This window comes from Cupressus sempervirens, chromosome 5 (genome assembly GCF_028749045.1).
Source record: "Cupressus sempervirens isolate cs-2001-9-10 chromosome 5, ASM2874904v1, whole genome shotgun sequence".
In the NCBI taxonomy this organism is placed as follows: domain Eukaryota; kingdom Viridiplantae; phylum Streptophyta; class Pinopsida; order Cupressales; family Cupressaceae; genus Cupressus; species Cupressus sempervirens.
Genome location: NC_143122.1, coordinates 64,569,431 through 64,641,519, shown reverse-complemented (window position 1 = coordinate 64,641,519; position 72,089 = coordinate 64,569,431). Strand labels below are relative to the sequence as shown.

Here is a 72,089-nt window from a genome sequence, read left to right as displayed (position 1 = left end):
GGTTGTAATCACTGGATTTTAATAATATTGTACTTGTTGTTTCGTGGACATAACCCAGGGTTTGGGTGAACCACATTAATTCTTGGTGTATTGTGTTCTTTTTTGTTTGATCTATTATTTTTCTGATATTGTTTATATTTGCATGTAATTGTTATTTCTTTCTAAGGTTTAATCCTAATAGAGTTGTAAACATGAAAACCTAACCTGTCAAAATCATGTGTAAACAAGAAAACATCAATTGTACATGTATATCAAATATCTAAGTAAATTGAAATACAACTCATTCTACTTGAGTTTTAAAACTTAATGCAACTGAAAAGAAAGATTCCTCATGCAACCTTGGATCAACTCAACAAGGGTACCCACAAGAGGCCTTGTCGGTGTGCTCAATCATGAGGGATGTGGATGTGTTCTCCTCAAACACAACTATTGAATCCCAAGATGATGAATGATATGCAATGATGAGTATGAAACTATGCTAAATGATCAAGAATATTTGAAGAGATGGATATGCAAAATGATCATTCTTGAGGGTATTCAAGGATGATGAGATGGATGTAAGAAATAAATCTAAGAGTGAAATTCTACCATGAATATGAAAAACAATGCAAGAAGTAAACAAACTACCAAAGGGGTTAGTACTAAAATCTCTAAAATCACTAGAAAGCTCTAAACATAAACTAACATGATCATAATGCATATGGAGGAGATGAAAAATTCTTGAGACAAGGGCTCTATTTATAGGCTCGAGAGAGACCTTAAGGAGGTGGCATCTATGTGGCATCCATATAGGTGCCACAAGGGAGACACATGCGCTAAAGGGACAAGTCATGCAAAGGTCAACATAAGCCTTTTATGATTAAGATGGCTCAAGGTGTGCTCACACATGTGTGGGAAACCTTGGAGAAAGAAAAAGGGGACAAGTGTGTAAGAGTGTAAGAGGCTTTTGGAGGAATTAATGAAAGGGGGGCTTCTTGGGCTTTGAGTTGCTCACACATGTGTGAGCAAACACTTAGGGGCTAAAAGGTGTTTAGGAGAGTATTTAGGATAATAAAGTAGGATTAATTAGTGGGTAGGCTTAGAAGACTGAGAGTGATGAGTGGTAGACTAGGTTTTAGGTGGGATTAGGATTAAATTAAATAGGATTTAATTTAATCATAGGATTATAGAATTTAATAAAGTTGAGGGAATTAAATAAATTGGAATTTATTTAAAAGGGGATTTATGGATCACTATGCATTAAATAAATTTAACATATTAGAGGGAAGTATTCAAATTAAATTTAAATACATTAGGGAATTTATTGTAGTTTCACAACGCACACCCCATTTCAAGACCCCTAGTCTAGGGTCTAAGTCTTTTTTTAGAACTCTACATGGAGTCTAGGTCAAGCCCTAGTCCTATCTGAAAAAACCCAAATCTCAAAAACTAAGAGTTTTGGAGGAAAAGTGATTTTTCTATGCTAAGGTGCGCACTAGCGCACCTAGTGCACATGCACACCATCCAAGGAGCACAAATGCACTAAATGTGCTAATGTGCTCCTATCTCCCTTTGGAGATGTGCACATGTATAGGCGCACACCTCCAAAGGGTGTGCATTATCCTACGCCTATATAAGCCTAGGACCAACCTCCCCTCTTCTCATTATCTTTCTCCAAGCTTCCATGAGCACACCTCCACACCTTCAGAGGTGCACCAAACTCCTCCAACCTACACACCCAAAACAAACAAGTTTAAAAACATGAAGGTGTGCACATGCACACTTGTCCAAGGTGTGGATGTGTTCACCATTACCTTACATTTGAAACCTTCAAAGTATAAGAAAAACTCACCTAAGTGAAAGGTGCGCATAAGTAAAAAATTGTAGAATTTTTAATTTTGAAGTTATTTTTTCAATTATAAACGGTAAGAGGCCCTCCTAGTGCCACTTCTACTGAGCTATCATTTTTCACAATGCTTAATGGTATTAATCCTTTCGAACTCCTCTCTTGAAAAGTTGATTTGGGATCAACTCCAAAGTTCTAGGAAATCTTGTGACCTACTGGAATCTGCTCAATTGAAGTTAAATGTATTTGTTCATAGGGAGGCCTTTTCTGGTTCGAACCAATTTCAAATAAGATTTTCAAACTACTTGTTATTTTGAAATTAACCACCAAAGAGATATACTTTTGATATTTTCTATTTTTTCAATGAATGCAATCTAACAATGCAACTATATGAATTCCTAATTTAACCAAGGGTTAGCAAAGAAAATAACGAAGATAAGGTAACAAGAGATGAAAGAAAATAACATGAAAGGGAAATTCCTAATAGACATAAACCATAGTAACAACACGTCTGTGAGTTGAATCATCAAAAAGATCGAGTAGGAAACCAATGAAAATAGAAGCAATGCTTCTTGATATCCACTGATGCAATTGTCAATGGAAACTTAGTAAAAATGAAAGATGTTTCACTTATCATCAAATCATAAGGGCATGGAAAGTGCACTCATACAAGACAAGAAGCCATGTAAGAACAATAGGGTGATCTCCTCTTCAACTCAGAACATCAGCAAAATTTGTTAATAAATGCAAACATCAGAACTAAAATATTGCATAATCAAATCAACACAAAAAAACTATTGACTCCATTATTACCATGAACAAGAATCCACAAAAATAACATACTCCAGTAAGAATAACTAAAATTAGAATGAGAGCATCAATAAAATATATTATTGCATCAAAATAATGACTCAAAATACATGTTACATTCCTGAATTTATAAGAAATCATCTCCTGAATTTATGTTGAGAGTGAGAGATCTCTAATGCAAACATATGCTTCTAAACTAATAAAAAAAATATAATTATGTACAAACTGACTCTCTAAATGGTGCTAAGTAGGACTCTACCCTTGTTTTTATCAATTAATGGGTGCATGAGCCTTTACACATCTTCAAACAAAGAAAGAAGCAGTAGATAAGAAGAAGTAGCGCTAGAAGGAGGGCCTCTTACCATTTAGAATAGAAAAAATAACTTGAAAATTCAAAATTTTGCATTTTTTACAAGTTCAAAAAAAATTGCGTTCATCACTATCCAAAGGTGTGCAAGGTGCACAAGGTACGCCATATTTTTAACAAAGTATACTTTTGCAAAGTTGCACTTTTTCTAGAATTGATACAAATTGGAAGATCCCAATCCAACATCCCTGTTTTAGCAAGCTTTAAGATCTTCAGATAGTGAACTAGAGTTCTTAAACGCGGTCATTTTTGTCAGCCTCACAGTGACAAAGGATTTCCCATAATTCTCTCACTTACATTCAACATTTTGTTGTCTTCCTTAGTTCTACCTCCAAACCAACCACCCATCATTCCACCAAATCCTCCATCAATAACATTTTTTGAAAATTTTGTAGACTCACCAATCAACTTGATAGGAGTACTCAATGACCTTCCTAAGAATCCTAAGAAATATTTCCCAAGGTTTATCTATGGAGAGATACGAACAACTAAAGATCACATCAAGGTATTCAAAGAAATTTGCAATCGAAAGCAAATTGCTAATGAGAATGTGGATCTTCACTTATTCCCATACTCACTAGGAGAAGTTGTCTTTAACTGGTATGTCAATTTACCACCAAGATGTGTCAGAGATTGGGATACTTTCAAAAAATTGTTCTCAGTCCAATTCAAAACTTTTATCAACCTAGAGGTGATACATCATCAATTCATATCAGTCAAAAATGAAATAGTTGAAAGTCACACTTCAATCATCACTTTCATATGGCATATCACAAGCTGGAAACACCATACACTAAAATGGTTGAAGCTGTGATTTAGATTTACCTGAATCCTATGGACCATCTCACAACTATTTTCTTAAGAAGACTTCTTGCTACAAATATCGACACATTGGAAAAAGTCTTCTTGGAAGCAATTACCTTCATGAAACAAGCCAATCTTAATGGAGGAGGATTGATGCCCCAAGATCAAGCTATTAACACAATACCAATGTATCCTATTGGAGCACTACTGATACCTAGCCAATTCATACCAATGAATCTGATTCCACTATAGTAGGCACCCACTCCACAAGTTCCAACTTTAACATACCCATGATATGAACCTCCAAAAGCTACTTTCTTTGAGCAAAAGGCAACAACATCCATTGAAACAAAGAATAGCATTGCATCTAAGCTTGGTCCAATGATAAAGACCATGTATCAAATTACCAATGAGCTGACCCATTTGAGGTTGTCACAAGGACAAAATAACAACTTTCGAAGAACAAATCCTGGTCCCTACAACAATAATTACGATCAGAGCTACAATAATAATTTTAGTAGAAATAATAATGTAGGAAATAACAATGTGGGAAACAAAAATGGAGGAAATAATTCCAATCCTCTTGATCGCAACAACAGTTTCCAAAGATAGAATTGACAATAGAAGCATTCTTGTAGATAATAACAAAAACAATGCCCAATATGTGGACACCAATCAGTATGATAGTAATCAAAATATACTTAATGGTGATGGCTCATATTACAATGGAAATAAACAAGTGAATCAAAATTCAATGGGCAATAGTAATGAATCCCCTATGCAATTCAATGCCATGATGCTAGAATCCTGTGATTCTTCACTGAACACGAGAATAAAACAACTAGCCAACAAAGAATTTTCTTTTCCATTTAGTTAGGAACTAGATACTCAACCTGAAGAAATGCTTATCTTCTAGAATGATAATCAAAATACCTACAATTTGCAAAGTTAGAAAGAACCCATGACCAATGGTATTCCTCCTACACTACAACCAACTCCAGATCTGAGAGAAAGTAACAATCCAGTAACTATCAAACCCCCATATAAAGGAAAACAAAATTAGAATCAAGGAAATGTTCCTACAATCTTGAAAAATCTTGCATGGTCTACCGAAAATTATAGTGCAGTGGAAGATTTGAAATGAACAAAGGCCAACATGTCCATGTTTGATATGCTACGAAATTCTCCTAATTAGCAGAAAGCACTGATGAAAACTCTTGATCATACGAAGGCACTCCATAATGTGAATATTGTTCCTCAAAAGACAATATCGCAACATGTCAATGCTTTGGAGGCCATGCCAATAATGTTTAAAGACAAGGTTGACGTGCCTCCCTTTTTGCTTAGCATCAAAAATATGGAAAGAATCTTCACAATTACCTAATTGATTCAAGAGCTTCTTGTAATGTTATACCACTTTTGATAGCACAAAGATTGGGAGTCACTCCTCAGCCATCTAATCAAATAGTGATACAACTCGATGAAATGGAAGTAAAGGTTATCATTGTGTTGAAATATGTTTGGAAACAATTGACAATTGACCCCCAAATTCAAGACATCGTAGATATACATGTGATTGAAATTCCTAAAACATATGGATTAATACTAAGTAGCAAGTGGAAAAAAAGCTCAAGAGGATGGTTTTCAATGGATTTTACTCAATTGTGGTTATCTTGGAAAGGGATGAATAATCATATCAAGATTGATGTAGAGCCAAAATTGAAAATGATGATTACAAAATATAATGCACCAAACAAGGTGGTATTTTTACAATCTGATTTAGGCTCTTACAAAGTGATGGATTTTGATACAACTTCAACTAAAACATTAGATGATCAAAATGGAAGATTCATGATTCTGATCCCAAAAGAAGAGATCATAATCCAGTTCATAGATAGCATGGTGGCCAACTTACAATGTTTAGGTGAAGAAGCAGACCCAAGTGTGTTGCTCCTTCCCAGATTTTGCAAACTTCATAAAGTTAGTCATTTAGAGTTTGAATGTTCACATTGCCAAGAAGTGGTTGCATGGTTATTCACTTAGATAATGGAAATAAAGAGTGGTCACATTCCAAAAGAAGTACCTAAGGAAAATCCAAATTCCACATACATATTTGAAGTTGTGGGGAAGGATGGAGAAGAGGTAGAAGATCTCAATGCATCATACAGTGATACCTCTTTCGATGGTGGAATTTTATCTTCTCCTCCACCAGGAATGATTAAGATCCAAAGAAGGAGACATTTCATAAGAGGCCAAGGCTGGACTTTGTTAGTCATTCATTCTAAGCCTAAAGTTGACAAAATTATAGAATTGATTGGGGAAATTCAAGATCAGAAAGATAAACATACATTCCCCATATCAAAGATAACAAATGAAAAATCATCAAGCCCACCATAGGAGAGATTATAATGGATCCCAAAGAAAAAATCCTTTAAAGTTCAAGTAAAAGAAAAGCTACAAATGAACAAGCATAAGTAAAGGAAGCCTAAAGAAGAACCAATCTAGACACTTTGATTCAATGATTCTAAATGTAAATTAGGAGCCGATGTAGGTATTGAATTAATCAACCCAAAAGGTAGGTCCTTTTATGCAGCATATCAATTATAATTTAGACGTACTAATAATGTTGTAGAGTACGAAGCCTTGATTCATGGACTTTTCTTTGCATTAGAGAAGGGAGTCAAAGCTCCATAATTCAAGGAGACTCCCAATTGGTGACTAGACAAGTGAAATCAATTTGTTCTTGCAATGATAGGAGATTACTCCTTACCAAAAGAGAGTATAGGATCTAATGGATGACTTTGAAGTTTTAAACATAAGGTCCATCCCTAGAAGGAGAAACATGGTAGCAGATGCCCTCACAATTTCAACTAGTGCATTACAACCCATCAAGAGAACAAAATTGAAAAGATTTTTAGTAGAATGGTTTCTACCTCGTCTATCCTAGACAAGATTACAAACTTCCAAGTTTTCTAGGATGACCAACACATACTTGATTTTATCATGTACAATGGCCATTTTAAGGGACAAGAGATTGACAACACCCTGGATGAAAAATCTAAGAAGAACTTGAAGATGAAGATGGGATTCTCAATTTGAAAACCAACACTATCTCTAAGGGTATGGCCGAATTGGAGAAATTTTTTTATCATGATGAATCAACACTTAGCAAGAGAATGATCAAAGAAAAAGGGATTGAGGAATGTGATTCATATAATTTGGGTACAAACCAAGATCCTAGAAAGGTAAAAGGTGTACAACACTCAAGAAAGGGAAGATATGCTTCAATTACTTAGGGAGTATAAAGATGTGATTGCTTGGAGTCATGAAGAACTCAAAACATATGATCCTAATATCACACATGATATTCTATTGAAACTAGATGCCAAACCTTTCTAACAAAGGTAAAGACCTATTAATCTCATTATTGAACCATATATAATGAAGAAAGTCAAGAAATTGCTTGATGCTAAGATTATATTCCCCATTCACCATTAAATGGGTGGCTAACTTGATCCCAGTGAGGAAAAAGACTAGAGATATCCACCTTTGTGTGGATTTTCACAATTTGAACCTATCATCTCAAAAGGATAACTACCCTTTGCCTTCACTTGATGAAGCATTACAAATTGTCAATGGATCAAAAATGATGTCTTTCTTTAATGGATATTTTGGATACAACCAAGTGATGGTTGATGAAGAAGATAGGTTGAAAATTGCTTTCACAACAAAATAGGGGACTTTCGCTTACAAAAGAATGCCCTTTGGGTTGATCAACGTAGGGGCTACATTCCAATGAGCCATTGACAAAGCTTTCAATGGGATAATAAACAAATGTATAGTCATCTACATCGATGACTTAACTATCTTTTCAAAAGATTGAAGCACTCACATTACTGATTTAAGGTAGGTATTCAATAGATGTCAAAAATATGGCATATCACTTAATCCCAAGAACCATTTTTTTGGGGTCACTAAAGGAAAGCTCCTAGGTTACATTATTTTCAAAGCTAGAAACTCCATCGATCTTGGGAGAATTGAATCCTTTCTAAAGTTGTCAACTCTACACAATCGTAAAGAACTCAAATCTTTCTTTGGGAAGATAAATTTTGTGTCAAAGTTTATAAGTGGATTTGCTAAGATAGTGTGTCCCCTCAATGATTTTCTCAAGAAAGGAGCGAAAGTAGAATGGGTTCCAAAAATTAAGAACTCATTTGAGGACATCAAAGTGTCTATTTCTATAGCTCCAGTACTTATCAATCTAGATTATGAGCTGCCATCTAAAATATACTCTTTTGCTTCAAAACATTCATGTGTTGGAATTCTTATGCAGAAGAAAGATAAACAAGATGAAAGACCCATTTCTTTCATGAGTCTTCCTCTAAATAATGTTGAGTTGAACTATTATAATCTCAATAAATAGTCTTTTGCTTTGATAAAGGTAGTCAAGGAATTCTACCATTATATACTAAGGAGTAAGGTGTATGTAATTGTGCTTGATCTTGTGGTTAAGACATTACTAATGCAGAATGAATTGGGTAAAAGACAAGGAAAATGGATGGTGATACTACAAGAGTTTGAGTTAAAGATTCAACCAATAAAGTTGGTGAGAGGACAGGGATCAACAAAGATGATAGCTAATAATGAGATCAGAAATGAGAATAAATTTAGGTTTGATGATGAAATCAGCACAAAAGATCAATAAAATAAGATTATAGTATCTCAAGTTGATATTGATCAAGTATAATAACAAATGTTTGGTATTAGGATATTGTTTACTATCTTTCATAAAATCAATACCCCAATTGGATGAATAGTTCTGAGCACTGAGGTCTCAAGATGAAGTGTGAATCTTATATGCTGCAAAATAGGAAATTGTATAAAAGGAACTACAAATGAATCTACCTAAAGTGTTTGGGACAAGAAGAAGTAAAAGAGGTTTTGGAGAAATTTTATGATAAGTATGGCACAAGACATGGTTCAGTAGAAGTTATGACCCATATGATTTTAAGATCGGGCTATTTTTGGCCTATAATATTCAAGGATACTTTTGAACATGTACATACTTGCCACATTTGTCAAACTAGTGCTAATAGAGAGAGAGATCTAATAATGCCATTACAACCAATTTTTGAGGAATGCCCTTTTACAAAGTGGAGGCTAGACTCTATTGATCTAGTAAACCCACTGTCATCAATAGGACATATGTTCATTCTAATAGCTACAGATTATTGCACACACTAGATAGAAGTTGAGACTTTCAGAAATTGCATGACAAAGGTGGTCACAGATTTCTTGGAAGAACACATCCTTACTAGATTTGGGATGCCTTTCTTCCTAGTTTGCAATAATGGATCATCTTTTGCATCAATATTCCTTACCTAGTGGGCATTGCATAATTAGGTTATAATCAAGCTCTCTTCAAATTATAATCTGCAAAGAAATGGGGTGGTTGAATCTACAAATAAGAACTTGATCATGGTAATAAGACATTTGTTGAAGGAAAATCCTAAAGACTAGTATACTCAACTCAAATATGCATTATGGATGGACTGAGTAAGGGTCAAGAATGCTTTGGGAATATCCCCATATTTGGTCATCTATGGACAAGAGCAAGTGTTCCCACTTAACCTTAGGATTCCTATTTTGAAATTTATGAGTGGGTATGCTGAAGATGTTGACAAGGTTCAAATAAAACTAATGAATCTCTAAGAGATGAATGAGAAATGGACAATTGCTTTAGAGCATATGGAAAAACATTAGGTTGTCATTAAAAGGTGGTTCAACAAGTGGGCCACAATAAAATCTTTCAGAATATCTAATCTTGTTCTTCTGTTGGACAAGGCAAAAGAAAGGGTGGGCAGCCACACTAAGTTTCAATTCTTATGGATTGGCCTTTATCAAATTGTAGAAATTTTGGGAGAAAATAATTTTAGGTTGAGTTCCTTACAAGAGGAATTGGTTCCATTTCTAGTCAATGGGTAGTTCTTGAAACATTACTTTGAGCCCTAAAAGCAACAAAAAAAAAATATTAATGCAAAGTGTATTTACTTTCTACAAGTGTGTTTGCTTTTAGTTGTGTTTTTAATTTTAGTTGCATGTTTTCTTTCAAAGTTATGTCAGTCTGGGGGTTAGGTGCAATCAAGATTTTATCTTAACACATTTCATAAACTAATTTTCTTGGTTTTGACTTTTGGAAAGAGGTATTTCTTTGTCTAAGCATTTAGATGAATTTGTTTCTTGTACCAACTAAAGAAAAAATGTTACTCACAGTAATAGAAGACTGTCAGTCTTCAAATTAGAATTGCAAATCAATAGTTCTCAACACTTTGCAGATTTAAAAGATTGACTATCTTGGTGTTTTCAAATCAAAGTTAGTGGAAGCAAGGGACAATCTTAAGCATACTAGTCCAAATAGAAGGTATTTTCAAGGAATTTCTAAGGTCACTATTTGGCATGAGAGTTTCCATAAAGTTCTTAAAAGAGGAACACATAGGTTATCAACTAAAGAAAGAACCTAAGAAGTGACACAAATACCTTGATCGTACAGTCTAAGCGAGGTTAGGGTATAGAGAAAAAAGAAAAAGAAAAGGTGGTGTTAAACATGAAAGGTTCCAAATGGTTTGAGAAAGGTAATCTAACATTAGGGATATGTACTCCAAAATGGTTATCTAGTATCTATACAAATTGTTTCATCAAAGAATAAAATGGAAACATGTGAGCTACATGAATCAAAATTCAAAAGATTACCCATGACCTCAAATGTAAAAGTAATAACTCATAAAGAGCCCTGAGAATGGATTCTCCCATCTAGTCATATAAGTGATTGATAAACATATTTTACGAGAAAACCTAATGAATGGACCATTGGGATAAAAGATTTTCTCCGAGTTGCTAGAAGGTCATGATCGACTACATCTAAGATATTAAAGGAAATGAATAAACTCCACACAAATTGAGCTTGAAGATTCAAGATTTTGAAGTTTTGATTATGAAGCAATTCAAAATATGCTTGAAGTGTTAGGGATTCAGTTGGTATTCAATACATGTTTGAAGAATGCTTGTTGATGAAGCAATGTCTTTGTCATTTCTTCTCTTTTGTTGGGGCTATTTGTTGTGGTTTCACAATGCATGCCCCATCGCCTACATTTCTTGGTTATCTTTGTGTAGGGTTTTTCATGCATGTTTTTTGCTACGCTTTGAAATTCATTTGAGAGTTATTAAGTTCCCAATCTCTGTAGCTTAGAGTCATTTTCATCTCCTCTTTAGTGGGTTGGAAATCTTTGGTGTTGTGAGATTGGTCTTTACATGGAGGGTTTATGAAGATCCTCCAATGGTCTTTGTCATCCATTGGAGGATCATTAATAATTTTATGTTTTCTTCTAGTGCTATATTAGTGTTTTTGTTGCATGAGAACCAAATAGACATGCAAAATCAATCAAGTGACATCTCTATGTGTCTACCCATTTTTATTTAACAATTTTATACATTTTATGATATTTTGTTCGATTGATATCAATATGGAATGGAATGGTTAGGTATGTGTGAGAAATTTGATGCCCTTGTTGGTTCAAGCGTGAATTTTCTGAGTGTGTTTTGACAAAAATTGGGTGTTGTTACGGAGGTCATATCTCCCTAACCCATGTTGGATTTTTGCAATTTTTTGATAGTTTTTTATAAACCTAATTCTTTAGACTTTCATTAGATGAATTTTGAAAATATGTTTAGGAACAAAAGTTGCAGGTGTCTAATTTGGGTACTATCAAAACTGCCAGAACAACCATGAGTTGATTTTGTATATTTTAAGAGTGCCTGCAATTGTGGGTGTATTCTATAGATTTATCGATGTTTCTTGGATTATTGAAGGTGTTAATTCATTTTCACTAAAGAATGAAATCATATTTTAGATCTATAGATGGGGTTGTTCAAGGAAAATTGTTGGTTCACAAGGATGTTGAAGAGTTTGAAGATTGTGCACTATTGGTTTTGTAGATTTTTAGTATGATCTTTTTTTTTAGTTGCATGATATGGGCTATTCTATTTTGATTTATGTATATAAAAATAAATAGAAATTTTTTTTAAAATAACTCCATAGTCAGACATTCATTTTGGGGATTTTTTTGTGATGCTAATCAAAATGTTTGTTCACAGCATTTCAGATTGGAACATTCTAGAAACAACTAACCATGTGTCTCGTAGGTTTTCCATAAAAATTTATTGCTCTTCGGAATGAACTTGAATGCTTAAGCACTTATCTTTGAATGCATATTGAACTTAATTTTATAAATCAAACACACTCGTGAATGACTAAAGTTACAACAAGAAAATCCAATCTTAAATGCATAACCAATTGAACAAAACCGTTCTTTTGAATGAATGTTGTTAAAACACAATCTTGAGTGACTAATAAATCTACATGATTTCATTCAAATGAATGATTAAAATAAACAATCTTGAATACCTAAAAATTAAAGAACATTGTGGATCAAACACTTCAAAAAATTAGTGCCTATAAAGATGTCACAATCTTGAATGTTCTAAAGGAAAATTCACACTTATTCCCATCCTTTTCAAAGCTTTCACATGAATGATTTATTATGTTGACTTGATTTACTATGTTGACCATCATTGCTAAGTTGGAGTAAACCTTTTATGATAATCATGAGTGTTTTCAATTATCTAAATAGGAAGGACACATTTAAAAGCTTCAAAAATAGAATGAATCAAGTGCCTTGTATGTCTTGAGATCATGCCTTTTAGCACATCTTTGACTTCTCTATTTCTTGCAAACTAGGACCATTTAAATACATGACACATGTACTTGTTGAGCTGTCATTTTATAAAATGCTTAATGAAAGGAATCCTTTCAAAATCCTCTTTTGAAAAGCTGATCTGGGATCAACTCCAAGGTTTTGGGTGATCTTGCGACCTACTAGAATCCGCTCAATTAAAGATAAATGTGAGTGTTCATGAGGAGGCCTTTGCTGGTTTGAACAATTCAGATGAGATGTAGAATCTACTTGCTATTTCAAAAGAATAAAACACGTGTAAAAAAATAATATATTTTTGTATTTTTTTATTTAATGAATGCAACTATATGAATTCCTAAATTAACCAAGTGTTTGTAAAATCAAATAACGAATAAAGGGTAACAAGAATTTTAAGCAAATAACATGACATTAAAATCCTAATGAACATAAGCCATAGAAATAATGTCTCTACAATTTAAGCCTTCAAAAAAATTAGTGGGTAACCAATGAAAATAGGAGCAACGCTTCCTTAATTCCATTGATGCAATTCTCGATGGGAATTTAGTAACTATAAGATGTTTCACTTTTCATCAGATTTCAAGGCCATAGAAAGTACACTCATGCAAGACAAAAAGCTATGTAGGAACAATATGGTGATCTCTTATTGAACTAAGTATGTCAGTAGAAGTTGTAGACCCATAGCAAACACCAAAATTAAAAGATCACACAACTACAACAATGCAATAAAACTATTGGCTCAATTATATTCCATGAACATACATCCACAAAATATAACACGCTTAGGAAAGAATCACTACACTCCAAATGCGAGCACCAATAGAATATATTATTGTATCAAAATAATGGTGGCCTGGAATACATATTACATTCCTGAATTTATAAGAAATCTTCTCCTCAATTTGTGTTGAGAGTGAGAGATACCTTTATGCAATCATATGCTTCTAAACTAATAAAACAAATCTATTAATGTATAAACTAACTCTCTAACTAGTCCTTAGTAAGACATCATCCATATTTATATCATTAAATGGATGCATGAGTCTTTACATGTCTTAAAACAAAGAAAGCATGAGAAAATAAGAAGAAGAAAGACTTTAGATGATGTAGGAGTGTCTAGAAGTGCCAAAAATAGAAGCTCATCTTCACTAGGTGTTTGTAGGAGTTAAACTATCATCAGAATGCATTTCTGATACATGGAAAGCTCTAAATTTAGAACTGGCAATTAATTGTCGGTGCACCTCTAACTTCTTCAAAACTTTTGGCAAACCTCTGAAAAGTGCACCTGCGCACCTAGCACACCTACACACCTCAAAAGAAAGTTCAAAAAATGCAAAATTTAACACAAGTGTCAAAACTAAAATTTTGGCTTCTAGGTTTTGTTCTCCTTTATACCAGAGCTATGCCTGGGTATTTTCCCTTAAATTTCTCAATAATCTTAGTGACTTGAGCTACATCTGCGAAATCTAAGGCTTCATACTTATCCTTCACTTTCTGCCTATAGTTGCCCACCTCAATGCGAGTCTCTACAAAATCTTTGAGTTTCACATCCAAATCTAATAATGCTTCCTCCATTCTGAATGCTTATTTGATGTCATCATCATTAGAAGCTTCTTCAAAAGTCTTTTGAAACTGCTCAATAGCTGTTTCCATAGGTATCAATTTGTCCCTACAATCATCTTCAAAAATGTCTAAACACACATCACTATAATGTTTCTCTGCCTCTAAAATTTGATCTTGGGTTTGATCCTTTTGCTTATGAATCTCTGCATGTAATGTTTCCATTAGTTTATTGTCATTCACAATCTTCTCTATCCAATCATCAATCTTATCTAACTCTTTTTTTTTATATACATCCATTAACATCTAATACCTTTGGCCTTTCATTGCACGTAGTGCTTGCAAGTCCTTTTCCTAGGTACATACTTCATCCATCAAACCAAAATATTGATTCAAAATGGCCACCAACCTATCCACATTATCCTACATATGGTGTAGAAACTTAAGATTTCCTTGTATAATTTGTATACCGTTCTCTTCAAAACTTTCTTATCATTGCTAAAAAGCTTTCAAAAATGGGTCTAGCTATATTGTCCCCTTATCCCTTCTCTCTAGTGTTGCATTCAAAGTTTCCTTTGGATTTGCAAGATCTAAAGGACCAAAAACTTCATTCAGATATCCTTTTAAGATCTCATTCTATCTCTGAAGTGTTATCAATTATGCCCCATCCTGTTCTAAGTGTTTAAACACTTCTTTAATTCTCGTTGTCACCATCAACTTAGCTATGTCCAATGTAGGTTTCCCAAGCATGACCTCCTTGATTTGATAATCTCTTGGAGTCAATTCTTCAACATCTTCATGTGAAAAAGGGATAGCCACATGAGCAAATAAATCTTGGTTCTAATCACTCATAATGAAGGCTAATGCTCGTGCATCCTTTGGTGGTGACTCAAGTTTCCTAAGAACTTCAATCAATTCCATCCTATCCTCTTCCTCAGTAGTGAATTGTTGTCTTTTGTTTCTAATGAATTCTTTTCTCAACCATCTTGGAACATGCTCTATTAGGGATTTTCCTTTTGAAGATGAAGGAGTTTGCTCTGTTATGCTCTTCCCTTTATCACTCCTCTCTAGAGTCTTCTTCTTTACTGAGAGATACACACTAGGAGTCTATGTATCTGTGGAGTCCATAGTTCTTACCTCTGTGTCTTGGGAAATCTATTTGAGGATACTCACTTATTTTTCATTCCTCTGACACTTCATTGGCAGATACTTGTTGTGGCTCTTCCTTTTCTCCTACTTGAACCTATTCTTCTTCATTATTTGGAGGAAGAGGAGTGGTTGATCCTTTATCTACACAAAATGTGACTTGAATTGGAGATGGTGGAGCTACTTCAGGCCCTTGTGGCTTAGGTGACAACTAACTCCAATCCTCCCATTGAGGTTGATTAGTTGGAGTGTCCCTTATTTTTTCTCCCACCAATTTGGTGCCAAATGGCATAAAATCAAAATTTGACATCTAAAAACATCAGTGCCTTGGCCCTCCTGCTCATCAATTGATTCTTGTAGTTCATCTTCTAATGTAGTCGATAGAATAGGCTGCTTAGGAATGGATGGTGGTGTAATTGTGGAGCTTCTTCTCTATTCCAACTCTATAGCTCTAGCAAGTTGAGTCCTCTAGTTCAAAGGAAGGTTATCCACTTCATCCTCATCATCCTCTTCTTCCTCTCCTTTTAGGATAACTTCTAAGATTGATGGGAAATGGATAACTCTCCAAATCACTTTATTTCTCCTCTTGACCTAAGTCTTAATCTTTCTTCTTTTAGGAGTGGATGGGGAGGCTTGTACCTCTTTTTGAGGTGGAGACACCTCTTGTACTTCCATTTCAACTCCTCATTTCCCTTGTTTAGCTGGCAACACTTGAGGATTTTCCTAAGCTTATGTGGCTTCCACATTCTCTGACCCTTGTACATTTTCTTCCCCAGGCTATAGAGTTGCTTGATTTCCTTCCTCTTTTGGCTTAGCTTTTTGGGCAGAAGTTCTCTTCCTCTTTCCTTTTCCTTTCTGAACCTGATAATACCCAACTTCTCTATCAAGTTGGTGTACTATTTATGGCCTCACAGGGGACTGTGTTGTAAATGTAGGCACTATTACCTTAGCTCCTTGACCTCTTGCTGGGTGGGCTTGAGCATGGAAAAATACCACTTGAGGAATTGGATCAAGTTTGAAAGGTCTCTTGATCCAATCCTTTGTTAGTTTGATGACATGCCTGGCCTTATGATTGATATCTGAGTTTTCTTCTTTGTCAATCTTAACATTCATAATAGGTCAATCACCAATCTTGTCCCTATTGAACAATAGATCAAGAAAAACCTTAGTATATTGTTGCACTATCTTCAAATAAATCCCTACTAGATAAAGAGTCATCCTACAATAATCCCTTATTCGAATGTCGTAGCCATCTACTGTGTTCATCCAGTGATCCTCAATTTTACCTTCATGCTGAAATGTCTTACCAGCCAGATACTGTACCCTTCTAATGTTATCAAAATAGGGTCAAGGAGATTTATATTCATCCAAAGGATATTGATCCCACTCAGACTCAAAATATGGAATATCTTGTCTCCGAACCACACTAAATGGTCCAATAGTAACGGGCCACACCCAGGTTGTTTTGTGTTGCTTCCTTACTATGTCGTATGTAGACAAGAGTTTTCGAGCAATCTCCAATAGTATAAGTTTGTCATTGGGATACCTAGGGAGCTTCTTGGGATTGAGAGTGGTACCCAATACCCTTAAATAGGTGAATGTTTGATATTGGATGTAGTAGGCTCCAACCTTTGAAATCTTAGTTATTGCCTCCTCTGATATCCTCTTCGCATAATCCCCCTCAATGAACCGGATTATTGAGAATATAAATGCATAGTTCACAATCCTATATTCCTTTTTGTGCTCAAAAAGCTTTTTCTTTACCAGCTAAGGATATACTATATAGCGCCATGCATTTACATCTTGCATACTGCCCCTTTTGTAGAGTCATGGGTAATTTGTCGCCCTTGCAGCTAACAAGAATACTAAATATGATGTGATGTAAAACTTATGGTTATTCTTAACTACCACCAACTACTCACCTAAGTTCTCACAAAGAATTGAAGCCCAATCAATTGGCATCTTCACTATCTTGATAGTCTCAATAAAGTGCACCATCCATATATTCAGGTGTCCTGATGCTGGCAACCCCATGACTCTGCTCAAGAGTATTATAGAATATCCAATATCTTCTTTCATGTAACTTCTTGTCATGTCAAATTTTCCTACATTATTCCCTAAATGAGTCTTTTCAATGAGGTACAATGACTGGATGATTTTAGATGCTTCATTTGCATGTTCCTTGTACCATCTTTCTTCTTGGTGATAGGTTAATTTGATAAATTGATCTGCCCTTGGAAGATGGAACACTTTCTCTATGTTCTTAGGTCCGAGATCTAGGATGATCTCTCTAGTTATACTCTTCACGACCCTTTATTTAGAAATATAATTCTCTGCTAGTGTCATGATTAGCTCTAAGGAATGTACCAATGTTGGATGTGATGCTACGCTAACAAGTCTTGATCAGATCAAAGCGGATATCATTTTGGGATCTTTTGGTGGGTCTTTTGTACAATGCCAAGAATGTGCTCAAGTCTATATGACCAAGTTTGGTGTCTTGGATCTTTGAATAATCATTTTGGAAACATGACTTCGCTGGAACACCTTGAAAATTGAATACCATGGGTTTTGGAATGATCTTTGTAGCGAGGGAAGATGATGAAGAATCTTTTGAATATATAAAAAAAATGACATCTATTAGTCTACACTCAAAGAGAAATCAATTAAATAAAACCCTAATACTGACATGAGAAAAACCCAAAAATCCTAAGTGATGAAAACATCAAAAAACCTAAATTTACCCCTTAAATACAAAAAAGAATGCACCTAGCACACCTCAGAGGTGCATGAGGTGTGCCTTTATCCTTAACTTATGTTCATCAAGGGTGTGCATCTAGTGCACTTGATGGGTGCACCAGATGTGCACCCTATGAAGACTTTGAGTGCAAAGGGTGTGCATGTAGCACACCTCATGGGTGTGCTAAATGTGCACCCTTTTGTTTCTTGTTAAGGGTTGTTTCTTTGTTAAAGGTGTGCAGTAGTGCACCTAAGTAGGTGCACGAAAGTGCACCTTCAATAGGTGTTTTTACTTTTGAAGTTAACTTTTTAAAGTTTTTTATCAATAAAAAAGGTGTACAGTTGTGCACCTTTTTGGTGTTCTACTTAAGAGTTGTTTATTCTTTGGTGTGTGCAGGTGGAATATCCAATATCTTCTTTCATGTAATTTCTTGTCATGTCAAATTTGCCTACATTATGCCCTAGATGAGTCTTCTCAATGAGGTACAATGACTAGATGATTTTAGATGCTTCATTTGCATGTTCCTTGTACCATCTTTCTTCTTGGTGATAGGTTAATTTGATAAATTGATCTGCCCTTGGAAGATGGAACACTTTCTCTATGTTCTTAGGTCTGAGATCTAGGATGATCTCTCTAGTTATACTCTTCACAACCCTTTCTTTAGAAATATAATTCTCTGCTAGTGTCATGATTAGCTCTAAGGAATGTACCAATGTTGGATGTGATGCTACGCTAACAAGTCTTGATCAGATCAAAGTGGATATCATTTTGGGATCTTTTGGTGGGTTTTTTGTACAATGCCAAGAATGTGCTCAAGTCTATATGACCAAGTTTGGTGTCTTGGATCTCTAAATAATCATTTTGGAAACATGACTTCGCTGGAACACCTTGAAAATTGAATACCATGGGTTTTGGAATGATCTTTGTAGCAAGGGAAGATGATGAAGAATCTTTTGAATCTATAAAAAAATGACATCTATTAGTCTACACTCAAAGAGAAATCAATTAAATAAAACCCTTATATTGACATGAGAAAAACCTAGAAATCCTAAGTGATGAAAACATCAAAAAACCTAAATTTACCCCTTAAATGCAAAAAAGAATGCACCTAGCACACCTTAGAGGTGCATGAGGTGTGTCTTTATCCTTAACTTATGTTCATCAAGGGTGTGCATCTAGTGCACTTGATGGGTGCACTAGATGTGCACCCTATGAAGACTTTGAGTGCAAAGGGTGTGCATGTAGTACACCTCATGGGTGTGCTAAATGTGCGCCCTTTTGTTTCTTGTTAAGGGTTGTTTCTTTGTTAAAGGTGTGCAGTAGCGCACCTAAGTAGGTGCACGAAAGTGCACCTTCAATAGGTGTTTTTACTTTTGAAGTTAACTTTTTAAAGTTTTTTATCAATAAAAAAGGTGTGCAGTTGTGCACCTTTTTGGTGTTCTACTTAAGAGTTGTTTATTCTTTGGTGTGTGTAGGTGGAATATCCAATATCTTCTTTCATGTAACTTCTTGTCATGTCAAATTTGCCTACATTATGCCCTAGATGAGTCTTCTCAATGAGGTACAATGACTAGATGATTTTAGATGCTTCATTTGCATGCTCCTTGTACCATCTTTCTTCTTGGTGATAGGTTAATTTGATAAATTGATCTGCCCTTGGAAGATGGAACACTTTCTCTATGTTCTTAGGTCTGAGATCTAGGATGATCTCTCTAGTTATACTCTTCACGACCCTTTCTTTAGAAATATAATTCTCTGCTAGTGTCATGATTAGCTCTAAGGAATGTACCAATGTTGGATGTGATGCTACACTAACAAGTCTTGATCAGATCAAAGCGGATATCATTTTGGGATCTTTTGGTGGGTTTTTTGTACAATGCCAGGAATGTGCTCAAGTCTATATGACCAAGTTTGGTGTCTTGGATCTCTGAATAATCATTTTGGAAACATGACTTCGCTGAAACACCTTGAAAATTGAATACCATGGGTTTTGGGATGATCCTTGTAGCAAGGGAAGATGATGAAGAATCTTTTGAATCTATAAAAAAAATGACATCTATTAGTCTACAGTCAAAGAGAAATCAATTAAATAAAACCCTAATACTGACATGAGAAAAACCAAGAAATCCTAAGTGATGAAAACATCAAAAAACCTAAATTTACCCCTTAAATGCAAAAAATAATGCACCTAGCACACCTCAGAGGTGCATGAGGTGTGCCTTTATCCTTAACTTATGTTCATCAAGGGTGTGCATCTAGTGCACTTGATGGGTGCACCAGATGTGCACCCTATGAAGACTTTGAGTGCAAAGGGTGTGCATGTAGTACACCTCATGGGTGTGCTAAATGTGCACCCTTTTGTTTCTTGTTAAGGGTTGTTTCTTTGTTAAAGGTGTGCAGTAGCACACCTAAGTAGGTGTACGACAATGCACCTTCAATAGGTGTTTTTACTTTTGAAGTTAACTTTTTAAAGTTTTTTATCAATAAAAAAGGTGTACAGTTGTGCACCTTTTTGGTGTTCTACTTAAGAGTTGTTTATTCTTTGGTGTGTGCAAGTGAAGGCAAGGAGTGGAGATGCAGAGTTGTGCACCTGATGAGGTGCGGTGGTGCAAAATATGAGCTCGGCAAGGAGAAAATAAAGTGAAGGTGGATAGGGTGGTCTAGGATTTTATAGACTTAGGGACCCAGTGCACCTCTTTGAGGTGCATAGCTATGTAATTGTGTTATTGTGCATTTCAAAGAGGATAATGTCTTCTATTTTAATTTTGAGTGCACTAGCACACCTGAGGAGTTGTGCTAGGTGCGCATTTTTCTTTGCAAAAGATGACTTTTTCTCTTAGGATTATGCTTCCAGAATTTGGGTTTTTTAATTGAGACCCAGATCTGACCAAAGACAGTAGGAAAAACCCTAGAAAAGACTCAAACCTCAGACTATGGATCCGAAAAGCCAAAAAAATGAAGTAGGGGGTCCCCATTTCCAGGTGAAATGGGGCATGTGTTGTGAAACCACAACAATACTGAAAGTTGTTACCAAGATTATCCACAACAACCTAGGAGTGCTTCTAGTGAGTTCATCATCCTCTAGGAAGTGTGTCCCCTTTGGATAGAAGCTCAAACTGATAAATAATCTGGTTGGTATATATATGAGTGAAAGGGTAAACCTTCTTGCTCCATCAGGAAAGTTTGGGCAGTGTGTTTCTTGGGGTAGCCTAAGGTGGGAAAACTTTCCCATGATTTTAGCATGTTTGGAATAGATTCTTAAGTGGATGACATACATAACAACCAAATGGTTGACTCCATAGATCTAATTATGAACCAATCTAGTAGCTACCCTTTTAGCCTTACATCAAATACAAATTGACCTTAGGGATAAAGTGTGCTCAAAATGACCTCATAGAAAACATTTGTTAAACATACACATCTATCAAAGGTGGTTATCAAATCTCCTTTTTACCAAAAAGATATCCATTACTTATCTCCCTTAAAGTTGCTTTGTCCTTTGAGGGATTTCTTGTTCACTTGATCCAAAAACATTGTCTCAAAGTCAAACTAGGGCATACTTAGCATAGTCACTGCCTCATCATAGATTCATCTGAGCTTCCAAAAACATTGTCATCCTAGTCATATCCATCATATGTTGTTTTCCTCCAGTATCATAATTTCTAAAGTCTTACATCAAGTCCACCTTTTCTCTCCTTATCCTAACTAGTCAAGTTTTTCTTCTTCATTTCCCACCCCATTTCCATAGTCTTTAGGTTTATTCCTTCCTCCTATCATGGACTTAATCTAAATCTCATTCTTAGCTTACTTTTTATCCTAATCTGAGCTTTAGTGTTCATCCATATTCATCCTTCATCCCTACCCAAATCATCATCAACACATGATGTCACAACTCTATTATGATGAGTTTCGTCATCCCCCCTATTCTCCCACTCCAACCTATTCCAATGATGATGAAGGTCTTGTTGACTATGATGGGTATCTTGAAAGCCTTACAGATCTTCCTCCAAACATCCTCCAAAATCCAAACATTCCTCCAAACTACTCCATCATGCATCTATGTATACCTGCTAGTACTCCTTGTCATACCTTTGATAAGAGAAATCCATTATTTTCATCATCCACACCTCCTTCCTATATCATGCCCACATATTCCCCTCATACATCGGTCATGTCTCCATCTTCCTCCACCTTGATATTCCAATCTCCACCCTTCTAGAGCTATGCTACTAGCTAAACCCCTAGTCCAAACCGACCATCTCAATATCCTCCAAACCACTTTCCAAATCCTCCAACCAATCCTAGTTATACAATGGATCACCTTAATCCCCTTACTCTTCCTAGTCCAACACATACGTCTCCAAGAAGTTCTACAAGGAAAACAATAGAAAATCCATCTCCCACATCCATCATTCCTCTTCCATCATCCCATTGCTACCATCCCTATTTCATCCACCCCACTTATCAATCCCCTTCCATCTCCTACCTCCCATCCATCGAATCCCTCCAAATCCCATCCATATCTCCTTCTCCTAACATTACCCAAATCCCATGTAATAAGCCTAATGATTCCATCTCCCATCAACTCATCCCCATTGAAGAACCTCTCACCCATTCATTTACCTCACTCAAAGAAACCATCCATACATATCCTATCACATCACCCACTCCAATATAATCCTATCAAGATCTTGTCCAAAAGCATGTTGAAATATCCCATGGCACAAAAGAAGATCCCACCATCCCACTTATTACCCTACATGATCCACTTTTACCATTCACTCCATCCAAAGACCAGTCACCATCTCCTCCATATCAAAATCCTACCCTTTCATCCATCACTCCACTTCAACATCCTCTTGTTTCCTTCATCCCTCCAAGTCAAGATCCATTTCCATCAACACATCAAAATCAAGATCATATCCTTCCATCCCCTCTAATTCATGATCATACATACCCTATAATCCTTGGTGATAGATCTATAGAAGAAGAGCTAACTATCATATGCAAAACTTCAACTCCTTCACCTACTCATGGACTCATGTCTTGTATTCCAAATAATGAACATCATATATATTGAAGAAAGAAATAAAAGTGTGTCTCTAGATGTCATTATCCTTTCTATTCCCGGATGGTCCCAAGTCCTTCCAACTTCACCCCAAAGTTCCCATGCATCTTATTCCACATCTATTTTGGGTCCTTATCCTACTACTTCTTTCCATCCCTCTATTTTGGGTCTCTATATCCCTTATCTAAATCCTCCACCCTTCCCATCCATTTTTTGTGCTTATATACCTAATCTAAATCCTTTATCTCCTCCATCTATTTTGGGACCTACTCCTTCCTTGCTTCCATCTATTTTAGGTCCTTATCTTTCATTCCCATCCATTTTAGGCCATTATATACATCCATATCCTATATTCTAATCCATCACACCATCCCTTTATATCCACAAGCTAGATCATCAAAGGCATGCATCCTTGAATTCCTTCCAACCTTCAGCCTCTATCTTTCCATCCACAATCCCTCCATGCTCTTGTTCCCATACATTGGCCAATAGAAGCAAATTGGGTGCCAAAATTAAAAAGCATAAATCCAAAAATCCACAAAAATCCAAGCATCAACATGTCCCCTCCAAAGTACATGTTCAAGAAGAGAAGCATTTGATCTAAATAAAAGAAAGGGTCAAAAGGCCACAAAAGCCCAAGCTGAAAAAGTCAAAAATCACGTGGATACCTAGGATTCTCATTAATGAAATGCATCTCAAATAAAAACCTCAAATGGCATCTATTCCGACTACTCAAAAAGCCTCATCCATTCATAGTTTATCCAAATCTCCATATACACTCCCTCCCCCCAATTCACTTTTCATCCTTATGCTTCTTATCCCACAATTCAAATCCTCCATTTTCCAAGTTTACTTTTGGTACTTATATTTCTCCTACTCCATTTTCTCCTTAATCTCATTCAAAACCATCTTTCCCGCTACTTCATCCCTTTTCAAGGTGTGTGCCAAAGTTGACCTTTTCATTTTCCTCATCTATTTACCCATAAGTCTTATGTCTTCCCATCCATTATTTTTCACCTCCCACCCTTTATATATATATATATATATATATATATATATATATATATATATATATATATATATATATATATATATATCCACTGGTGAAAACTTGGAAAACAAGCATCATGTGTAATCGCTGAATCCAAGTGCTCTACACACTTGGGGACAAGTTCTAGCACCCACCATACCCATCTCATCCCACCATCCCAAACACATATTACCTATTTCACCTATCATCCTCCTTTAGATCTTGATAAAAATAAAGGCCACCACTAGATACATGCTTTTGGTCATCCTTTTGGTCATCCTTTTGGACATCCCTTTCCCCATTGCCAACTTGTATCCACTTATCCATTATTCACTTATCCTTTCATCCATCAAATCCCTCCGCCAACCTCATCCACCCATCATAGTTACCCTTTATCTCCTTCATCTTTCCCATTCTAGCTTCCATCTACCTCATCATGCTCTTATAATCAAACCTTCCATCCTATCACAGCCCTCATAAGACCTCCTCTTGCATGACATATAATAAATGGGGGCACTCTATTCCTTGGAAGTTGTATTATGTCCATCTTTCCCTCCCCCCATTCTAGTCACATTTCCATCTAGTCATCCCCAACACCATTCATCTCCCAATCCCTATCTTTTCACATTCCTCTACCCAAATCCTTCTATCCACTATTTCTATTTTCCTCTATCCTTACACCTCCCTACATCTCTCCATCTTTCCATCACCTAGTACATCCCTTGTCATTGGTATCTTGCTCTAGGCTATCCCCATCTCCCCCAATGTTATCCATTCATATCCTACTACTCCTAGAAATCTATCATCAACTGTACCATCTCATTGCACATCTTCCAACTTATCCAATGACATTCTTAATCTTCTACCCAGCCTTGTTGCAAGTATTTTTCACAAATCCAATCATCATCATTGGGATGCATCCTACCCACTCCTTGTCTTAAGGTATACATTTCCCTTATCCACATCACCCTATCCACCATCAATTCATGTTCTATCCATTGTCTCTTCATCTTGATCTTTTCTATCCACTATCTCTTCTTGAGCTTTTCTATCTATTGTCTCCTCATCCTAGGATTTTCATCCTCTATATCCTCATCCTGGGCTTTTCCTCTATATCCTCATCCTAGGCTTTTCCTCCTCTATCTCCTTATCCCAAGCTTTTTCTACTATCTTCTCATCTTGATCTTTTCATCCACTATCTCCTCATCCTTAGCTTTTTCATATGCTATCTCCTCATCCTAAAAAATTTCATCTGCGATCTCCTCATCATAAGTTTTTCCTCCTCTATCTCCTTATCCTGCGCTTTTTTTGCTATCTCCTCATCTTTAGCTTTTTCATTTGCTACCTCCTCATCCTAAGATTTTTTCATCCGCTATCTCCTCATCTTGATATTTTCCTTCTCTATCTCCTCATCCCAAGCTTTTCCTCTATCTCCTCATCCTGAGCTTTTCATTCGCTATCCCCTCATCTTGAGATTTTCATCCTCTCTACCTACTCATCCTAAACTTTTTTGCTATCTTCACATCCTGATCTTTTCTTCTACTATCCTATCATAATGAGTCTTGTATAGTGATCCTTGTATATATCTTGGTCCATTTATTATCTATCCCAATGTCAGTCCTTTTCTTCATCCTTTTCTGATCAAAATATGTATTTCACCTAGCTATGCATTTCAGAAAGTCCTCATGTGAAATCCTTTGTCATCTAGGCATTGTCCTAAAAGTCTCTATTTTCCTAAATCCTCTCACCCTTTTGGATACCACTGATAGATCCTTATAGGATATAGCTTTCCTCTCGTTGAATCTTGGTCTATGTATCTCCCATCCTACCAATCTGTTTGGAAAAAGTTTATTTTCTATGGATTTACTCTTTCTTTTGATGTTGGACTTCACTTTTGGTTCTTGATTATCTTTTCAAGCAGTTGAGTTGTTCCCTCCTCAAGGTCGCCATGATCTTTTATATCATCATGCATGACGAATGGGGCAATCAGAGAGCAAGGTCTTGATCGGGTCTTTTTCTTCTTGTGAGTCAGTCAGATGTGACCCTTTCATATTACAAACATGTGATCACTTGTGGTTACATGGTGCACTTGGGAAATATCATTTTCTTGTGGATTACCTAGTATTGTTTCCACTCTGATTCCTCTAGGATTCATGTGTGATGTTGGGGAAATCCTTGCATGTTTGTTTTGAGTCAATCCTATTTAATATTGGTGAAAAGGCCTTGATGTTCTTTGTAACCTTGGCATGAATCCAATATTCCTATATCAAAATAAGTGCTCAACTACGTGGTAGTGCTCCCCTTTGGAACACTCCCACACTCAAGCTTCAATGGATTCCTTCCCCCTCCATTCCACAAAAGCACAAGCCATTTTTCCATATTGTATCCAAGCATCCCATCCAATCAGTCCTACAAACATGATCCAACAGCTCTATCCATCACTCTCATAGTATCTATAACCAATCCCTCCCCATCCCAAACCTGAGTTCTTAACCCATGGTTATTCTTGTGTACATGGTTCTCCCTAGTTTAGTGAGAGTATGAGTCCTTGTTAATCCTCTCTTAACCAATCTAAGTCCTTTCACCTTCCTCAGATTCTTGTACATTTCAAGAAGTTGTCAGGTGTCATCTTCTCTCCTCACCACCTTCTCGAGGGGGCATCACAGAATCTAGTCTCTCCTCTTTCTATTTGAGACTAGGGCAACGGTGTTGCTTTAAAAATCTTCTTTGTGTCTTCTATCTTCAAACTTCTTTGAAATAGTATTGTTCCAACACTATGTCAAAGAGGAGAAGAATATAGACACCTAAATTTGATTACATTTCTAAGTAATCTCATTTAGTCATCTTCTAGGATATTATTGATTTAATATTTTATATTTAATTAATTAATTGTCATCCCCTTAGCCCTAGTTAATTAATTCATTTAATTAACTATAGTCTAATTTATAAAATCAAATGATAACCCAAAAAAAATTATGAATTGAATCCCTATTCCTCTATTAAATTAAATAAATGCAAACATCTATTTAATCTAATCCGACATCCCCATTTATTAAATAAAACATTTAATAAATCAATCCCAAAATCCTAAACCAATCCCAAAACCTTAAACCAACTCATTCACCCATACTAACCTCACTTAGCCAACTAACTAACCAATCCCATCAATGTTAAGCCACTTACCTCCTAACCCCCCTCCTAAGATAAGCTTAATCCCCCTCCTAAACATGTGCACAAATTTAAGAATGGGTTAAGACTTTCTAACCCAAGCCAAAGTCAAAAGTCTTCCCTCACCCTCTTACATTCCTATCCAAGAGCATCAATGGCTCTTACATGCCTTAATGGCCCTTAAATTCCTCTTGCATCCTTCTTCCATGCTCTTCCTCCCTCATAACTCCCTTTGATCCTCCACTTTGACCATCCAATCCCCTTGTGACACTTGCCATAAGGCTAGGGGTTTGAAGAAGCACAATCCATGTGCTCCCCCTTCCTTGCATCCTAGCCCTCCCTCATCAAACCTCCATCCTTGCATTATAACCCTCCATCTCACTACCCCTTGGCCTATAAATGAAACCCTTTCCCTTCACACATCATAGTCAACTTCCATGCAAACTCATAATGTCCCTTTGGAGAGAAAATCACTAAATCAAACCCGTGCCATGCAGGAATCCTTAGTCACCCCATACAACATACTTTACCCATTCGAAGACCACTATCCATTGAAATCTTGAAGCATGCTTGAGCACACATACATCCATACTCAAACATATTGGTTTGCCCACCTCAACGTTGTTTCCTTTGTCGTATCATAAGGATTGCTAATTTACTTAGTTTGTGAATGTTAGCTTAATCCTTAATGTTCTTTGCACACTAGTTTAATAGCTCTACACTTGTAAATAAACATAAAAAATAAATTTTATGCATTGCCGATATCACACATTCTTGTTATTGTAGCTAAAATAAGTGAATTGAATATTGGTATAAATAAAGAAAACCTTTCTATATCCAATGGTGTGTAATAGGGTGTAATGCAAGTGTAATAGTGTCCCATGAGTAGACATGTTTCAAATACATGTTGATACATAATACATAATGCTTATAATTTGTGTGTGTTGAATAAGTAATGAAAGTGCAAAGAATTCAATCAACAAAGAGATGCAAACAATTCTTAACTAGAATTTATAGAGGAGTGACACTATACTTTGATTTCACTCTTCATTTTTTTAGCAATGATCCTTATATCGACAATGAGCCTTTTCTATATTCAAGGAGTGGCTATTTAGGTAGTTAACCTACCAAAAGTACCATTTTTAAAGGTAATTAGCCTTCTTGTAATAAGTCACATGTTCGGTGTCACCTTTACTAGTGTTATCACACATTTCATGAGAATTAGCTCCTTCATGGATTTTCCATGTATAAATTAGGTGTTCATTGTGTTAGTGTACTTGTGCTTATAATGCTGTTGTGATTTAATTGAAAGAACATAGGTAATATTTGATGTATGTTAAATATTCAACAATAGGTGGAAAACATTTATTTATTGTACAAGAATAATTGATTCACTCCCCTCTCACTTATTTGGTCTATTCAATAGTTTCTTAGTTGACTTTTGGTATGAGGAGTTATAATGCCTTACCCATGGTAGAAAGATCTTGAGGAGTTTTAGAAAGGTATCCATAGTGTCTAAACTCAACAAGGATGAGAATGACAATGATGTTGATTTTGTCTCTTAGTCAAGTGATGTTTTGAAATCAGCACCAAAGTTGAAGCCTATGTGTACTAATGCAAAGAGCAACAATGAATCTTAATTGAGTCTAACAATAATTGTGGAAGTTTTGGAGGATCCTATTGTGTATGATGTAAAGTTTATAATTCAAAATGTCAAGACTATCAAGAATGGGTTCAATTCCATGTTTTTGGCCTATAATAATGCAATTGTGTTGCTACCAATGACCGATCTTGTGTATGGGACTAAGAGGAAGTATCACATTCAAATTTATGTAGAGCACAATGAGGTCCCTGGAATTTATCATCTTTCTCTTATATGTGTTGATACATCTTCCACTCTCAAGGATATGTACCATAAGAGTGAGCTTGGAGGGTTTGAGTTCATGATCAATCCTTTGCCTACTTATTATAGTCATTTATAAAATAAAGTCACTAATGTGTTGTGGAGAATGTTATCTTTGTTGAGAGGGAATCTCAACATCAATGATCCTTGCTAAAATGCATATTTCTCTAGGATAGAGAAATATAGGTAAAAGCTTGTGAAAGATGTTTTTCTTTTTACTCATGGGAGTGACCATGGTGGACTTCAAGTTGAGAGACTCCAAGATGAGATCACATTGAGTGACTCTGTGACATGTATGTGTACACATGCTTCGTTCCATATAAGGGAGTATTCATGGTGGGTGTCATTTTGAGAGATTTTATGATGACAACATGTTGAGCGACTCTATGATGAGTACTTGTGCACATGATTCTTTTTATACATGGGAGTAGCCATGGTGGGCATCATGTTGTGTGACACCATGATGTTAACATGTTGAGAGATTATGTAATAAACTCTTTGTCACAAATATGTGTATCCATTATGGGTGTTTTGTTGAGTGACTCCATATGTTATCACATTGAGAGATTTTACAATAAAATCTCTTTCAAATTTGGGTGTAGCCATTGCAGGTGTTATGTTGGGAGACTCCATGACATCAATATTTAAAAATACACCTCCACAGTGAAGAGGAAATGTTGATGCTATAGATTCAAGAGTTATCTTTCTCTCTTGTATTTGGAATTAGTAAATATATTGTTGAATCCAACTCAACACATACCATCATATTCTTTGTAATTTCAAGGCAATAAATAGTCAAGATAACATAGGGTTTTCACTTTTTAATAGAAAGAAAATGAAGGTGTTAGATAACTGAGAGGCAAGGGGTGGGGGTGAATCAGTTATCCTCAAACCCTTTCAGATAATTTAAGACACTTGTAACAACTTACCTTATCAATAAACCAACTTTGTAATCATTGAAAACTATTGGAATAACGAAGTGCCCGTACGATGTAGCCACTGTAGGGTGAGTTCATTGTACCGTACAGTGGAGGTAAGTCACCATATGGTGATAATATTTATTTTTAATGGAGATGTAAAGTGGTGTACGATGGATGTGAACACCATACTGTATGGTGGTGTCAAACAATACAGTGGTGCTAGACACGGTGAATGATATTGTGTGACAAACAGTACAATGTATGAGATGAGTACAATAAGTAGAGTCCATCATGTAGAGCATCTGCATCACTAAAGGAGTGACTAAAGCATTTGTGCTCACTGAAGGCATCCGTGTGTGACAGACGGTTAGTAGACCATTTTGCCTGTAACCATTTGTGGTATTTTGTAATGAATTTGCAGGGTGTTTTAATGGTTGCAAGAATTCATTTAAATGTATGTTGATGAAATCAGGTTGATTGTAAAGCCAGTTTGAGCATGTAAAAATCTAGAGTGTTGTATGTAAATTTTGTTTACTATAATACAAAAGTTTGCTTAGGGTTTTGGGTAGTGGGCTTTTTCCTGGAAGGGCTTCCAACGTTAAATCTATGTTTTCTCTGTGTCTTGTGTCTGATACATTTTTGATAATTTATTAACCTACACATCTTTGTAATTTTGTTTATGCTTATTTCCCTATCATTGGGCATTCAAAATGCATTTTCGCACCGTTGCTTTCCTAACAAGTGGTATCAAAGCCTGGCCAATTGTGTTATCCTTGTCAAGTAGGTTTTGGTTTTTTGTGTCAATTTAGTTTCAATGGGAGTTTACAAGTTTTTTGCTTGTAAATTGAGATGGCAAGTACTTTAGAACAAGTAGACTTTGAAAATTTCAATGGCATAAACTTTAAATTATGCAAACTTAAAGTAGAAGATTTGCTAGTTGATCAAGACCTATGGAGTGTCATGTCAAGCACTAAGCCTTCAGGCATGAAATAGGAAGATTGGGAACTAATGGATCAAAAGGCTAGAGGATTGATAAGACTGAGTCTTGCAAATTTAGTTTTATTGAATGTCCATGAAGATAAGACTATCAATTCCTTGTGGAAGAAATTGGGAGACATTTATCAAGGAAAGTCCTTGGTAAACAAGATTTTCTTGAGAAAGAAATTGTACTCCTTGAAGATGGATGGAGGAATAGCTATAGTGGATCACCTAAACTCATTTAATATGGTGATTGCATAGTTAACATCTATTGGTGTGTTTATTGATGAAGAAGATCGGTGCATGTTACTATTATGCTCATTGCCTAATTCATGGGATCATTTGGTAATGACCATCAAAATTATGACTACCAAGTTAAAAATGGACAAAGTAGTCATTGCACTTCTATTGGAGGAGATGTGAAAGAAGTCCTTTGAAGTGGCCAAAGAAGCCCTGAGTTTCAGAGGAAGATCTAAGAAAAAGAGTAAGAAGAGGGACACGAAGTCAAAGTCTTAGGAGTGATCTGCCACTCCTAGAAAGAAGTCCAAGGTGAAGTGTTGGAACTGCAAGCAGAAAGGTCATATTCGAAGGGATTGCAAGGAGGAGAAAAAAAAGAAGAAGAAATTTACTTCTAACATTGAATCTTCTCAAAGTGACATTGATGCCTTTGTGGCAACCTTGGCACTGCCTGCGTTTGACGACGTATGGTTGGTGGATTTGGGAGCATCATTCTACATGACCTCTTATAAAGAATGGTTCTCAAAATATGAACTATACAATGGTGGAAAGGTATTCCTATCAAGTGATTCCACACTAGAAATTGTTGGTAGAGGAAGAGTTAGAATTTAGTTTCCTAACAACAGAATAAAGGGAATTGATGGAGTGCTTCACATACCCAGTCTGTCTCAAAACTTACTGTCTGTTAGCAAGTTGAACAATGTTGGAGTTCAGGTAACATTTGTCCATGGTGGTTGCAAGATGACTAGGGGTTCTATTATTTTAGCTAAGGGTGAACACATTGGAACATTGTATAAGTTAGATGTCAAACCTATGTGTTGTAATAATGTCTCTATAAAGTCTGGTAGAAGTAATGACACAACCCGTGGTGCAAATGCTATGGAAGTTAAACTTCCTACTAAGAAAATAATGCTCTAGCATCATAGGCTTGGCCATATTGGTGAGAAAGGTTTAAAAACCTTGAAGACTAAAAATCTAGTTGAGGGGTTGATTAATTGTAACCTTGAATTTGATTTCTGTGAACATTGCATCTATGGAAAACAAAATCGTGTTCAATTTTATTCCAATTCTCAAAAATCTTCTGGTTTGTTGGACTATATTCATTCTGATATGTTTGGTCCTGTGGATGTTGTGGATGTTCCTTCTCTATCTAATTCAAGATATTATGTATCATTTATTAATGATTATTTGAGAAGAACATTTATTTATTTTTTGAAGAACAAATTAGAAGTGTTCGGTCAGTTTAAGGAATTTAAAAGCCTTGTTGAAAATCAAACTGGAAGAAAGATTAAATGCCTAAGGACAGATAGCAATGGAGAATTTTGCAATGTAGATTTTGACAAATTTTGTGTAGATCATGGCATCAAGAGGCATAAGACAACACCTTATACTCCACAAAAAAATGGAGTAGCGGAAAGGATGAATCAATCATTGATGGAGAGAGCAAGGAGCATGTTGGGAGGTGCTGGTCTAGAACAAAATTTTTGGGCCGAAGCAATGGTAATAATGTGTTACTTATTGAACCATTCTCCTACAATAGCACTAGTTGACAAGACACCTATGGAAGCATGGTCTAGCAAGAAGCCCTCATTAAGACATTTGTGTGTCTTTGGTTCTGAGGCATACACTCATGTACCTGAAGTGAGTAGGACAAAGTTGGATAACAAAGTTGTGAAGTGTATCTTCATCGAATATGGTATTGGTGTGAAGGGATACAAATTGTGGAACCCTCTCACTAAAAAGGTCTTGTATAGTAGGAGTGTTATCTTTCATAAAATGAAACCTAACTCACTTGAGTAGCTAGAGAAAACTGGGAAGAGAAAGGAAGTAGTTCAAATCCCTTTAGCTTCCAGATAGGAGGTATGTCAGACTCCAAATGAAGCTAAGAATGAGAATCCAGAAATACTTGAGAATGAGAATGAGGAGAGCTCGAGTGATCATACAAGTGAAGAAGAACATGATCTTGAACCTCATGATGAACCTCAAGAAGTTTTACCACAAGTAGTGGGGAGATCTACTTGGGAGAGGTGACAACCTAATAGGTATGGTTATTCACCAGAGAGATTTAATTATTCCATGTTGAACGTTAATTGTGCCTATGCTTTGCTTATGGATGTTGATGAGCTTAGGACTATCAAAGAAGCAATTAATATGTCAGATTCAGATTCCTGGTTGTCAGCCATGAAGGATGAAATGAAATATTTGGAAAAGAACGAAACCTAGGATCTAGTACCTTTTCCTAATGAGAGGAAACCCATAGGATGTAAATGGGTCTTTAAGAAGAAGTACAGTCTAGATGGAAGGATTGACAAGTGCAAGGCAAGATTGGTTGCGAAGGGGTATTCTTAGAAAGAAGGGATTGATTATGGAGAAATATTTTCTCCTATAGCTAAGCTAACATCCATTAGATTTTTGTTGTCACTTGTAGCAGCACATGAATTTGAAATTGAGCAGATGGATGTGACAACAACATTTCTGCATGGTGATCTTGAAGAAGAGATCTATATGTCCCAACCAGATTATTTTGTAGAGAAAGGTAAAGAGCATCTGGTATGTAAACTAAGAAAGTCTTTGTATGGTTTGAAATAGTTGCCTAGAATGTGGTACCAAAAATATGATACATATGTTTTGTCTTTGGGTTTTACAAGATCTAAATTGAATCACTGTGTATATTATAAAGCTAAAGGTGATTGAATACTTATAATTTCTCTATATGTAGACAATATGTTGTTTATAGGCAATAGTAAGGAAATGATTTCAAAATTAAAATCTCAATTATCCCTAAAGTTGGAAATGAAAAATTTAGGGTTGGAAAATTTTATTTTGGGGATGGAAATCATAAGGGACCGAGAGGCAGAAAACTTTGGCTCAACCAAAGAAAAGAAAATATATTACCAATGTTCTAGAGCAGTTTAATATGACCGACTGCAAGCAACAGGTTGTTTTAGTGTTACATGGAACCAAGTTGTCGATCAATGGTAGTTCAAAATATTTTGATGAGATTGAAGAGATGAAGCAGGTACCTTATGCAAGTTTTGTTGGAAGCCTTATGTATGCAATGGTCAATGCGAGACCAGACATTGCACAAGTAGTGGGAGTATTGAGTAGGTTTATGGCAAATCTGGGCAAGTCACATTGGGATGTTGTGAAAAGAGTTTTGTGATATTTGAAGGGTACATCACATTACGCGTTATGTTATTAAAGTAATTTAGTGGGATCTAACAGGTCGATTAGCATTCAAGGTTATGTTGACACGGACTGGGCCAGGGACATTGATAGGAGAAGATTTACCAGTGGATATGTATTCATGGTGAATGGTGGTGCTATCAATTGGATGAGCAAATGACATAGTGTAACTACATTGTCAACAACTGAGGCAAAGTACATGGCATCTACTTGTGCATGTTAGGAGGCAATTTGGCTTAAGCATTTATGTTCAAATATTGGCTATGATACAAGAAGAATTACAATTCTTTGTGATAGTCAAAGTGTAATATGTTTGGCAAAATCCTACTTTTCATGCTAGAACAAAACATATTGATGTACAATACCACTTTGTATGTGACATGGTCGAAGATGGAAAGGTAAATCTTGAAAAGGTTGATACTCAAGAGAATGTTGTAGATGCATTGACAAAGCTGGTGAACACAACTAAGTTTAAATGGTGCACAAACTCCATGGGGCTTAATACACCTAACTCTTGTTAGCCGTATTGAGTATTTTTGCACTTTGTCAAGTGGGAGATTGTTGGAATAACAAAGTGTCCATACAGTGTAGCCACCGTAGGGTGAGTTCACCATACCGTACAGTGGAGGTAAGTCACCATACGATGATAATATTTATTTTTAATAGAGATAGAAAGTGGTGTATGGTGGATGTGAACACTGTATTGTATGGTGGTGCTGGACAGTATGGTGGTGCTAGACGCAGTGAATGATATTGTGTGATGAATAGTATGATGTGCGAGATGAGTACGGTAAGTAGAGTCCATCGTGTAGAGCATCTGCATCACTAAAGGAGTGACTAAAGCATCTATGTTCACCAAAGGCATCTGTGTGTGATAGACGGTTGGCAGATTGTTTTGCCTATGACCGTTTGTGGTATTCTGTAACAAATTTGTAGGGTGTTTTAATGGCTACAAGAATTCATTTGAATGTATGTTGATGAAATTAGGTTGATTGTAAAGGTAGTCAGAGCCTATGAAAATCTAGAGTGTTGTATGTAAATTTATTTACTATAATACAAAAGTTTGCTCGAGGTTTTGGGTAGTGGGTTTTTTCCTGGAAGGGTTTCCCACGTTAAATTTGTGTTTTCTCTATGTCTTGTGTCTGATACATTTTTTATAGTTTATTAACCTACACATCTTTGTAATTTTGTTTATGCTTATTTCCCTATCATTTGGCATTTGAAAGCGTTTCTGCATTGTTGCTTTCCCAACAAAAACTTAGTCTTTCAATGCATCAAATAGATTTCACTTACAGTACCGACTATTAGTAACATTAACTAACTCATAGAAATAATAACAATTTCAATATGTAAAAGAAAATAACATGCAAAACATCCATACACATGTTGACATCATGTTTTTTAATGTGGAAACCCAGCTAGGGTAAAAGACACCATGGACTAGTTACCCAAAATATTTTCACTCTTATGAAGTGAACTCAGTTAAGAGCCAACCATGTTAAAGATTACAAACATACAACTAGGAGTGACCTAGTTAGGGGATTTTCACCAAAGATCATCTAGACCTTATCACCCCTCAATAAGTCGTGTGTTTAAAGGACTTGCAAACATTCAATGAAATGACACCTTACAATAAGGTTTTACAAATAAAAAGGTTGTTAAGTCCACTTAGTTAGGAGACTTTTTGTTACAATGGCTAGAGAGTAACAATGAAATGATCTGATAAAAATGCAACTCACTTTGCTTGTTTAGATCTTCATTCTACTTAATATCTCTGCTGGCCATCACATTCAATTATTCACTTTACTTCAATTTACACTCTTGATCTGTGTGGTAGGATCTCCTTCAACTCCTTCACATCCAATTAGCTCTTCACTAGACCAACAACATTTCTATCTTGGTCTCTTCCTTTTATAGACACATTTTTTCCACTTCACCTCATGAATTAGGGTTCCCATGAAATAATCTCCTTTACAAAATCTCAATTTCAATGTATCTGTGACAGATTTTGGATCTTGCCAATTGTATCTTCTCCTTAGAACTTGTACCTTTCTTGAATCTCAAAACTCTTCTTATTTTTACCATTAGATCTTCCTTGAATTTCTCTAGTCATACATCTCTCTAACAAAATTCATCCTTATCTTGGAATCTTCTAGAATAGTCTCAATATCCACTTTATATTGTCCCTTAATTATTTACTCATAAATTATTTTCCATTTAACGAACATTGTTCTTCTTTCACCAACCTTCTTCATACTTGGTTAATACTACACTTAGTTAACACTAGATATGCTCGGCTGACACTTGTCTTTCTCTGTCAATATTATTCTGACTTATATCACCTTTCATCCTCTTCATTTACTAGCCACTACCCCCAAGTATACCTTATCTTTTCATTCTCCAACTTCATTCTTTCTCTTAGTGACCAAACTAACTTACTTATACATGATCTAACACTTCATGAAATCATGTAAAACAATCAAACCAACACTATATTATCATAGATTGTTTCATCAATTACCCAATTAGGTTCACATACTTAACATCACTTCTTCATTCTCATTCTCATACTTTGTCTTCAACTTTTTTAATCCAACATCACATCCTTCAGATGATTGCAACTTACATGAATTAGTAACATGCCAAATAACTTGACATCATTGACAATATAACAACTGATATGCCTCTTTCACATATACTTTGCAACTCTGATCTAACCTTGATCTTCATTAGCTTTACTCATGTCCAACAATCTCCCCTTTACTTTCATCAGCATCAGATGTGTCCAACAGAAGGGTCAAGATAATTTTATACATTTTTCAAGGAGGAATTTGTATGGTGTTATTGATAGCTTTTATTTTATGAGAGATTAATACTAAGGAATTTTATTATGGCATGCATATCAATAGATGCTACGATCATCACTTCATATTAGCCTAGGGCTTGGGCAAATTAGAAAGCAATCTTTTGCTCTTTCAAATTATATATAAGTGATATATTTGTGATTGGGTTTTTCTCCCTCAATTTGGAGGGATTCCCACGATAATTCATTGTGTCTTATTGTTAATTTTTTTTGTTTGTTGTTTATCTTCATTTTTTATAAGAAATATTAACAATTTCATTCTATAATACTTTCTTTAACAATTTCATTCTATAATACTTTCTTTTGAAGAATAAACAAATTCTTTCTTGGTGCTCTCCTTGTGGAAGGTTATTTGGTTTTGTCATTTGATCTTTAAAAATACTTGTGAAGTTTATCAATTGTAACAATTGAAATATAGAAATTATACTCTATTCTCAATATATATATATGAATTTAATTTGCACATATCAATTATTCAAATTAAATGCTATAAAATCATTATGATTTGATTGCCTAAAAATAAGATGTAACAATTGATAAGTAGGAGATAATTTCCATAGCAAGTCAAATTGTGATATTGCTATCAGGATTTAACTGTGTGATTTTTGACTCAATGAGTTTGACTCAAAAATCACACAGTTAAATCCTAATAGCAATATCACAAGATGTAACAATTTTACTCACAATAAAGATAAGTCTAAAATACTATAGATTACACTTTTGCCTCTTCTCGCTATTCACCAATACTTAAAAGATGTGTGTATCATTTTCAATATCTCTTCTTTTATAATTATTATTGACTTAAAAAATAAAAATAAAATATGCATATATTATATTAAGCTACTAAGTAAGAGTGATATTAAGCTACTAAGTAAGAGTGACTAACTCCTAACTCCTGTCCTATAATTCCATGATTGCGGTACTAAAATATAAGCTAAAAGATAGCATATGATATTTTTAATAGATAAAAAAGATTACACTATCGCTAAACACTAACAAAAAGGTTACATGAAACATTAAAGAATTGCAAGCACAAGAAAATGAGAGAATTGAAAGACTTGACAACCACTAAAAAGACTATATATCCGAATCCAGACAAAGTTAATATATAAACAATTCATTGATTATGACTGTGAAACAACTTATAAGATTAAAAAAAAACATTTAACTTAATTTTACATTCATTTTCCTCTTGTAATGATTTTTTTATTATTATTGTACAAAGCTGTGACTAACACTAATATAATTTTCAAAAATACTATATTTAACACATTTTACAATCAAGAGTATGAATGATAACAATTTGTTGACAACTGCGGCCAAACAACAAAGCCCTTCAGCTCGAGTTTCAACTTCGCTCCACGTCATCAGACAACAATGGAATTATTCTCTGCTGTCAAAATGTTTTAAAAAAACTTAAATAAATAAAACTCACAAATATTCTTTCTTGAACCCCACGGAGCAGAGTGAAAGATAATGGAATCCACCTTCAATGGATATTGCACACCAAAAGAAATTTTAAACTTTTTTAATTTAACCTTTTTACATTCTCTTATACCACCGCTATTGCTGGTCCTCCGTGACATCATCATTTCCATGAAAACTATGTCTTTTAATGCTCATTCTGGCTTACGAAACTCACAAATATCGCTTCGGCAACGCTTTCCTCCATAGATTTGAGTTGGGCTAATCACAATTTCTTAATTATTATGAAGATCAGTGCGTATGACTATCAGTGCATTGGAACAGGTATGGATGTGTACACGAGCAAACCGCCTTTGAAAATTTTGGTGTGGGTTATCATGATTTCATTTTTATCTTTTGTACTAGTAAAATCTTCAAGAACCATCATTTGGGAATCATTAAATAAATCCATAATTCTCAGTAGCAAGAAACTTTAGAAGACCTAAAAGAGAATTTGTGTTTTGGATTGTCCAATGGCTTCGTCTATTGCTTGTGTAGGCCATATGTAATCATTTATACTGTCCAAATATTCATTAGGTCTTGGTAATCATGTCTGGGTGTCATAAAATGAATCTTTGGTCCTCAAAGCTAGTTGTATTTGATCAAATTCCGAATCTCCAGAACCATTTTTGAGTATCATGGAAATCAATGGTGTTTTTTTGCAGGAAATTGTGAAGCCATGGCAGCTTGTTTGCATTTTTGCAAGTATAAGCTCAATTGTTTGGGTTCCGGTTGTGAAGATCTCTGAGTTTTAGCATGCACTCAGTTAAATCCAGAAAAATCAGGGAAAGCGAGGCCGAATCTTGAATTTGATGCCGGTTGGATTCAATCCGCCATCGCTTCTACTTCAAATGCATTAACATGTTGCAGAATTCAAGCTCAATCTAGGAGCAGAGTGTGTTCATTTTTGCGATATAATCGAATCCGAATCATGGGTACTTCGAACACGGGGTTTCTGAATAATGAATTGTCTAAGAAGACTATAATTTTGGGTTTAAGATTGTGGGTTGTTATAGGGATTGGGGTAGGAGCATTCATAGTTCTGATACTATGTTGTTTATCGATATGGTTAACTTCACGGAGGAAATCTAGGAGAATGCCAGAGAGGTACCCATCCAGGGCAATGATACCAAAAGTGTCAAAGGAAATTCAGGAGGTTAGGGTTGATGCGATGCAGAGCAGTCATCGCCATCATAATGGAACTACAAATGCAAAGGATGACATGGAGAAGGCTATGGTAGTGCATATGGGGTATGGACAGCGTGCAAATCCTATTTATGACACTGAGAGAGTGAACAATGCTAGGGCTGCTAATAGAAAGCATTCAACACCAGGGGATGAAATTATGGGCAGGGCTCAACATCGCCAACATCCAAGGGCAGGTGCAATTCCCGCAGAGGAAAGACGTGAGATTTGTGTTGAAGTGGGCAAAGATCACAGGATTATTAATCCCCCTGAGAAGCCTTCTTCACATGGAAGTGGTGAAACTCGCTCCTCTGAAACATTATCTCCTTCTGTACCGGAAGTTTCTCATCTGGGTTGGGGCCATTGGTACACTCTAAGAGAACTTGAGATTGCGACCGATTGCTTGTCAGATGACAATGTTATTGGTGAGGGCGGGTATGGGATTGTCTATCGTGGCGTGTTAGTGGATGGTACATGTGTTGCAGTGAAGAACTTGCTCAACAACAGGTAATTTTTTAGTATCTTTTGACTGTATCTAAATCTATTTTCTGATTGTGATTTTGTTGTTTCAAAAGTTCAGTGTTTTGTTTTTATAATGCTAATATTATCACCAAAACATAGGCTGCATGATAGCCCAGTATAGTTTTCCCCAAACTTGGTGTTCATGACAAGCTGAATTTGTGATGGAGCAATTGATGCAAAGATAATTCTATCAACAGAAATAGGTAGTCTGACAGCCTAGGATAGTTTCCCAAATTTGTTATCCATAACTAGCGAAATTCACCATGGGGAAACCGTGATTTTCAATACATTAGCAACTCTGCCACATAGTCCCCATATTTAACTTAACATGGCCATATGGAACCCAACTAATGCACTGCCCATTGACAAAGGTTAACTCTGATAGCACAAGTGCAGTTGCACTAGAGTTATCAGAGTTGCCTTCTGTTCAATGGCAAGGGATTCAGATCCTTTATGCACAGTCAATGTCAATTCAATGCTAAGTACATTTGGCCAAAACACACACACACAAAAAAAAGCATACACGATCAAATCCAGAAGCAAACTTTGAATATTAGTTTTATTCAATTCTGGGCCTGGACGCCCAAGCTAAGATTAGTTGAAATATTATAGATGATATTCTGATAATGTTCTACATAGGGGTCAAGCTGAAAAGGAGTTTAAGGTTGAGGTTGAAGCAATTGGACGAGTCAGGCACAAAAATTTGGTGCGCCTGCTTGGTTACTGTGCAGAAGGAGCATACAGGTATGGATCTGGTTCTCTTTATTTTTCTTTGGAAAGAGAAGATGTCCATATTGACTAGACTAGGCTTCGTTCAAATAGGGCTCGGATCCGTCCTACGGCTAAGAAAAAGATGCATATACTTTGGTTTCAGGAAAGAAAAAGCAGTTTTGGCTTTTGATGAATAAGAAGAATTTTAGTATAATGGTTATTATTCCTAATTAAGTAATAAGAGTCTTTAGTGAGATTGCAAATTTAAGTTTATAATCTTTGAGGGTCACTTTCAGGATGCTTGTCTATGAGTTTGTAGACAATGGTAATTTAGAACAATGGCTTCATGGAGATGTTGGGCCTTACAGTCCTTTGACATGGGATATCAGGATGAAGATCATTCTTGGAACAGCAAAAGGGTACTTAATCTTAATCTTGGAAATAACTTCTATCCTTTCTTCATGGAAAATTGTTAGAAATTCATTCATGTTACTCTTTCTTTTGATAACTTCAATGCATTACATCTTACTTGAATTGACAAATTTTAGGTTAGCATATCTGCATGAAGGCCTAGAACCAAAGGTTGTTCATCGTGATGTGAAATCAAGTAACATACTCCTGGATAGGCAATGGAATTCCAAGGTGTCAGACTTTGGATTGGCTAAACTCTTGGGTTCTGAGAGAAGCTATGTGACTACCCGAGTGATGGGAACTTTTGGGTTTGTTGTGTTTCTCCATCAGCCTCCCCCTTGTGCAAATTTTATAAATCTTATGTTAATTAGCAAGCAATTTTTTTTTTGTTGATGTTAAATTCTACTTTCTTGTCATCTTTCTTGCAGATATGTAGCGCCTGAGTATGCCAGCACTGGTATGCTTAATGAGAGGAGTGATGTTTACAGCTTTGGAGTGCTTATCATGGAGATAATTACTGGCAGAAATCCAGTTGATTATGGGAGACCTCCAGATGAGGTCAGTACAAAGCATTTTTTGTTGTCATTTTGAAATTTATTAAAAAAAATCTGATTTTTTCTCTCTTTTGGAAAATTATCAGGTCAATTTGGTGGATTGGATGAAGACTATGGTGGGAACTCGACGCTCTGATGAAGTAATAGATCCAAAAATGGAAGTGAAGCCATCCTCACGGTCTTTGAAACGAGGCTTGTTGGTTGCTCTTCGTTGTGTTGATCCAGATTCTCAAAAGAGACCAAAGATGGGTCATGTAATACACATGCTTGAAGCAGATGAATACCCTTTTCGTGATGTAAGTTTTTCTTTCTCTTAGAGCTGATGTGGAAGAAATGCATGTAGGTAACATGAAAATATTGTGATATTTGATTTATAAAGCAGTTTTGTTTTATACCTTCCAATTCAAACTTGGATTCTGTCACAGGATCGTCGAGTGGGACGAGAAGCTGCTCGAGTTCGCCGTGAGGATATCCAACAAGACAGAAATCTCAAGCCAGGTGATAAACATGTTATGGAGATGGATGACAACAGTGATCAAGAAACAGGAACAACTAGTAATGCTGATCATAGAACAAGGTGGAGGAGATATGAAGGATAGACAAATCAGAAACTCTGTGCTAATAGTTCACGCTGATGCTGCAGTTTTGCAGAGCATTTTTCACAAGGCATGTTGGGGGATTTATAGATATTATGGAAAAGAAGAGAAATCACCAACAGCACATTTCTGGCATATTGGATATTAAAGGAGGAGCTCAGTCTTCAGATTGTTTGCATTTTTCAGCTCTTTTATGTTTATTTATTATGCACACGTAGGAATGTGCAAGTGATAATGGAAAGAGCCATTTAGTTTGTAATTGTATTTTTGTTAATTTCTTGTTTACAAGCGAGCTTGTAACATAAAGAGGACCAGTGTATTTATTTAAAGGCTTAAAGGTGAAATTTATAGCTTTTGTGACTTGTGAGATTTTTAAATCCATTATGTTCCTCATCCATAGACAACCAGCTTCCCTTTCCAGGTTCTGTTCAATCTGCTTTGAAATTTTTGGTCTGTATGCTTCTTTTGTATATCTGTTAATTGCAGCAATTGTCAGAAAATATTTTATGGAAAAGTCACTGAACCAAGTTCCTACTAGGTTTAAATTGTCCATGAGTTGTCATACTGCCTGGGACATAATTAAATGCAACAGGCTACAACTACCTGAATTCTAAAATTACTTCCTCTGCCATCAATAGCACTTGTATGTTGAACATTAAGAAATAACTAAATTCCATTTGCATTGATGTTGAAATGGTCCTGTTTTACTTTCCCACATACTAGAAATACAATAAGATTATTTTGGCGACTGGTATGTTTAAACAAATCTGATTCTGCATATGTTGAAATGGTCCTGTTGTACTTTCCCACATACTAGAAATACAATAAGATTATTTTAGCAACTGGTATGTTTAAGCAAATCTGATTCTGTTTATGCATGTGTATTGTGAATTTAGTTGAATTCAACCTCTTCTAGATACTACAAATATGGAATTGCTGATTGTCATCTACATTGAGTGTTCATACTGGCATCTCGCTCACGCTATATAAGTCAGTGGAACCAGTTTTAGAAGCAAGAATATTTTAACATTTTCAGGAAGAAGTCTCATGCATGAAGCAACTTTACACGAGACCGTTGTTTCCCTAGAAAAGTCTCATCTTTTGTGATTGTATTTAAGTTACTGGTCACAATTTTGTGACTAATTTTAAGCACACTGCTTTACATGGCGATTGAAAATGAACCATTGGTACCAACTGTGGATTAGTTTTTTCAATAATCTTGTTTATTAATAAAGTCATGTTGCAACTTATTTGATTTGTTGCTTGATTCCAGGTTTAATGAAATGTTAAAACTGGATGTTCTGAAACATGTTGAATATGGAAAGTGCAAGTAGATATTTTGTAATGCTTTCACCCAAGCAAGTTTGACATCTGATGTCCACATGATCGTCTGACATTTAAATAAACATATGGGATATTCGCATTCAAATCATGATTTTAAGCAGAGTGGTACTACTAGACGTTTTCCACATGGTGATCTGACAGACTAGCAGTAGCACCAAAGTTCATTACAGATTGCACGAAATTATGTTTTAATCCTATAAGGATTCTTTATGTTGGAAACTTTGTGTAAGTATAATATTACCTCAAATTATTGCCCCTTTGTGCTCTGATATCCGTGGGACCAATACAACAAGAGGCAGCTGGAGTGGGGTTAGAAAGCTGTGTCTTCCAGACTCTGTCCAGTATTCGCCTAAATTTGTCTCGCCTGGGTTATTAAATTTGAGAGCTATTACATTTTTTTAGCGGATGGTTTGTGCTACATCTTTTTCTTTCTTTTAGAGAGTTCAATCAGCTCAGTAATAAGAGTTTCGCGGGGAAGCACTTTTGAACATCTTTTACTGAGGTCCCCGTGTCTTGTATTCAGTTTATCTTTTGGTATATAAGAAAACAAGTGAAAAAGTTTTGACACTTGTCTGTTCGAATGTGGCCCAGCATTTCATGCAATATCAGGGGGCATGCTGATGAAAAGTAGTATTTAATATAATGAAAACATGATTGTCTAAAATCTGGCTTGTCAAGAATAACGAGAATAATCTGACACGGTGACTCAACTAAATAGATCTGCCGTTATGCTTGGGGTTATGTAGACTGCCGTTATGCTTGAGATTATCTAGGGAAAAAAATTGGTGACGCTGTTTGAAGCCAGAGGGGCTACAACCAGGAGGGGACTCCTTCCCATGGCATTATCATATTCAAACTAGAAAGCTTAATGACCCAGTGACAGTTTGAATCATGGTTGCAACAACATTAGTATCTAATAATCGTTGAGTTGTGCCTAATTGAAAATCTATATATATGATGTTTAAAGGAAAAAACATGTTTTAACAAGTAACATAATTAAATTATTAGTCCATCATACTCGGCCAGATTACATGGGAAGTCCTTTTTGTGGTTTGAGTTGTAGTATTTATATGCTGCAAGTATACATTGTTGTTCTAGGCTTTTGACTCGTAGAAATGTGTATTCTCCTCCCTTGCTCAAACTGGTTTACAATGCTGGAGTATGTAGTGATCACTGGATGATAAGGATGGATATATAATCATTTTAAGGGAATGTGCGTGGTTTTAACCATTAGCATGTGATTTAGCCTTTTTCAAATGTATAAACTATGATACATCCCAACAGGTATCATAAAGATATTCATTGGACTTGCCATACACATTTGATTAGCACGAACAAATTTATATCCAATTAACCTAAGATATTCAATGGACTTGCCATACACATTTGATTAGCACGAACAAATTTATATCCAATTAACCTTTTATAATTGGAAATGTACAATTGTATAATTTTCCCTTTACATTGATCTCCTCACCTATCGCTTTCCATAAGTTTGAGAGCAATGCCTTCCCAAAAAAGCTACTGATTGTACCGAAAGGCACGAAATGATGTAAACAAATGACAGATTAAGGATATGAAATGTCCATGGTCCACAAGAATGAGGTGGAATGGTTTTGGTTTGTTGTTTTTTTATTAATCTTTAAGGGAGAATTTTTTGAACCAATATTTCAAATCACATTTTATGATCTATTATTAAGATAATATCATTTCAAATAAAGAAGCAATAGTGACCTTCAATCCAAAATCATGATCTTCTCAAAAATATGTTTGTTGTCCCTGCAAGAAATCTTCTAACAAGAAGATGCACATTTCTATATGGCTCTTGAGCAGTTACCCGATACATGAGCATGGGCCAATGGCTGAACCTCTTTGGCTAGGAGTCAAAGATTAAAAGGTATCCATCTTATACGGCCTCATTGCTTTTTATCGTCAGTGCCTTATACTCAACAAGACCTGATCTTCATAGTCTCTTTAATAACCTTTAACTTCACCATTAAACAAAGGATTCATTAACACACACATAAATTTTATACTTATATCCCGCCAATTATAAAACTATAAAACTACATTGAACTCAGCCATAAAAGAATTACCGATGAATACCTATTCATTCAATAGGTGTAATCTTTTTGGGGACAACAGCATCCATTAGGTCATTTGAATTTAAATCATGGTCACCATTGTCTCCAAAAAGTGGGCTCCGCATGTCAGTCAGAGACGTAATTAACTACCACAAGCCGGAGTGGCACTTACATTTTTGAAAGTAGAATTAACGACTCACACAAATAAGAACTACATACTTAGAGAGAAGCTCTGACTCTGCCGGGAGTAGTACTAAAGAAAGGAGGGTGGCAACAGATCAATCCAGGGACTTGTTCCCCAATATGCCACTTCTACATTACTTAGACCAAGACCAACCGTACCACTTTGCAAGACCTTGCAGAGTCCAGACTGCCACCCATATGCTTGAAGTTATGAAGTATGCAGTTCACTAGCATGTATAAATTCCACAGAGTTGGATAACAAAACGCCCGATAGATGATTTCAAAGACACAAACTTTTTAATCATAGCTACCCAACAAAATATCCACAATGACCCAGATACGTTATCTATTTTTTCCTGTCAAACATGACTTAAATTTGTTGGCAGCCCAGCTGCGATGTTAACAGTTACCAACAAATTTAATGTCAAAAATGCGCATCCTATTTCCACTCCATTGGAAACGAGGTTTGGCTATCTTTTAGACAAAATGGTACAATAGTGAACCTATACAGTGGCATGACTTAAAAAGTATTTCTATTGATTTCTTATATTTTTACAGTATTATGAAAACATATTACAAAGATCAAAACTGTGAAAATTGCACAAAAACCTGTCCTACACAAAATTGAATTTTAGAGAGGAAAATACTGCATCCTCGACTTACGCATACATTAATGGAGTATTTGTACCGTCCAGTAAATGACACTGGCATCAATATAATACTGGAGCAAGGGACCGAGAGGAATCAGGTACAATCTGGCTGACATCTTTTAAGGTCTTAAAGTATTTGAATTACCGGCATTTCCATCCAATTCACGGCATTCAAACTCCACATTTAAAATGTTGTAAATTCCAGAGTGTAAATTACTTGGCTTACCAGCGTTTTCATCTAATTCACGGCATTCAAACCCCACATTTAAAACGATATAAATTACGCAGTCACAATGGTGAAAATTGGATGCACATGCTTGACGCTTATCATGCATAAAAGCTGTCAAGTGTTATAGTTTCCCATGATTTCATTTATTATATAGAATAGAGTTGGCCTCGGCCTGAAACTCATAATTTCCAAAATCGACTTAAATCAAATCTTGACTATTCCCTCTTATTAATTGGTGACTGTTACATGAGAGATTTTTGCAGAAGTCTGTGTTATTTAAGGATACGATATTATAAAGATGGTCATATCCAAAATTCGTTATAATGTCTAGAGGCTGCCGCCACAGACGCAACTCTTCAAGTCGCCGCTCACATACTCTGCATTCCCAGGTTCCCTACCACCGCTCTTCCAGTGGTGGCGATGATGGATGGAGGTAGCACTCAGTTTCCTTGCTTCGTGGTGGCACTAGCTGGTCCCCGGCTCCTCCTGGCGCTTGGCGAGTGGTTTTTGGGAAATGGCTTTTTTGCTTAGAACTGGCCATTTCACCTCCCCGGCCTAATATGAAGGATGCTAACCAAGCCATGATGGCTGGACTATTCTGAGTCCGCCTCCCAATCCCAAGGATGATTGGGGTTTTCATGATAGAGATGAACCACCTCCCTCGCACTGCTTTAGCCTCCTGAGGGTTGTTTATGTTTTTTTTAATTTTTATGAATAGTTAATGTTTCCAACTTCGGTCGTGTGAACTCTCGCGGGGTGATCTTGTATCCTCGGGTCTTTTTTTGTGAATTGTAATCTTAGTATATTATTTATTAATAAAAAATGACTATTCATAAAATAAATAAAAATCGTTATAATAAATCTTATGAAAAATGTAAGAAACTAATTCTGCTAAGAAATGAGGATACCTATAGTAGAGTTATGATAGTGAATTGTGTTATTATGATACCTATTTGGACAATATTATATAAATATAAACAATATAAATGAAAAATATATATTTTATTTTGTGAACATTGTGTGATTAAAATGATAGTTAATGACATTGAGGACTAATATAGAAATTATCGTATCTACCCAAAGAAAATTGCAATTAAGGAAGAGAAGGATAAGTTAGGTCTATCCTAAAACAAAGGATTAGTTTCAAGCCAAAATCATCATTTATTAGGAACTTTTCCTTTGGTCTTAAACATCACACCAAAACTATATAAAAAGAGATGTAGAATATGACCATCTAAATTAAAATACCAATATATCTATGGATGTTGGAGAGGGGAAGATTTTGTTGAAGTATAATTCACATTGATAAGAAAATGAAACATAATAAATACAATCGAGTAAATCCTATTGCATTTAACTACAAGGAGGTTGTAGAGCCTAAGATTCTATATACACCATCCAAGATAGAAATAGTATAGATGGGTCATATATATATATATATATATATATATAACAAAGTGGGGATGTGTGATGATGAAATAAAATAGGTGCAAAGGCAATCACTAAAGTGGACCAACAAAATAGGAAACTTACACCTAAATTTCTCTCACACATTGGAAAGAATCCAACCCCTTAGAATCAAGGAAGCTCAGACCCTGAGGCAATGCAAGTCGGTTACAAGGACTTTACTTAGTGAACATGGATCATAGTGTTAGTCCCAACTAATAGTGTAATTGGTAATGCTATGAATGTATGTAAGAGAGTCATATTAGATGTTATGTTGTCATTAATGTCAAGTCTTAGTTGGCTAGACATTATGCCAATTTAATAGAGTGCCATATCATTTGATTGATGAATAGGATTTGAAGAAAGTGTGTTAAAGACAGAGCTGATAAGTATAGTATTCAATGGGTACTTGAATGAGTTGGTCAGTGGTAATGGATGTTGGTTTGATTGAATTACAATCATGTAATATTATAATGTATTGAGCTACACAAGCTAAACCGAGTGACAAGGTTAAAGAAGGAAAACAATATTTGTCGAGTGACTACGGTGTTCACTAAGTAGTTGGCAAAGTTAAGTTGGAAATTCAATACTACCTGAGCAAGTCTAGTATTTGATCAAGTGCTAGATTATCCGAGTGAAATGTTATGTTTGCCATGTAACAACTGGAAGAACAAGATTGAAAAAATGAAATTTGAAGCCAACTTTTGATGAAAATATGCAATGTTTGAGATGTTCAAAGGTACAAGTCAAAGTTTGTTTTAAGATCAATGACTAAGAAAATGCAACGAAGACCTGATGATGGAGATTGAAGAAGGATAAGGATGAGCACAAATTTCTATAAATGTTCTATTTGTTGAGTGTCTAGATTCATTGTATTTGGTATGACTCTAAGATCGACGATTATGATTAAGCGACATCATTTGGAAGAATTTGGAAGCATAGAGACAACTACTTAAGGAGATATTTAAGACAATTGTTTTTGTTGATTGAATGCTAATAAGGTTGTTATGAATGTGAATTATTGAAGGAGTTTGAGAAGAAGATCATAACAAGTTAAATCGAGTAGAGCAAAGGGAAGACAAAAGTAGATATGAACAAGAAAGATAGTGTTATACCTAAATAGATCATTTATATTGTTACTATCTAATCATTGTAACAGAAAATCTTGTAGATCGAGTGGACCTAACAATTCTACAAAATCCTATATAGTGACATTGATTAGTGGTGTTTGTAAGTCCTTTAGAGCATACCACTCTTTAGAGAGGATCAAGGAGTGATAAGGTCTAGATGATCTTTTGGTGTAAATCCTCTAACAAGGTCACATTAATAATGTGCATGTAACTTGTAACAAGGTTGGTTCTTAGCCAAGCTCACTTCAAAAAAGTGAAAAATTTGGGTTGCCAATCCTAGGTGTTTTTTCTGTTTACAGAGTTTACATGTTAAAAATCTTGGTGTCAAATGTGTGAATGTTATTATGTAACAAGTTATTTTTTATGTTATTTTAATTTTATTGCAACACGATAGCAACTAAGTTAATGGTCGGTAACTAATAAGTTTTATTTTCAATTGGTTATAATAGAATAGTGAATAAACAATTTGGAATAAAGTGATTAAAAGAGTTAATTAAGAAGTTGAATGAGTAAACCAAGTTATTTCTTATGATGATTATGAATGTTATTTGGTACTGAAATTGTTGGAAGGGATTGTAGGATAACTAGAGATAATTGATTCACCCCCCCACCTACCACCTTTTCAATTGTCTAAAAATTGGTATCAGAGCACAGTGCTTGGAGAAAGAAGTTTAAAGGAACTTGAGCTAAAGATCACAAGATGTATAAGAAAGAGACATCAAGGATGAACAAAGATAATTTCTCATTATGGAAAATACAAAATGTTCTATCTATCTAGAATTTGAGATAATGTCACGCACTAGAACTGGAAAATGAATATGCTACCCTAGCTAGTCCTCTACCTATGGAGCAAATGAATGAGAAGAGGAATCAAAATAGCCTGATGATTGAGATTGCATTTGAACTCAATGATGTCAACTTTGATGATATCAAGAATTGCACTAGTGCCAAACAAATGTGGGATAAACTGAAACTTGTACATGGAGGAGATGATAATGTGAGGAGAGCTAAAGTTGAAAGTCCTAGAGGAAAATATGATGACAAAAATGAAAGAAGGTGAGAATGATGCATAGTATGTAAACCAAATTAAAGAAGTGGTGAATGCAATCAAAGTTGTTGGAGGAGCTATTAGTGACACTTAAATGGTAAGTAAATTTCTCGTGACTCTTCTACCTACTTATGCTATCAAAGTTTCTACAATTCAAGAAGTGAGAGCTATGTCTGATAATTATTAACACTTAATGGTTTAGTTGGTCACTTGATTGCATTTGAATTGAGAAATTATGAAAATAGTATGGTTACAATTGGACATGCTTTTAAATCTTCACTAACCATTGGAAGTTCCATGAAAAAAAGTAAAGTAAAGAAGAAAGTGAATCTAAATCTAAGGATGATTTGGATGAACCTGAAGCATTGCTTGCAAGAAGGTTGTCAAGAGGTAAAGGTAAATACAAAGGTAAATTGCCCCTACTTTATTTCAAATGTAATGAGGTTGGTCATTTTGCTGCTAAATGTCCTAACAAAAGTAAGAGTGATAGAAATGACAAGAAATATTTCAAGTATAGAAAAAATAGGGATTACAAAGAAAAAGGGAAGAAATCATGCTACATTGTTGAAGAAGAGCACATCGAGTTAAGTATCGATGAAGAAAAGGAAGTAGTCGAGATGGTATATATTGAAATCAAGGAAGATTTGAATGGAGAAAGGTATGAAAGTGAAATTTCTCTTATTTCACATGTTCGAAAGAATGATTCATGGATTATAGATAGTGGATGCTCACACCACATGACTGGTGATAGAAGTGAGTTTGATAAATTTGAATAAATTGATGGTGGTGGAACTGTTAAGCTAGGTAATGATGTTCCATGTTCAGTGAAAGGCAAAGGATCACTAATGTTGAATGATAAGATCAGTTGTGATGATGCATATTGGGTATAAGGACTAAAGTATAAGCTTTTGAGTGTTGCTCGATTGAATAATTTAGGTCAGAAGTTGGAGTTTCAGAATAGAAAGGTCAGAACTAATGAAGATGAAGGTAATATAATTGGAACTCGAATACAAACAAGAGGTAACTTATTTTATCTTGATCCTACAGTTGAGACATGCTTATTTGCTAAAGTTGAGGATGTATTCTTATGGTAGAAAAGGTTGTGTCATGTAAACTTTGAGAACATGGTGAAAGTCAGTAGAAAGAAAACAGTAAGAGGCTTACCAAATCTAGAAGAAATAGAGAATGTTATGTGTAAAGAATGTCATCTCGATAAAATAAAAAAATCTCATTTTTCAAGAAAATCACACACTTCAAATTATATCCTGGAATTGGTGCATACTAATCTATGTGGTCCAATTGGTGTTGGTAGTTACTATGGTGACAAATATTTCATATTGTTTGTTGATGACTATTCTAGAATGATGATTGTTATGTTCATGAAGGTGAAATCACATACTTTTGATATGTTCAAATAGTATAAAGCTAGAGTTGTTTAAGAAACTGAAAAATCTATGAAATGTTTAAGATATGATAGAGGTGGAAATTTTATGTCTATTAAATTCACTAACTTTTGTGATGAGAATGGTATTAAAAGATAGTTATATGCACTAAGGACACGACAAAAAAATGGAATTGCTAAGAGAAGGAATAGATCAATTGTGGATTGTGCAGGGACATTGGTGATTGAGAAAGAGGTTTCTCATATATTCTAGAGAGAAACAGTTAGCACTATTGTTTATACTCTCAACCGAGTTTAGTTGAAGAAAGGAATAGACAAGACACCCTATGAAATTTGGAATGGTCATAGAGAAAATGTAAGTTATTTCAAAAATATTTAGAAATAGGTGTTATATTCACAAGGATGAAAGGAATGGTAAATATAATTTTAAAGGAGATGAAGGTATATTCCTTGGTTATTTATCTAAGATAAACGCTTATAAATGTTTGAACAAAGCTACTAACAAGATAATAGAAAGTAAAAATGTAAAAATTAATGAATTTGTAGACAAGAATGATGTGGAAAGCAAGAAAGAACCTTAAAACTATAATAAGTGTGTATATATCTATGAAGAGGCACATGATACACTATCTGAGTTATAAAAGAGATCCACTGAGCATCAAATAATAGCACTCAAGTTACAGAATGTCGTACTTGAGCATCAGATAGTTTAACCTGAATAAGAAGTTGAACCCCTACCAAGTGGAGAAAATGTTGACAATCAAAGAACTAGACCTGTATTGGAAAAATATGTGAGAAAGAATCATTCCTCTGAACAAATTATTGACAACAAGATTGTTGGAGTACAGACAATAAGTAAGTTAAGAGATAGTACATGTTTGATTGTTGATTTTGAACCAAGAATAGTTAAGACTACATTATATAATGAGGATTGGATAGATTCTATGAATGAGGAGATTGATCAGATTGTGAAGAACAATACCTGGACATTAGTACCGAGACCTACTAACAAGAATGTGATAGTAACCAAATGGATTTTCAAGAACAAGTTGAATGAGAATGGAGAAGTGATAAGAAACAAGGCAAGAATGGTTTGCAAAGGTTATGCACAAGAAGAAGGGATAGATTATAGAGAAACTTTGCACTTGTGGAAAGATTGGAAGGATTAAGAACATTGTTGGCTTATGACACCTATAAGAAGTCCAAAGTTTATCAAATGGATGTCAAATCTACATTTTTGAATAAAATACTTAAAGAGGAAGTATACATTGAACAACCTGAAGGATTCATTGAAACTGATCAAAGCAACATGGTTTGTAAATTGAACAAGGCATCATATGGATTGAAACAAGTATCAAGAACACGGATGAAAGGTTACATTCTTGTTTAATTAAGATTGGATTTTCTAGAACAAGTGATAACAGTAATCTATATTTGAAATGAGAATATGAAACTATGGTGTTGATTGCTGAAATATTTGTGGATGATATAATTTTTGGAAGAAATTACATGTTACGTAAGACATTTGTTGATCGAATGAGTACAAAATTTGAAATCTCAATGCTTGGAGAGATCAAAAATTTTATTGAATTAAAAGTTCATCAAACAAGGAAAGGTATATATGTGACTCACTCTAAGTATGTAAAAGAAATCTTGAAAACATTTGGGATAGACAAGTCTAAGCCAAACAGTATGCCTATGGTAACTGGAATGAAATAATCGTAATTATCATAAGAAGGCACTACTGGAGAGGTAAATGAGACTCAATATAAATCAATGATTAGTAAGTTATAGTATGTTGTACACAGTAGACCCAATATTGTACATGTTGTTGGTAGGTTTTCATCTAGTCCAAAGGAGACACACATGACTGTTATGAAAAGGATATTTAGATATCTAAAAAGAATTGAAGACTATGGGCTATGGTATAAACAAGATGATGACTTTAGTCTTAAAGTCTACATAGATGGTGATTGGGCTGATAATATTGATGATAGAAAAAGCTTAAGTGGTGGAGCTTTCCTTTTAGGAGAAAGATTGATAAGATGGATAAGTAAGAAACAAAGTTGTATTTCACAATCTACAGTTGAGGCTGAATATGTTGTTTGTGCAATAAATTATTCTAATATTGTATGGATTAAGCAATTTTTGGAAGGCATGCAAGAAGAGATAACCGAGCATGTTACTATTTATTGTGATAGCACTAGTGTAATAAATATTTCAAAAATTTTGGTGATGCCTACAAAGACAAATAACATATCAATTAAGTATCATTATATGAGGGAACAAGTACAAGAGAAACAAGTAAGGCTTGGATATGTGAATTCTAAACAGAAAATTGCAAACATATCTAATAAGCCATTGCCTAAGGATTCTTTTGAGTATCTAAGCGGTAAATTGGAAGTCCTTCCCCTATCCAAAATTTGCTAGGTGAAGATGCATGTTGCATCAATGCATGGATGAAAAAAAAATATCTTTGTGGAGTTGATGCAAGAGTTGACTCTTTAGGAGTTTCCTGAAGTTATGAAGATGACTGTGATGAAACTAATGTAAATTTTACATGCAAGGTACAAGGATAACTACAAGGTTTTATGAGTCTTAGATTGAAATTTATAATGACCTTTGGCATTGATGTCAAAGGGGGATATATATGTCAAAAGAAAAGAAGATTATCAAATGGAGAAGTATAAACAAAGATGGGGAGAAATGAGATAAAAATGCGAACCAAAGCGAGAGATGAGATAAATGCTGATAAAGATTGTTGTTGCTGAAGATACAGATCGAGTTACACATAACTTGATGATGAAGACAAAGAGATGAAAAGTTATATTATTTTCAATGCATACATTTGATTATTGATCTAATTTAGGATCTATAAGTTGTATGACTTAATCCAAACAATTAGGTATAATTTCCCAATCCAAGCAGTAAATGTGTGGCTATGTATTTAAAACTATTGAATTTACAAAGAAGAGGAATCTAGGACTGATACAGAGGAATTCTAACCAATTATGTAAAGTTATTTTAATGCTTTTACTGAAGCAAATTAATGTAATTGAAAATATAGAAAAGAACAACACATAATCAACTGACAAAAAAGAAATGAGTGATAAGAGGTACAACACAATTTGATCTTGGAGTTCGCCCTATCCAGACTACATCTCCATGTCATGATCCAACTGGTGGACTGATTCGATTAACTCCAAAAATCAATTACAATGTGTTACAATATCAACCACTTTAAGTACATTAGCATTACTCTGCTTTGATGTACGAGACTAAAAAAATGTCCTCTACAATTTTCTCTCTCCTCCTTAGCACTTAGCCGTCCTTCTGGTTCCAAAATAATCCCTGTAGAATGCCTCAATTCAAATGACTGAATTCCTAATTTTTAATAATCTCCATCTCATCACCTAGATGATTTTTCAAAGGACTAATGCCTCCTTTTATACATAAAATTTAGCCAAAAATGGGCTAAAACAATTAACCAACATAATCCCCCATTTTGATTACAAATATTCAAATTTACCCCTTTAGCATTTTCTTGTTATGATCTCTCTCCAAAATTAAGGGTTTGTTTTTAACAAATACCCTTATTTAAATAACGGTTGGGCAGATTTGTTGTGGGTATATAACAACTCTTCCTCTAATATTAAATATACCATAAATAGCTCATTGGTTGGCCTTATTTTTAGGAGGGCAATGGTTGGGAGTTCAACTCCCACCATCTAATTCCTTTAATTCGAATTAAATAATCATTTTAATTTGAATTTGAATTTTTCTCTCTTTAAGATTTTATGATGTCATGCTGACATCGTCAGAATCTGTACTTTTACCTGAACTTCAAACCGTCATAACTTTCATATTCGATCTTCATTTTTGACAAGACAAACGTTATTGGAAAGCTTTTGATGAGCTCTTTCATTTGAAATTCATTGTTGACCACTTTTGAGATGATTGTTTTCACCTTTTTACGGCCTTTGGTCTCGGATTGACCAAACTTTGACTGGTCATAACTTTGTCATCTAAACTCTAATATTTTTCTCATTCAAGTTGCGTTGGAGTTAGAATTGTGAGGACTTCAACATTACTAATTATTGAAGTTTTGGAGATACTTCAAATTTCAGTGAAAATATCCTCCAGATCAAGCCTCCCCACTAAAAAAGAGCTTTTGGACCTCTGAAAGTTTATTTTTACATAAAATGAAAATGAAGACATGTTTGCCTCACTTGTCCAATATCACCTATACAAACTATTGGAATTTTGAATATCTGAACCATCAAACACATTATGAAGAATGACATAACACTGCTAATACAATCAACCATATATCCACCAATGTTCATTGTTACATCCATCACCTACATAGTACCAACTAGTAGAAATAGAAGCAACAAAACTAAAATAACTGATGAAATGGAAAAAGTATCAACATTTTGGACCTCTCATATAGAAACATCATTAGAAAATGAACCTTTCAAATCCTCTTTTACCATCATTGGTTGAAGAATTGATTATTCTTGCATTTGATCCTCACTAGTTTTTGTAGACATGAGAGTCAGTTTACTGCTTGCATTTACTGTCATTTTCAAATGTCCTATGTTTATAATTGATCCTTCATTCTTCATGTGATGAGCTCTTATAAGGTATTCAATTCCATTTTTAAACAAGTGATACCTATTAAGTTCCCAGAAGAAGATAGCTTTCAAATCATATAAATATGGGCTACCCAACACAATCCTATAGATATCAAGTGGAACCACATCAAATTCAACCTCATATATGAACTTAGATATTATTGCAAATCTTAACTTACATTGCTTAGTGACTTGCAATCTGTTATCATTGCACACCTAGCCTAATGGATAAGGTCTCTTATGTGGCTTAATTTTCAATCCCAACTGTTTAACAACTTCCTCTAAAATTAGATTAACTTGGGACCCACTATCTATCAATGTGTCAATTTTAGTGTTCTTAGAAATCACCCTTATATGAAAAAATTCACACCTTTTACTATCTTCAGGAACAACATGACTTTTTGAAGTGGAAGCATATGAAACATCAGTGGTAGAATCAAAAAAAAGCTTTACCTTTCAAACCCACAGCCAATATTGTTGTCTCATCATGAAAATCTGATCCAAGATCGTGAACAACAACTGTAGACTTTTGCTTTCCTTTTTTATCCTTCTTAAACTCCTTTTGTTTCAACTCTGGATGCAATTTCCAACACTTTTCTTTTGTGTGCCCTTTCTTCTGACAATGTGAACAAGTAGGCTTGTCACCTTCCTCTTTCTTCACTGTGGCTAGTTTCTTGCCCTTCTTATGTTCTTTAGGAGGAACAAATTCCTTCTTTGAACTAAAACTTGTGTTTCCTCCACTTGCTTCAATATGAGTTGCTTGAACACATACTTCATCAAAGTTAGAAGGACTAAACATCAATATTGTATGCTTCAAATATGAATGCATTCCACCTATAAAGAGGAATTCCAAGAGTTAAAGCCTTCTTCCTAAACACCTGTGTATGATCTTGCACAAACTACCCTTTACCTTGTTTTAGATTTTTCGAGTCCATAATGGCTTGTTGCATATAACCCAAAGGATAAAATTGTTTCTTCAAAGCAAAAGTAAATTCATACCAAGATGAAATGATTTTATTGTGTGTAGCAAGACCATCCTGGATCTTCATCTCTCACTAGACTAATGTAGTGCCTCCCATCCTAAGAGTAGCTAGCTAGATTTTGGAAGAATCATCCAAAATATTTTGAACCTTGCAATACACTTCAATCTTCTTAAGCCAATTATTCAATTTTTCAGCATCCAATTCACCATTATATATAGGCAAATCAAACTTTAGGTCAAGCTTTAACAAGGAAGCCTTTACAGAATGTTTATTTTTAGAAGCAGTAGATAGAGAAGAAGAAGACAATGAAGAAGATGAAGAAGATGGGGATGGAGGTTCAAGAGGGCCACTACCACCTCCTACTCCTTTGCCTTTGTCATCTTTTGATGAAGATTTAGCTTCTTCTTTCTTCCTAGTCTTATCTCCATTTCTCAACTGTGCCTCTCTTGGAGAAGAATGTCCACCAAACCTTTCAACTCCACAAAAGCTCTCTGGAAGGCTTTTGTATCAAATTCAGAAATATTTTGTTTAGATTCCATGACTTGTGAAAAAGTTCTTTTTTTCCCAGTCTTTGGATTGAACTCTACAATTTCACCTTCTCCTTGTTACGACTTCAACCTGGTTAACATTCACCACCTGCAATTTCTCTACAAAAATAGGCTCTGATACCAAACTTGATCTAGTTTAGGATCTATAAGTTTTATGACTTAATCCCAACAATCAAGTATACTTTCCTGATCCAAGCAGTAAATGCATGGCTATGTATTTAAAACTGTTGAATTTAAAAAGAAGAAGAATCTAGGACTGATACAAAGGAATTCTAACTAATTGCGTAAAGTGTTGGATATAATTTTTAATTGTGTATTGTCTTTGATGTTACACAAATGTCATATCAGCCATCAAACAGAGTCTACCGAGCTCAGATGGTTAGCAAAGCAATTTATAGTGACTACCAAGCATTCCTGAACATTACACAGTAAGTTAGCTCTTACCGAGCTCACTTGAGCATCAAAGGATTTTGTAGTAGAAAGTTAATGTTAACCGAGCTCCCAAGGTTAACAAAGGGAAAGTCAATGTCTACCAAGTTCACTCGGCCATCGAAGAGAAAGTTAGCTTTTACTGAGCTCACTCGGTAAGTGAAGGAAGGTCAGTGTTTACCGAGTTAACTCAGTCTCCAAAGGAAGTTGCAAGGTTTGCAGTGTTTACCGAGCTTCACTTGGTTAACACTGGGGAAACCATTCTGGAGCAGTGGTCATCGAGCTGGGTCGGACAGCGAAGAATTTTGTTGTTCTAAAGAATTAAGTTTAATTGTTTTGTGCAATGTTTGCAGCCGATTGATTTAATGTTTTTTAGTTGTTGTAACTTGTAATTGAGTTGACTTGACAATCTGTAAGGTATATATGAAAGGTTAAGTTGTGAATTCATGAATATAAAAAGTGTGGATGCATAAGAGTGCGAATGTATGGATGTAAATGGAATGAGCGAATATTGAATATATGAGCAAATGTTGTGGAAGGATTAGATATCCTTATGGAGCTGCAAAGTTGTATTCGATCAGTGAGGATCTAGTGAAGCAGAACAGAGATCTGTATTCAGCAAAGATAAGTTGCATATATTTCAGATCACTTCATTGTTGCTTTCTAATCATTGTAACAATGATTCAAAATCTCTTAACAAAGTTGGTTTAACAACCATTTTGTAAATCCTCTAACAAGGTGACAATTCAGTTGAATTGTTCTTAAGACCTCCAACCAGGCCACTCCTTATAGGGTGATTAAATCCTCTAACAGGGTCACACCTAACAGTGTGTTTTGTAACCTTTAATAGGGTTGGCTCCTAACAGGGCTCACTTTAGAAGAGTGAAAATTGGTGACTAGTTACTTGGTGGTTTTTCCCATATTGGGTTTCCACGTTAAATCTGGTGTCTCTTGTGTTCATGTTATTTCTTTTATGCATGCATGTTAATCACTTTAAATACTTAATAAGTTAACAGAACATCTATCAAGTTTCAGCATTTATTTGTGTGGTTACTGAGTGTCAGTAGCAACTATATTTTGAGACATCTAAGGATCTATGGATTTATTTTTATGGTAACTGATTCACCCCTCCCCTCTCAGTTACTCCATCTCTATTTCCAACATAAAGTTGTTTTAATTCTTTTATTGAAGCAAATTAACATAATTGAAAATGCAGAAAAGAACAACACATAATCAACTGACAGAAAAGAAATTGGAGATAAGAGGCACAACACAATTTGATCTCGGAGTTCGCCTTGTTCGGACTACATCTCTAGGTCCTACTCCAACTAGTGGATTGATCTTATCAACTCCAAAAATTGATTACAATGTGTTACAATATCAACCCTTTCAATTACATCAGCATTACTTTGCTCTAATGTACGAGGCTGAAAAAAAAAAAAAGGTCCTCTAGAATTTTCTCTCTCCTCCTCAGCACTTAGTCATCCTTCTAGTTCCAAAATAATCCCTCTAGAATGTCTCAATTCAAATGACTGAATTCCAAATTTTTCATAATCTCCATCTCATCACCTAGATGATTTTTCAAAGGACTAATGCCTCTTTTATAGATAAAATTTAGCCAAAAATGGGCTAAAACAATTAACCAACATAATCCCCCATTTTGATTACATATATTCGAATTTACCCCTTTAGCATTTTCTTGTTATGATCTCTCACCAAAATTAAGGGTTTTTTTTTAACAAATACCCTTATTTAAATAAGGTTGGGCATATTTGTTATGGTTATATAACAACTCTTCCTCTAATTTTAACTATACCATAAATAGCCCATTGGTTGGACTTATTTTTAGGAGGGCAATGGTTGGGAGAACTCCCATCATTTAATTCATTTAATTCAAATTAAACAATTATTTTAATTTTAATTTTAATTTTTTCCCTCTCTTTAAGATTTTATGATGTTATGTTGATGTCATCAGAATCCACACTTTTACCTGAACTTCAAACCGTCATAACATTCACATTCGATCTCCATTTTTGATGAGACGAATGCCATTGGAAAGCTTTTGACGAGCTCTGTCATTTGAAATCCATTGTTGACCACTTTTGAGATGATTATTTTTTCATCTTTTTACAGCCTTTGGTCCTGGTTTGGCCAAACTTTGATTGGTCGTAACTTTGTCATCTAAACTCCAATTTTGCCCCTTCAAGTTGCATTGGAGTCAAAATTTTGAAGACCTCAACATGGTACTCATTATTGAATTTTTGGAGATACTTCAAATTATAGTGAAAATATCCTCTAGATCAATTATCTACATAATGTTTTGTAATATAAATCATATGTTGTGTGTTGTCGTCAATGCCAAAGGGGAAGATTGTTAGTCCCAACTAATCATTTAATTGGTAATATTATGAATGTATGTAAAAGAGTCATATTAGTTGTTATGTTGGCATTGATGTCAAGTCTTAGTTGGCTAGACATTAATTCGATAGAGTTCCATATCATTTGATTGATGAAGAGGATTTGATTGATGAATAGGATTTGAAGAAAGTGTGTTGAAGACATAATTGATAAGTATGGTATTCAATGGGCACTTGAATGAGTTGGTCAATGGTAATGCACTGTTGGTTTGATTTTTTTTTAATCATGTAATATTGTATTGGATTGAGCTACACAAGCTAAATTGAGTGACAAGGTTAAAGAAGGAAAATGATATTCATTGAGTGACTAAAGTGTTTTCCAAGAAGTTAGAAAAGTTAAGTTGGAAATTTAGTATTACCGAAGCTAGTCTAGTATTGAGCAAGAGCTATATTACCCGAGTAAAATGTTCTATTCATTGAGTAATAGCTATAAGAACAAGATTGAAAAAATGGAATTTGAAGCTGAATTTTGATGAAAATATGGAATGTTCGAGATGTTCAAAGGCACAAGTCAAAGTTTGTTTCAAGATCAACAACTAAGAAAATGCAATGAAGATGTGATGATGGAGATTGAAGAAGGATAAGGATGAAAAAAAAATTCTATGAAAGTTTTATTTGTCGAGTGTCTAGATTCATTGTATTTGGTATGAATCTAAGATCGACGATTATGATTAAGTGGCATAATTTGGAAGCATAAATATGACTATTTAAGGAGATTTTCAAGACAATTTTTATTTTTGATTGAATAGTAATAAGGTTGTTGTGAATATGAATTATTGAAGGAGTTTGAGAAGAAGAATAGAGCAAGGTGAACCAAGAAAAGAAAAGGAAAGACATAAGCAGAGTTGGTGAAAGTTTAAGTGTGAATCAACCAATGAGAGATCAAAAAAAGATAAGAGAAGAAAGGAGATCTGAATAAGAAAGGTAGTGCTATACCTAAGACGATCATTTATACTATTACTTTCTAATCATTGTAGCAGAAAATCTTGTAGACTGAGTAGACCTAACAAGTCTATGAAATCCTATACGGTAACATTGATTAGTGGTGTTTGTAAGCCCTTTAGAGAAGACCACTCTTTAGACATGATCAATGAGTGATAAGGTCTAGATGATTTTTTGTGCATCTAACATGTAACAAGGTTCGCTCTTAGCTAAGTTCACTTAAAAAGAGTGAAATTTTGGGTTGTCAATCCCAGGTGATTTTTCCCTTTACAAGGTTTCCACATTTAAAATCTTGGTGTCAAATGTTTGAATGTTATTTTGTTGCAAGTTAATTTTCATGTTATTTTCATTGTATTACAACACAGTAACAAAAAAGTTAATGGTCATTAACTACTAAATTTTATTATTAGCAATCAATTATTAAAAAAATGAATGAATAGTTTGGAGTAAAGTGATTGAAAGAGTTAATTAAGAAGTTGAATGAGTACATCCAATGATTTCTTATGATGCTTGTGAATATTGTTTGGTGCTGAAATTGTTTGAAGGGACTATAGGATAATTGGAGATAATTGATTCAACCCCACACCCTCGCCCAAGTTATCTAATACATAATACATGCATTCATTTCATACTAAAGAATCCCCCTATTTTTGAAAAATACTTCCCCAAGATCCTTTTGTTACTTCCTTCAATATCCACCCAATACCCCCTATACTACTTTTCTTATATAAACCCCCATGCCTACCCCCTCGCCCTTCCCCCAAAAAAACCTCTCCCCACTTTGTAGGCAATGTATCACCCCCTTTTTACCCAACTTAAACACCCCCAATAAGAACCCACTAGTATTGTGTTTCCTCTTTAGTGAAGATCCCACAAAGTGGGTTTCCTTCACTATAGAGTTGAAATGACTCCCCAAAATATGAATGGAAAATGTGAGTATGGTTAGAGAAATGAAAATTTTAAGCATGTAATTAAATATGAACTATAAGTCTTAATTCACAATCAAATCCAAAAACTTATATAGTGACCAACAGGTGATCGGAGTTGTATTTTAGAAAAATATGTATGAGGTTCCTTTGAAGGTTAAGGATGAGAATTCTAGGTAAGGAATGAGTTTGACTTTCCTTATATCAAATAAGGTCATATGTGAATTTAACTACCTATAGTTCTATGTGCAACTTCTTTGATACTACATTCACACACACACACACAACCTTACACTTATACTCGTAGACAAAAAAAATGGGAAAATGATTATAGAAATGGGTTTTCCTTGATCAAGCCCTTGTTTAAGAATCAAACTTGAAATTAAATTGGAAGTGCTTGAAAATGGAAGAAAATGTGTTGTTAGTAGCAATGATTTGATCTAAGAAGGGTGAGAAAGAATTATGCTTTGATACAAATGCTTCTTGAAATTATATTATAGGTGTCGATACAATAGTATGACTCCACAAACATATTAAAGGCCATAAAATAGTGTTGAACAGATTGAATAACTAAGAGGGGGTGAATCATTTATTCCCACACACTTACTAAAAATTTTGATTTTTGGGTTAATACTTAATCAAAAACCACCACTGAAGCTTTGCCAATTATATTATAATAACTCACTAATGTAAAGATAAGCATGAAAGCACAAAATACCAACATAATCAATACCAAGTTTTATGTGAAAAAATCAAACTGAGAAAACTCATTCAGAATTTAATTCTCATGAAATGAAAAACATCAATTAAGGTGAGTTTTACAACAAGACTAATTGCTTGAAATGTTCATTGCAATATGCAAAGGGTTTTATTAGTAAGTTTAATTATTAAGATGGCCACACCCTAGAAATGCAAAAGGCTCACTACCAATAGAATAAGAGTCACTATCAATAGGCTTACAGTCAGTAAATTATAGATGAAGCATGAACTACTAGAAAATAAATTTATTGAGCTACTACAATTCCAATTTACAACTATGTGCACCTCCTTGAATCGGCTAACAGAGTAAGTTTGTACTGCCACCACATATAGCTCACATATAAGAAACAATATTGTATGAATTGAATAACCAAACTTGAATTCAAAGACTTGCATCCATACCTCTTAAAATAATCTATATATATTGGATTCATGCCATAAAATGCCCTCTAAAATAGATTTGAGGTAGGTCACACCTCCTTGATAAATGCAACAATCCTTGAGTACAATACCATGCCACAATAAACATCGGTGTCCAATGATTATGACTAAATGTGATAGGGATATCTATTGAGACCAAAATTATACCACATACATCACAAAGGATCAATTCAAAAACATGATCCACTAGACCAATGAAAGCCATCACCAAGACACAAAACGTTAAGACAATTGATGTTCAACCAATAGTAGCAGACATCACCTGATATAAAAAAATAATGAAGAAATATATTGAATATGAAACCAACCAATACACCACACAAGCACCAATTTGTTAGTACATACAAACTTGTCATCTAAAATAGATATGGGATAGGTCACACCACTTGGATAAATGTAGCAATCCTTGAGTACAATGACATGCCACAAAGATCATCGGTACCAATGGTTATGATTGAGCATGCTAATAATAGTTATCAAGATGAAAATCGAACCACACGCGTCACAAAGGATTGACCCAAAAATACAATCCACTAGAACAATGCAAACCTTCACCAAGATACAAAATAGTAAAATAACTAATGCTTACCCAATAGTAACACACATCACCTGATATAACAAGACAATGATGAAAGATATCCAATATAAAACCAACTAATACAACACAAGTATAAAGTTGTTAGTGCACAACTAATGACACTTCATAGGTTGAGATAATGTTAAGATTAATGAAAACCATTAACCTCACATTCTAAATATTTCCTCCTTTGTTAGTGATGACAATGATAATCAATAACAATGAATACAAACAAGATCACCAAAAGCTCTCCCCCTTTGACAAGAATGACAATGGTTTAAGAAGAAATAACAATTTCTCCCCCTATCAAACACACTATGCTCCCTTTGAGAAGAAGCACACCAATTCTAATCCAAAAAGATATAGATGTGAAAAACTACCAGACCAATGCACACATTGTTGCACACTAATGAGCACCAAGAGGGACAAAATACCCAGCTTCCATCTAAGATACTCAAAAGTACATCCTTAGACAAAGGCTTTTGGAATATGTCTACAATCTACTAATTTATCAGTACTCCAAGTTAACTTCTCTAGCCTCAGTTTTAACTTTGATAAAGTGACATTTGATGTCAATGTATTTTTCATCCAATTCATTACTAGATTATTTGACATAAATATAACATTGGTAGAATCACAATATAGGAACTAGTTAAGAAAAATTGATCCTTATATTCTTCAAAGACTCCTTTATCCATAGTGCTTGAGTAAAGAAAAATTATGTTGCAATATTTTTTTGATTCAATAGTTGAAAGCATTATAGAATCTACTTTCTTGCTCAACCAAGAAATAAACTAAGAGCCAAAAAAGAAGGCTCCTACTAGCACTTTTCCAACCATCCAAAGATCCTACCCAATCAACACCTATGTATGTTGTTAAAGTGAAATTTGATCCTTTTGGATACCCAAAACCATAATCTTTAGTCCCTTTCAGGTACTTGAAAATCTTCTTTACTTCCATCACATGAGATTCTTTTGATTATTGCTGAAATTTAGATTCCAAACATACTACATACATGATATTTGGTCTAGATGTAGTCAAATACAAAATGTCTCCAATCATTGATCTATACAGACTAACATCTACTTTCAGTGAGTCATCATCCTTAGTCAACTTGAGACCACTAATAATCGGAGTACTTACTGGCTCTAAGTTTTCTAAGTCAAATTTACAATCTAAGGAAGAAATTAATTTCACCCATCATAGATATATCAAATTCCATCTGCATATCTTAAAAAAACTTCTTGCACAAATCATATTTTTCACCAAAGATAATATCATCCACATTAACTAAAACAATCATAATTATGTCAATATCTACTGTGAAAGTATGAATGTTTTTTTCCCAACCTTTTTGAAAACCTTGACTGATCAAATATTTATACAACTTACCATGTCAAACTCTAGGTGCCTATTTAAGTCCATATAGGGCATTTCTCAACCTATAATATGCATCTAGATTTTTCTCTGACCTAAAACCTTTAGCTTTCTCAATGTAGACTTCTTCATTTATCTTACCATTCATAAGTTATGACTTGACATCCATTTAATAAACCATGAATATCATGTAAGAAGAAAATTCCAAGAATATTCTAATGACCTCCATCCAAGCAACAAGTGCATACATCTCATCAAAGTCAACTCTTCAATTTGAGAATATCCTTTGTAGACACATACAGCCTTGTTCCTCACAAATTTACCATTCTTGTCCAAATTATTCTTGAAAACTCACGTATATCTAGAATGATCATCAATGAATAACAAAATGCACCCTTCACATAGTAGACCTCTTTTTCTTAAAAGACCACAAATGTTGGTGTGTACAAGATCCAATACATTGGTAGAAGATTGATATTTAGCTTTGAACATTTATCTTCTCTTATTTTCTTCTTGAGATCCTTTTCATATCACACAATATGGATTGCTTAGGTTAAGTATCTAACAACTTTAGTCTCACTTATCCTTGCCAAGCTATCAAAACTTATGTGACACATTCTCAAGTTACAAACCCGACTATCATAAACTCAGGATATCATGCATCCTTTTGTATCTCCTTCTAGCTGATACATATCTCTTTATATTCTCCTTTAAATTGTAATTAATGCTCTTGATTTCACAACCTTCAATCTTGAAAATAATAGCATATCCTTTCTTACACATTTTTCCAACACTCAACAAATTTTGATACAAACTCTTCACATAATAAACATTGTCAGTATAAGTTTTATCATTACAAGTAATTGATTAGTTCCCAACAATATATGTCATGTTTTCATCACCAAATATAATAGGGCCACTATCATTCTTATCAACTAAAAAAAATTTACTTTTGTCTCTAGACATGTGATGAGAAAAACTAGTATTAGTCAACCATTTATTATTTATTCTTCTAACATATAAGGTGGTTTCAATACCATCAAGATTAACAAAAATGTTTGATATATTAATATCATTTTTCATGACTTCTTCCTCATATTCTTTAGCATAAAAATAATCCTTACCTTCTAACTCATCATCATAAATACTAGCATCTTCATTCCAAAAAGAAGAATTTTATTTAAAAAAATTCTTTTGTCTACGACCTATCTCTGAACATCTACTAGCCAAATGACCAACTTTACCACATCGAAAACATTTTAGAGGTAACATAGTTTTATGCTTATTGGTATCTTTCTTAAATCTTCAAGAAAATTTAGTTTCCATCTCTTTTTATCATCACCATCAGATTCTTGTTCAGCTTTGGTTTCTTTGAAAGCCATTCCATATCTTTTCTTGTCATTTTCAAATTTTCTCAGCAATTTTTTATCAATAGTAAGTAAAATATGCATAGTATAGCAATAGTACATAGCACTTTTGTATGATCAGGCAAATTGGCCTAGGTAATTGAATTGTTCAGACCATTCAATTGCTTGGCAATATAGAGATGACATTTTAAATGTTTTGATTAAGTAAAAACAGGTTTTAAAGGACCCAAAACCTTTACAAAATAACAAAGTCTAGAGATAAACAAGAGATGTAAACATCAAAGAAAAGCAGCATAGGACAACATGAAATAGACCTCCAAAAAGAAAAACCATGAGGTTACCCAAGATAGAGTTGGAAAAGATAGCAAAAGAACAGGAAAAGAACATCAATCAACCAGCTAAGAAGTCTTTATTAGGTCAATAGCCTAATTTGCCAAAATATGCATATTATCATAACCGGCCTTCACCTTGTCCTTCTTACTGACATCCTCATTCTTCTTAGAATGAGCTCGGGTACTTTTTCTTGGTCCTTGACTCTCTGGCACCAGAGGGGAGTCCTGCCCTTTGTCATTCTCATTCCTCTTCAAGAGGTTACCCACATTGTTCGCCATCTATTTGAACAATTTTTTCCAAATTGCCAAGTTTAGTATCCATTTTTGACACCTTCCCCTGAATACCACTAATCTCTTTATCCATCATGCTTTGTTCGGCATCGAGTAGTGGTATCTTATGCATGAGGTTTTTAACTTCTTCTACATTCCCAATAACCTCTGAAAGTTTGTCTATATGTTGGCCCAATGTATGCTCACCTCTAGCAGTTTTGCTAACTTGCTCCATTTCCTTGCCCAGCAACTACATTTGATGCTTAAGGAATCCAATCTCCTTTAGAATTGAACTAGGGTTACCAAAAAGAGCCTTGGACGACCTGAGCCCACCTTCACTATTATCATCCAAATCTGGAATGTGTCTCTGTTCGCCAACATTCTCATTATTTGAGTCCCCATTCTTCCTAGTTTTTAATCTATCCTCCTACCACCTTAGAGATTTTATTTGCCTTTCTAGCCAGTGAACTAGATGCTCATCATCAGAAGGAGGAGAAACCCAATCATCTTGAAATCCCTTACTACTCTTTCCTTTACCTGCACTCCTCTTATTATAGTGGTCTCTCACTAATTCCTCCATGAAGTCACTCTCCTGGTCAAAATCACCTTCCTCAACAATCTTTTTCTTCTTTTTGGAACTGCAACCCAAGCCCTTTTTCAAACTACCCAAACCCCCTTCAGCTTCATCTTGGGTATCAGAATCATAGCCCTTATCTGGGAGACTCCCTTCTACATCTTGATCTGCCCCTTTCAAACTACCCCTAGGTTTCACAATCTTTTTGGACTTTAACACATTCATTATCAAGACCATAAGACCCTCATGGAAAACATGCTCACCACTCGGGTCCTTCTGAATAGCCTAAGTGGAAATACTAAGAGATTGGAATAAATAAAATGGAAAATCGATCCTAATATCATGCTAAAAGTGATTTTCCAACATGAAATGATATCCATATAGCTTAGTGAATCTCCCACCTAAAGTTAGATATTCCATTATCACAAAAAGCACAAATCGCCATCATCAAGAAACAAAGGCCGAGTTGTAATACAAATTACCTGTTTTAACCAAGTGACTTTTCTCCTGCTTTATCTCCACAAAATCATCGATGGCATTGTCTGAGAGCTTCCTCTCCTAATAAAAATTAATCCCATCCATGTCTAGCCCTATGGCCTCCGCAATTACTTCTTCAGTAACATCCATTTGTTGGTTACCAACCATCATAGAACCATCCTTCTAGGATTTGATAAACTGGTGCATAATAGCTAGATTGTTACCTCTAAGATGTTTCATATACCCTATGAAATTGCCTTGCCTTAGAATATCCCAAACCTCTATCTTGTTCCTCCACTCCGAACAGCTTGCCAGCTCCAACCTTTTCCTTTTTCCTCCCATATTCTCTGCACTAAATTCGCTATTTTTCATTCTCTGAAAACCCCAAATTGCTCTATAACTAAATACTACATGACAAACATAAAGAGGAATGGCAAAAACTGCCCAGAATTCGTGCAAAATGCTCGACTTTCTAAACATCATAACCCACCATGCTCCAAACGAGTTCACCTCATAATTAGAAATCACTGACAGCATCATAATTTTAAAAAAAAAATTCTTAGATCTCAATTTATTATACTTGACAAGTTGGCAGCCATCTGGAGGTAAGGACTCATAAAAATCCCAAATGATTTTATGATCACTAATACAAGCCACATTTGCAACCCAATCATTAGTATGATTGGCTTCTCTAAAATTATGAGTTATAATGCAAATTTGAAAAGAATTTATAATGTTAATATCCTTGAAGATAATATTGTTGATAGTCCATGATGGTTTAGTAATTTTATTTAAACAATTAATAATGTTGAGGGAGTCACCTTCCACCCATATGTTCCTCAAATTCATACTTTTGGCATAGATAAGACCATGAAGAGCAGCAAAGGCTTTTGCAACATGATTAGTTTGATCCCCTATCAGAATAGCCATACATTCCATATAGTCACCATTAAAGTTTCTAATAACAACTCTGCATCCTGCTTTGCCCAAGTTCCCTTTTGAGGCCCTGTCAAAGTTTATCTTAAACCAATTCACCAAAGGATAGTCCCATCTAGCATTATCCCTTGTATTAGGATCCTTAATATTCATTCCCATACTCCTTATATTCCAACTATTAAGCACCCCTTCTTCCCACTCATTACAAGGTTGTTGTCCAGAACCAATAATTTTAATATTTTCAATCATAAGGACCTTAAGAACACCTGATCAGGACTAGATTCCACTCCTCTGAATATCCTATTGTTGTGCTCCTTCCAAATGCCCCAACACAGATAAGGAGGAATGAAGTCCCACAATTTGACAATCAAAGCATTCCTGGAAGGAGCCATCCAACTAGTAAAGAACAATTGGATGGTACCATGGAAAACCCAATCCACTTTTAGTAAGCTACAAACTTTATCCCAAAGCTTCTTAGTAAAGGGACAATGCAGGATAATATGATTCACCGATTCCCCATCATTCTTGCAAAGAACACATCGATTAACAATAATGAAACCTCTCTTCTATAGATTATCAAGAGTTAGAAATTTATTCTACAAAAGAAACCAAAAGAAGATATTAACTTTGGGTGTCATGCCTTTCACCCAAACCTTGGTTCATCATGATCATCAAAAGAGTTAGCATAGGTTGAGGCAACAGAGTACATACCACTAGGGTCATTTTTCCATATCAAAACATCCTCTTCATGGTTTAAAAAGAATGCATTCAAACACTTGCCAAGCTCAACCAAGTTTTGGTCCACACTATGAAGATCCACCCACATATCATCCTTCCAATAATCACCCACAAAAGTACCAAACTGATTCTTGCATTGCTCCATACACCTATTCCACCTTGGATCATCACAAAGAGGGTGGTCCAAGATCCAAATGTCTTCCCAAAAAAAAAAAATTTCTACCATTTCCCACCTTCCATTTAATCCCTTCCCTTAAAATATATTTGAATTTCTAAGCATTCTTCCATATCAGAGATCCCCCTTGTTCTAAATCACTATTAAGGAAATGATGAAAATCAAAGTGGTCCCTATTATATCTAACAACCCAAATATTCTTCCATTCCCCCTCTTCCTTGTGCCATCTTCATAATAATTTAGCCAATAAGAATTCATTCATTGTGGTAATCCTTTGCAAGCCAAGCCCTCCCTTCCCCCAGGGCATACAAACATTTTCCCAAGCAATCAGAGGGAGTCTTTTTTTAGTCTCCATACCAGTCCACAAGAAAGTCTTCTAAATTTTCTCAATAGCAAGAGCAAACTTTCTTGGAATTTTGAAACCACTCAAAGCATAAAATGGAACACTTTGTAGGATAGACTTCAAAACAATAACCTTACCAGCCTGACTAAGGAGAGAACCTTTCCAACCAGCAAGTTTCAAGTGGATTTTACCAATGAGTGAGTTCCAAAAGCTATCAGGAGGGGCTAAACCCAAAGATAAACCCAGATAGGTTCCAAGCAAAGAACCACTCTCACAGCCAATAATCTTTTTGATCTTATTTTGTCTTGCCTCACTAACATTAATAAAGTAGATCACACTTTTGCTCCAGTTAATGATTTGACCAGTGGCCATCCCATAGTCACCCAAAGCCCTCTTAATGTTCCTAGCATTTCTCACCAAAGCCTCCCCCATAACAATAGAATCATCTAAAAATTGTTGATGAGAGTAAACTAGAGCAGAAGATGAGGGATTAAGGCCCACAAAGTCCCCTT

General features: G+C 35.0%; 2 protein-coding genes across 2 annotated transcripts in view; one reads left to right on the top strand and one right to left on the bottom strand.

Annotated features, from left to right (window-relative positions):
- Positions 1-38,873: 38,873 nt before the first annotated feature.
- On the top strand, positions 38,874-43,190 carry LOC149554562 (putative serine/threonine-protein kinase At1g01540). The gene is made up of 8 exons (XM_089828607.1): positions 38,874-39,119; positions 39,500-40,526; positions 41,181-41,285; positions 41,549-41,671; positions 41,801-41,971; positions 42,092-42,221; positions 42,304-42,513; positions 42,643-43,190. Exons 2-8 carry the CDS (start codon positions 39,766-39,768, stop codon positions 42,814-42,816), a joined length of 1,674 nt encoding a protein of 557 aa, XP_089684733.1. The 5' UTR covers positions 38,874-39,119; positions 39,500-39,765; the 3' UTR covers positions 42,817-43,190.
- Positions 43,191-71,610: 28,420 nt separating this feature from the next.
- Positions 71,611-72,089, bottom strand: part of LOC149554561 (uncharacterized) — a 1,345-nt gene continuing 866 nt past the window's right edge. Inside the window, exon 2 of the mRNA XM_089828918.1 lies at positions 71,611-72,089. This exon is cut by the window's right edge and continues 15 nt beyond it. Coding sequence (XP_089685044.1) covers positions 71,611-72,089 — 479 coding nt within the window.

Excerpts from the sequence above, each read along its gene's own strand:
- LOC149554562 (XM_089828607.1), top strand. The coding sequence starts at position 39,766 with ATGGGTACTTCGAACACGGGGTTTCTGAATAATGAATTGTCTAAGAAG. Across the intron at positions 41,286-41,548 it reads TGTGCAGAAGGAGCATACAG|GATGCTTGTCTATGAGTTTG; the intron begins GTATGGATCTGG and ends GGTCACTTTCAG. Across the intron at positions 41,972-42,091 it reads CGAGTGATGGGAACTTTTGG|ATATGTAGCGCCTGAGTATG; the intron begins GTTTGTTGTGTT and ends TCTTTCTTGCAG.